This window comes from Nicotiana sylvestris, chromosome 9 (assembly GCF_000393655.2).
Source record: "Nicotiana sylvestris chromosome 9, ASM39365v2, whole genome shotgun sequence".
Taxonomy (NCBI): domain Eukaryota; kingdom Viridiplantae; phylum Streptophyta; class Magnoliopsida; order Solanales; family Solanaceae; genus Nicotiana; species Nicotiana sylvestris.
In genome coordinates, this window is record NC_091065.1 from 61,579,545 (window position 1) to 61,651,633 (window position 72,089).

Here is a 72,089-nt window from a genome sequence, read left to right on the forward strand (position 1 = left end):
AGGAGGAAAGATAAACCTATATGTAGAGCAAGTGGTGACTGTCCGCCTGTTTCAAAGGCCAATTAAAAATATTGACTAAGCCATTATCACTTTGGGAAGATGTATCGGCAGGATTGCCTCAGTCGTTTCGTAACCATGTTATACGATTAACATTGTCGTACCATGTTTTGGGGATCAAAGACCCCCACATCAACCTAGCCTCGAGATGGTACCCGATCTCGAGGATTTCTGCTTCCATGACTGAAGGCTCTAAGGAGCTATTAATATCATTGCAAGTCTCGAGATAGTGCCCGATCTTGAGGATCTCTATCAAAAAGAAGATAGGCTCTAAGGAGCTACTCATATAAGCTTGACCTCAAGGTGGTACCCTACCTCGAGAAAGATTTCTACTATTACGAAAGCGGGTCATTCACCCGATTCTCTAGCCCTCGAGCTACCTGATCCTTAGCCAATTTTTATTCGAAAACTACTAATAAGGACTTAGGGCTATTTTTCGGCTTCAGATCATGTTAAACGTCCTCTTGGTTACTTTAATCTAGGGGCTATCCGAGTCCAGGCGTACCCTCATTCGGTGTCTATCTATAACGCCTTAAGGCTATCTTCACTCTAAGTTTAAAACAAGTTTTCTGGTCGTCCGAGCTTGAGCGAACTCTCACTCGTGGACTGCCTTCGAAAGCCTAAGGGCTATTTTTATTCTCATAGACTCAAGGAAATTATCCCTCGAGGATTATCGACGGGGTCTAAAAGGCCTAAGTTTTGTTCTAGGAATCGAGGCCTCTCTCTCACTCAATTCGAAGTCGCCGGTTCCGATGACCTAAGTTTGTATCAAGTCAACCTGGACTTGGTCCGAGGAATGGCAAAGGATCCCAGGGAAAATCATATTTACCAATCAAAAACCAAGGAAATTCCTATGCCCAGGTCCAGTATATGGACCGATCGGCAAAATCACATGCTCCGATTCTTCGCAAACACAAATAAAAGGAAATCCGGCATAAACCAGGGACAAATTGAAGAACACTTTCTCTAGTAAACGATGATTACAAAACCCCACGAAGGGTCCTTACACATGGTTACAAAAGCCCAGAAAGGGTCCTTACAAAGAAACAAAAAATAATGACTAAAAGTCTAATCTACTCTCGAGGATGCATCTTCGAGTCTAATCTACTCTCGACTAAAAGTTCCATCTTCAGCAACAGTTAGTAGATGGAACCACCTCACTCCACGAAAAGCACAAGGAGTGAAGCGCCGCACCAGGTAGTTACTAGAGATAAGCAGAAGTTCATAGTTCGCATGTCCTTTAATGCGAAGATAATTTAAGATTTCTCTCTCATTATTTCGGGCCACCAAAAACAACAACAACAACAACAACAACAACAACAACAACAACAACAACAACAACAAACAAGTGCAATCCCACTCAGTAGGGGAAAGCTCTAGGAAAGGGCCATGGTATAACTATTGAGAACACTACCTTGTGATTTTATAGACACGGGCTTCATACATAGGAAACAACGTTAAATGAGGACGAAGAGAAGAAATGAGTAAAAGGTTGTTGAAGAATGACTGAATGAAGTTTTGGTTAAATAAAGCCTCCATTTATAGAAAAGGTGCCAGCGTAACCGATGGCGCAATCAATGTCTTTGGAAAACATATCGACAGGCGCAATCAATGCCTGTTGGGAGACGGATCGGCGGTGATATTATCGCCTTGAGAAAGTAAACCGACGCTACATTAAATGTTCCTAGGAAAGACGTATCGATGGGACGTCTCAATTATTGTAAAAGCTGACGTCATAAGCATGGAATCATCACAAGAAGCTCGAGGATATCGGTGTCAAAATCGTTTCTTATCATTTTAATCTAAGAAACGCGGGGACCATCTGTATACGGTAAAAATCAGTGGTCCGATTTTTATGATCATTAAGGCACTTGGTAAAGACCGCCCCCAGAAGGCTCAAAGCTCTGCTCGGGGTTTTGACCCCAAGGGTTCTCAATGATCGACTTCGGGGCAGTGCAAACCAGTGGATACGGTGGATCGATGTGTAGTTCCCAAGGCACGTAACTAGAGCTGACAAAGTCTATTAGGCTAGTTCAAACACAGATCATGGCATTTAATCGTTGTACCAACCCTATATCTTTGTAATAAATGTATTTGTACTATGATGGGATTCCCCCTCATATATAAAGGGGATCCTTGTCATTTTGTAAGATACAATACACAATATACAATACACTACATTCAATACAAGAACATTCTCTGCTCTCTAACTCAAACATACTCTCTATTTGATCATATTGCCTACATTTGTTGTCTTACTTATATTTATTACATTTCATTAATTGTTCTTCATTTATTGCTCATTATTGGCCATAAAGATCCGCCATCAAATTTATCATAACTGTTAATCCTCCATCGATCTCGAGGCCCCGTATACGCAAGCTCGAGGCCCCGATTACAGCCATTCGGTTTTATTATTACACTATCTACAAGCTCTTATCATATCTTCTAATCTTTCACTTAGCATCTATTGCCTAACAACTAGCATAAAAATAGATCACGTATTTTTAGAACTACAAAATCAAATCTAATTGTTATTATCATTTTCAAGGTAAACATTTCTCACAACATGGATGTCAGTCCATAACTCAGTCATCAATCTCTCTAGTCTTTTGGTCTCACAAATCTCATGCCAATCAGCCCAAACAATGAAAACATGATGTGATAACAAATGATAATAAAGACTATGATATGATATGCAAATAAATGAATATGACTGAGTATGTAATTGAAATTTAAGAAAATAACTCAATAATAGAGATGAACTCAGTGGGTCCCAACAGAATAAGCATATATCCTAAACATGATTTCTAACATGATTCACAACTCATATAATCAAACAAGTAGTGAGAATATGGAGGTAACAAGATATAACAACAAAACAAGTTCGGTCACAGTCTAATAGCCAAGTAAAATCATGATTTCCTCAGTGCACGCACATCACCTAGCATGTGTGTCACCTCAATACATCTCTTATAACACAGTTCTCGAGTTAAATACCCTCAAATCCAAGTTTAGATAAGTTGCATACCTCGAACAAGTTGAATCCAATACCGAGCAAGTGAAACAATACTCTAGAAATACCATCATGCACATACCGACCTCCGTACAACTCAAAACTAACAAAGAAAAACTCAAGAACATCAAATAATGCCAAAGGAAATAAACTCATTCGATAAAGGTTGAATCTTTAATCAAAAGTCCAAAGTCAACCAAAATCTCAAACTGAGGTCCGTACCTTGGAACCGGACAAAACATAAAAAATTCGAAAACTCATTCAATTAATAGTTCAACCATACTAATTTCATCCAATTCCGACTCTGAATCAATGTCCAAAACTCAATTATTCAATTTAAAAAATTTTTGATAAAAAAACCCCAATTCACCAATCAAAATATGGATAATTTCAAAAATAAACTTCTTTAATATTACTAAAATACAAAAATTGTAGTTTGATACTGACCCCCAGACAAAGACGAGAAGAATATCACAAAAATCACCTCAATCGGAGTTCTAGAACTCAAGATATGCTCAAAATACCAAAAGTACGCAATCTGATTTTTTTATACGTAGTGATTTTCGCTTTTGCGACAAAATATTCGCACCTGCCCATTTCAACCTGTCAATACCGCTTTTGCGGACCATTTTTTGCACCTGCGGGGTTGCAGATGCGGACCCAACTTTGTATCTACGAAGCAACAACGCCAGCTCTCTTTCCAACACTAAAATGAGCATAACTCCCTCATACGATGTTCAAATTTGACGATTCTTTTTTATAAGGCTCTATAATTATGATACAGATCTAATGCCTAAATAAAAACAGAAATTGGAGCTTATTTTCTTAATGTGGTACCATTTATGCTTTAAGAAACAATGTCGAAATATTAAAAACGAGCGCAACACAACCCAAACCTATTTGAAACTCACTCGAGCCCCTCGGTACCCCCTCCGAACATGCCAACATGTCCCATATTATAACATGGACTTACTCAAGGTCTAAAATCACACATAAAACATTAAAAACACGATCACGCCTCAAATCAAACTTAATGAACTTTCAACTTCCAAAACTTGTGCCGAATTATATCAATGTTGCACACAAGTTATAAATGACATAACGATGTTATTTCACTTCCTAGAACCACAATCTAAACCTGATATCATAAAAGTCATCTCTAGATCAAACTTATTAACATTCAAAACCTTCAAATTGCCAACTTTCGCCAAATAGTGCCGAAACTTTCTAGAAATATCCCAAATTAAAATTCGGGCAAATGACTGTATACGGTGAAATCGAAGGAATCTATTTCTCGCCACTAAGGTGTATTCGGGGAGTCATATCAGTACCTCGAGGCTGCAGGACTACGATCGAACTCCCTTCCCCGAGGTTCGCCCATGACCCAGCAAAGGTTCCGAGGGTGGTCAATCCCCGAGGCGAGCAACCAACATCAGCAGAGCCTAGCCGTCCCATCTCTGTACCTTTACATTTAATGCACTCTGTACTATATTGTATTCCCTCTCCTATATAACGAGAATCCATATCACTTTGCAAGGGGCTAATATTGCTCCAACTATTCTCCACAAGATCAATAATATCTCTCTCTCTTTCTTCTCTCTAACTTGCTTGTTCCTACTAGCTCGAGGCCACTCTTAGCATTTATTGCTTTCATACTTGTTCTTCATTCATTGCTTGGTATTGGCCATAAAGAGCCTTGTTTGATCATATCTCAACTGTTATCCCATCCTCGACTACCCCCGATAGCTCGAAATCGAGCCGGATATCGGCCTCAAGGCTACTTCATCGACCAGTCCGAGGCTCGGGCGGCAAGCTCTTAGGTTTGATTAATGCCCCGTTTTAGCTTGTATCTCTTCATTAAACTTCATACTTTTAACATCAACTTCTCTAACAACTAGCATAAAAATAGATCACGTATTTTTAGAATCTCATTTACAAATTTAATTATTGTTACAATTTTCACGGTAAACAGTTTGGCGCCCACCTTGGGGATAAAAATAATAGTGATTATTTTCTTGTTAGTTTCATTACACAAACACAAGTTATCTTTCATATTTTTTCTTGCTCAAGATATTTGATTTCAGGTCAAAATGTCTGGCTAGGTAAACAGAGTCGAGAACGACAACCTCGAAAACCAAGGGGAAAATGGCGTGGTTGTTCTGGCTGCCGAAATGCAACCAAAGAATCCCAATAAAGCCCGGAACAATTCTGGTGGACGCGGATTCACAGGACACACAACAGGTCAACGTAACCTCACACACCGACGGAAGCATACAACATGGAGACCAACTGGAGGCCCAAAAAACCCCAGCTTGGGAAGCACAGGAAGTTAGTCTTCACAATATTTTTGAAATGTTGCAGGCATAGCAGTTGGCTATCGCTCAGTTATAAAGCCATTTGAAGACTCCCAGCACAGTAGCGTCGAAAATTACTCCCCCAGCCGAACGGGTACCGGATAGGTCAAGCAACGACGGATCGGTAGCCGATACTGCCATCGTGAAAATGCTGGAGGATCTCACCAAAATGATCGAGCCAGGCGAGAAAATGATAGCACCCAACAATAAGAAGGTCGAAACTTATAACTTCAGAGTTGACCAAATCCCGAGCGCATCCCCTGTCCTGAAAGGTGTAGTTTCGAGGAAGTTCATGCAACGGCTGTTCCCAGAGGAAGCGGCTATGAAACCAATTCCAAAGAAGTTTAGAATGCCAGAACTCCCAAAAGACAACGGGATCTCCGATCCTAACGAACACGTCACTGCCTATACGTGCGCAGTGAAGGGCAACGACATAAGAAACAATGAGATCGAGTCAGTCCTACTGAAGAAATTTGGAGAAATGCTCTCGAAAGAGGCCATGATGTGGTACCACAACCTAGCTCCCAACTCCATAGATTCATTCGCCATGCTAGCGGACTCCTTCGTAAGGGCGCACGCCAGTGCCATCAAGGTAGCAACAAGGCAGTCCGACGTATTCAAGATTAAGCAGAGGGAGAATGAAATGCTGCGAGAATTCGTGTCTCATTTTCACACAGAACGAATTGAGCTACCCCCGGTCTCCGATGACCGGGCAGTGCAGGCCTTCACTCAAGGCCTGAATGAATGAAGATCGGTGGCATCAAGGCAACTGAAATGAAATCTGATCGAGTATCCCGCCGTAACTTGGTCCAACGTCCACAACCGATACCAGTCAAAGATCAGGGTCGAGGACAACCAGCTAGGTGCCCCTTCGGGCTTAGTATAACCGAGCAGGATCTTGGCGATGGAGCCAAGATCAAATAAAGAGAGGTACCGGCCATACCCCGATGATATGAGAAACGCTCCAAAGTGCAATCCTCCCTGTGACGACCGATTGGTAAACCAAGGACAAAACCCTCGGGGACCCCTCAATATAGGTGGCTTCAACGGGTACGCAGGGCCAACAGGGGTGCCCCGCCTATTAGAGTACAACTTCAATGTCGATGTGTTAGACATCATATTTGCCATTAGCAAAATCAGGGACGCCAGATGGCCCAGACCAATACACTCAGATCCTTCCCAAAAGAACTACAATTTGATTTGCGAGTTTCACAACTCACACGGGAACTGAACCGAGGATTGCAGGTAGCTCCGATAGGAAGTGGCCCGACTACTCGATAACGGGCACCTTCGGGAATTTCTCAGCAGCCGGGCTAAAAACCAATCCCAAGAAAGAGAAATAGCCAAAAGGAACAAAGCAGACGAGCCCCAACACATCGTCCACACGATTTTTTGATGGTCGCCCTAGACGCATTCAAATAGAGGACCACCTAGCAACTGCCAAACAAGCGCCAGAACACGAAAGCGCCATCGCCACCAAGGTATAATCACCTCTCCCTCTTTCTATCTTCTACTTCACGATAACTCTTGCGCAGGCCAGCGACCAAGGCAATCGGGATGCCACTCCGGCTCGAAGACCCTGAGGTTTCAAAGCGTCTGTTTCACTCTCTTCCTTTGATCTGTTTTTTTATCCCGAAATGGGTTTTTACCGGCAGGGGTTTTTAACGAAGCAACACCCATGCACTTCTCAAGAAGGATTCAATAAGCCTACGGGACTTTCTTTGCAATCAACCCCGCTCCGGGAAATGACGAACGAGGCTCCAATAGGAAATGATGTATCATACTAAACGGTCCAAGGATCCGCGCCTGCGCGAGCCGAGCTCACAAAAACAAAACAACATGTATTTACTCCAAGAAATAAAGAATATCTTTCAGCATGCTCACGGTAAAGGTCCCTCCACCAAATGCGTCCCGAAATACTCGGAAACTTAGCGTCAACAATTTGGCACCAGCGCAACCCCAGGGTCGGAACTCCGGGCTCATAAGGACCTAACAAGGTAACTTCGAGCTCATGAATAACGGCATTAGAGCCTAAGCAAACTCGATGACTCGGAGACTGTCGCCAATCGCCGTACACTGGAAAACCAGAGGCCGTAAGACCCCGAGGGGGCAGACTTGGTATAACTAGATCTATTTTACGTAGAAACAAAATCTATAAGACCTCAACAAGCATTGTAAGCACGTGATTTTTTCCCTATATGAGAATTACTCCCAAAAAATCCAAAAAATAAAATGATTTTTCTTTGGTGTGCAATTTTGTGATATTTTGAATAATTATTTGTATTTGTCTGTGCGTGTTTATTTGTTAAATTAATAAAAAATATAAAAATATGTCGCATTTTGCATGTAGGATTTAATTCTACAATTGTTAGTAATTAAATTTGTTTTACAAAAATTAAAAATTACAAAAATAGGCATCGTTTGCATTTTTAGCATTTAATGTCTAAATATACAATTTTATGCTTAATTATTACTTAATTGTGCGTTAATTGTTATTGGGAGTTAATTTGCGCTTTTATAACTTAATTTAATTCTTAATAATAGTTTAAGTATTTTTTATAATTTAGTTTTAGAGAAATAAAAGAAGAAAAGAAAGCGAAAATATAAAGAAAGTCGGAATTGGGCCTCTTCTTCGATTTCAAGCCACAGGACCAAAAAATGGCCCAATCTTCCCTACGACCCAGTCCATTTCGAACTGGGTCGACCCAGTCCATTTCGAACTGGGTCGACCCAGTCCATAACCCAAAAGACCCAAACCCCTTTGTCTTACATTTTACAAAACTAAACAAAACAAAAAGAAGACAAAAACCTTAAAAAATTTCTAAACAATCCGCCACCCCCCCCCCTTCCCTATCTTCTTCTTCTCCAAGTTTCTCCAAAGCTCATCCATGGCTTCCCCCTCAAGCTCCCATGGCTCCCTCGTCCTCATCTTCTTCATCGCACCATGAACGAGCAGTCCCATGGCTGCTTCTTCTTCTTTTAAACACCAACAACTCCACCATCGCACCATGAACAACCCCAAGCTTTCTTCGTCGCACCATGAACGACCCCAAGCTCAAGCTCGTTCATGGCTGCTTCCTCGCAGTCCCTTTCATCCTCTTCGTCGAACAACCAGCCTCGTCTTCCACCCGAGGCAACCCCAGTCACGCCGGAAAAACCCTCGACCAACGAAGGAGGAACCCCATCGCTGCGGCTTCCTTTCCTCCTCCCAGCTGCCACGACGCTGCTTCTTCCTCCTTCCGAGCACGTCGAGCTGCTGCCATGGTCGACCAGCTGCTCCTGTTCTGCCGCGTCAACTGCTGCCCGTGTCCAGCTGCGACGAGCAGCCATGGCTGCTCCGAACGGATGTCGCCGATGTTTCTCCTTAACCTCCATTGCTACTGCTTCGACGTTGTCTCAGCCAAATCCTTAAGTTCGAGTTCGTCGTTGGTTAGTCGTTCGTCGTTTCAATCCGGTTAGTAGTTTTGAATTTTATTTTGTCCATTTTCGTTTTTATATTTCTCAAAGTTAAAATCGTTAAATATTTGATTCTTGTTTTGTTCGTTGTTCATCGTTGAAATCGTTTTTCTAGTTTGTTCATGTTCATGTGCTTTGTTAAAATTAATTTTCAGATTTCAAAATAGAAGTTTAATTAGTTGTTTTCATGTTTATTTCATGTTTGTATTATTGTTTAAGTGAATATTTGTTAGTTTAATATTAGTTAGATACAAATTGAAGTTTAATTAATTGTTTCTTCAATTTGTTTAATGTATTTTATGTATTTTCCGGAAATTGTTAATATTGTTAAGTTCAAGTTTAAATTCATAATTGTTTCTTCTTAGGTTTTGTTTTGTCATTTGCCTAAAAGAATTTAGTTGTAATAAGGGAAGTATGTTGGTTTTAATCATTTGAATCCGTCGTTTTTATTTTTAGATTTAATTCATGTTCATATTATGTTTGTTGATCTTGAATCCGAAATTTGTATAGTTTGATTTCTTGTTTATCATTTATGATTATCTCTTGAATTTGTCTCATAATCTTGTTTAAGTTTGATATAGGAATTGTTGGTTGTAATGTTGTTATGGTTGATTTTAAGTTCAATATTATTGAATTTAGAAATCTAAATATACTTGTTTGATTGTTGTTGTTGTTTAAATCCGAAAATAGGTTTGTTGTTGCTAAAAATATTGTTCAATCAAATTTTAGTTGTTCTTGGTTGTTCAATTTGTGTTCATATGATTTGTGGTTGAAATCATGTTCATGTGATTTGTTATTGAAATGTTGAAGAAATCATGTTCATGAAATTTGTTGTTTGAACATTGTTAGAAATTAATCATATTGCCTATATTTTGGTTAAGTTTGATTAATTGATGTGTTATAGCTGATGGGTAGTTTGGTAATTTGTAGTACGTTCAGGGGTAGTTTGGTAATTTTCAGTAAGGTCGGAGGGGTAGTTTAGGAATTGTACATTTTGTAATTGTTTATATGAAGCATGGGGGACAAAATGAAATGGGGTGGGTTGTGATATAGTTATTTAATATAAAGGGGGGACAAGACAAAATTTAGTGGGGGGAATCTTGTATTATTTTAAGTGAAGCATGGGGGACAAAATATAATGGGGTGGTGTGATATGTTTATTTAATGTAATGGGGATGAGTGGGAAGATAATGGGTTGGGTAGAGAAAAATTATTGGTTTTAATTAATTGAAAGATTTATGGGATGGGTTATATATATGAAGTCTTGAAATCAGATTTAGAAGAACATAGACAAGAAAAAATACACATACAGATAGAGAGAAAAAACACAGATAAGAGAAACGAATCTGAGAAGAAAAATAGAAGAGAGAAAAAAGGGCTGAACATTTAAGAGAAAGAAAATTCTAAAAAATATTTAAGCTTTCAAAATAAAAATAAAAACTAAAAAATCTACTGCTTTCTTTCTTTGTTTGAAATTAGTATTAATGGTTGTTGTTTCATTTAAAGCTTAAAGCTTTTGTTTTTGGGATTACTACTCCACCGGTCTGTTACTGGGTTGTTACTGTTGCTGGGCAGTTGTTGCTATTGTACTGTTATTATTGCTGCTGATTCTCATCATCATTTTCTTTTGCTTCCAATATCAGGTACATATCTGTAAATTCATGTCATGAAAAGCTTCAACATGGCAAGTAAATGAAGTTTGGAATTATAAGGATGTCTTCTACTCATTTAAATTTTATTAGTTTAAGTTTCAGTTTTGTTTTAGTTGGTTAATATAGTATTATACTTGACATGATAAACTGTTAACTAATTAACCTTCTGGAGTAATAAATTCCACGATAATCATATATGTTTTGAGGACTAGTGATGACATTTACTGTTTGAATTGTTGAGATAGGGAACATGGCAGAAAGTTGACCATTAATTAAATCTTGTGATATTGTTAGTTAAGTAAAGAATAGTACGGAAATACCCAGAAATTACATTACTAGCTTATTCTGTCAAATATCCAATTTTGTTTAAGACTAGATGATGTTAGTCGTACTTTGTTCGTATATGGCATAATAACGGTTATGTGTATAACCCATAGTTGAAAGTTGAATTAATATAATCCATTACTATTACAATGCTGGAATATTGCGAACATGTCATGATGTATGTTTACGTTATATGTGATGTCGTCTTATTAAATCAATTGGTAGATTAGTTCTCTTTCTTAATAACAAATGGCTTAATTATTTTAGGAACGCGATCAACTCATTTCTTTTAATGTATGAAATAATGACAATGAATTTTTTACAAAATATAGAGTTAGTATTTGCAAATATTCGCATAGGCAGAGAATAAGAATTGGTTTATTTATCTCAAACTCAATCTTCGTAAGCAAAAGTAACCAAACAATTATAACCTCAGACTAAAAACAAGTGGTGTAAAAGAAGGATGGGATTTATAGATTGTAACATTTTAAGTCAAAAAATGTGTAAATAGCGTTTGCTCCAAATATAACAATGAAAATTCTTCAAAAAATATTACTTCGTTTATTAAATCAATTGTTTTCCTAAGTTTTATACGCAATTCGCTTTTTTGGGTAGATAAATATTGTATTTACAATAAAAATGGTAGTATTAATCACACGTTGTTTATTTTTATTTTATTTTTATTTTACTCTTTAAACTCATGGTTTTTGAGGAATATAATTCACACGTAAAAATATAATTTGCGGTCAACACTTAATGAATTGTGAATTCTTTTCAAGGAATTTAGAGGCATCTCAAATAGTGATTTCTCATGACTCTTACATTTAAAAATAGATGGATGCAATAAACATTTGTAGAGAATTTATATTACTGTCAAGAATATTTGCATAATTAAGGATGCGTTCGCGTGACTTGATTATACTTCTAAAGGCGATTCGGATTATGCGTTCGCGCAACTTCGAGCAAATTTTTAATAAAAAGGGGTTCTTCGGAGATCATCAATATTAATTTCATATAACCCGAGATGTGCAGTTCACTATTTAATCATACAAGAGCGACAGACGTTCTTAATTTTATTTAAGCACAATTTCGAACTTAAGTCTATTTTTATAATAAAAAAAATTTCGAAAAAATAATTATTATATTATCAATATCATTGTGTATGCGTACGCGTGACACGATTTTTCACGTTAAAAATATATATAATATATAAAACGGATACACGTATGCGTGATTCGATTCGAAGAAGGGTCTTTAATTATAAACAATCTAAACAGAAGCGATAACAAAATCATGCAATAAAAAATGTAAAATCGAGATAATTAAGCCAAGAATAAAAACAGTTAAGCGACCGTGCTAGAACCACGGAATTCGGAAATGCCTAACACCTTCTTCCGGATTAACAGAATTCCTTACTCAGGATTTCTGGTTCGCAGAATAATAAACAAAGTCATATTCTCCTCGATTCAGGGATTAAATTTGGTGACTTGGGACGCCTTAAAATTCCCAAGTGGCGACTCTGAAACAAACAAACAAATCCCGTTTCGACTGTCCTTCAATTGGAGAAAACTCCCCCACGCACCCTCGCCGGGGCGGAAAAAGGAGGTGCGACAGCTCTGGCGACTCTGCTGGGGACTTAGACCCAGAACCACTGGTTCAGGGTTCAAGAATTCGAGCTTAAAATAACTGTTATAGTTGGCTTTATTTATTATCTGATTTTTACATGATATATGCTTAATGTGCTAAATGATGCTTTTACCGCTTTAATATTATCTGAATTGTGTATATAAAACTGCTACGAAACCCTTCTTCTTTCTGAGTCTTCTAAATTTATGGTGTACAAGTGCGCGTGGCCCACCTTTCTGTTAGAAGTCATACCAAATAAGACGAAGTTGGGACAAGTAACTAGGTCGGGCAGACTTTCGTGCTCCCGGTACGTTGCCCCCATTTCGGCTCAAGCTGTCCACTTGGGTAAGCCAGGGCTAGAACAATATGCCTCAGGTTTTTCACTTAGAATAACTCAGCTACATGCCGGATCCCTAGTAGGAACGTTTGTTTGCATCACGTGCATTTGACTTTGGAGGCTCAACACAGGGGTAGGGTCTATCTAGGACAGGTGTACCAAAAAATGAAAATGACCATCTTGATGCATCTTACTTGCTACTATTTGCGCATTTATTTGATTCGCACTTGTGTGTTGACTGACTTTTGAATATCAGGAATAAAATCTTGAAATTAAAAAAAAAAAAGAAATAGCGGTTAGGGAATTGATTGTTTATTTTTGAAAAAAACAACTCAATGCCTAAATATTGTCAAAACTCTACCGAAATTTCGAGAAAATGAAAAAAAAATGTTTTATTAGTTTGTTTTACTAAAAAGCAAAGAAAAAAAAATCGTTGTTCTGTCTTATTTTTAAAAAAGAAATATATATATAAAAAATATATAAAAAGGAAAATAGTTTGTCTTCCCTTGAAAATGACAATGAAAAAGAGTCTTACTTTTAAAATAGTTTTATTTATTTGTTTCTGAAAAATTCAAAATGAAAATGAAAAGAGTCGTGCTTTGAAAGTGGTTTTGTTATTTGTTGCTGAAAAAGAAAAAAAAATCCTGTTTTAAAATAGTTCGGTTAATTGGCTCAAACTACGCGGGTTTGATTCTCACCGGATGTGAGATACGTAGGCAACCCTCATCGGATCCAACCCCACCTTGTGCTAAAAAGCCAAAAACAAATAAATAATAAAAAAAATATGTCAAATTTTAATTTAATCATAGAGAAGTTGGGTGATGCTGTTTTTGTCAAAAATAGTCGAACGTTCACGAAAGGGACGCCGTAAGGCTGACTTTGCATAAACAGCCACCTTTGGGTCATTTTTTTTAAGATTTGGTCCAGTTGACCCACACAGCCTAAAAAATCTTCGTTCCCGAGACGTTGAAAGGTCGTGTTTGCAATATTGAGTTTTCTAATTTGGAAAACGGTAAAAAGAGTCATTAATAAGTCAGGTGATGTTGTTTTGTCATAAATAGCCGAATGTTCCCGAAAGGGACGCCGGAAGGCTGACTTTGTATAAACAGCCACCTTTGGGTCATTATTTTAGATTTGGTCCAATTGACCCACACAGCCTTAAAAAAAACCTTCGTCCCCGAGGCGCTGAAGGGCCATGTTTGCAACACCGGGTTTTTATTATAATTTTAAAAGAAAAAAAAAACAAAAAGTCAGCGGTCAGGTGAATACCTTTGGGTTTTGTCAAAAATAAGCCAAGCCAGCTTCGGCCGCGTCTTAAACCGTTCTTGCCGAAATAGCCTTAGAGCATCTCTCAGTTGTCGAAAGGCTATTTTCGTAAAAGAACGGACAAGTTTGCAAAGTGTCATAAAATAATCCTCTCCGACCTCAAAATTTGGAAGGGGCCACGTTTGCAAAAATAACCGTTCGGTTGAATTTGTCAAACGGAGAAAGGAAGCTGGCCGTTTGTTTTGGAGTTTGTAAATCTTTTGATTATAATATGTGGGTCGTTTGATTTTCAAGTTTGTAGGTCATCTTCAAAACCATTGAAACTCAATTTGTTTTAATATGAAAATTGATAAAAAAATGTTTAGTATTGTTTATATTTTATTGGTCCGAACTACGCAAGGTCTGATTCATGCGGGGTCATGATACGTAGGCAATCTCCATAAGATTTGACCACAACAAAAAATGAGAAAAAATCGAAAAAAAAGAAAAGAAAAGAAAAAATGAAAAAGAAATTTGAAAAAAAAAATCGAAAGAAAAAAAAAATGAAAAAAAAATGTTGTTAATAATGGGGACTGATTGAGTCCATTTTAACCTGTTGTTTCGAATCACAAAGAAAGTTAAGGTGGTTGGTTTGTGGTAAGCCGGACAATGACACCCAGAATATCGCGCGGAATCCTTTACATGCACATCATGATACACACTTTGCGGGGATCAGGCCTGATGACAGAAGCACTCGAATCCTATTGGGGAATTGTTGACTAAGGTTGATGATATCGAAATTGGCAATGGTCTGGACAATACTGATGCGAAGCTCAGTGGCTAAGATGCCAATTTTGATAAAGTGGGAGGACGCTCCGTTCCTTGGTTAGCAAGAGAGAAGCTTGTGGTGGCTTATTTTGTTGTCATTTCTGTTGTTCGGATTATTAGGGTTGTAATTCGGATATTGTCTCGTGTCAAACTGTCTTATCTTTCCGTTTTGTCATAGCGGTTTGTTTAAGTTTGTCCAGGTTGTTTTAGGATTTTATTCTGGTTTGTTTTTATTATTCAAACCATTTCACCGGTAGTCTAATACAAAATCCGGTCTTTTATTATTTCCAGTCATCTTTTGTTTAGTCCTTTTATCATTTTGGTCAGCACCAATTCTAGTGACATGACATGCGCACACAGTTTGGGCCTAGTTTTTAAAGTTAATCATAAAACCCCGGAAAGGCAACCAGAACATTTAAAGGAAATAAAAACGGTTTGAGATTATTTGAAGCCCGAGTCATGTGGAACTGGGGAAAGTAAAACATAAAGAAAATCGTTAAATGCAAGATTCGCCAAATTGGCATGAGGGTCGTTCATGAGAGTGAGAGTGTCGCCCAACGGTGCTTTAGAAATGACAAATGAAAAAGCAAGTGTTTAACATAATTGTCAAGTCCAGCACCATCGGAAGAGACTATAAATCTATGATCAATTGTGTTGTTTGCATTTGGCATGTTTTGAAGACTGGAATGACGAAGGCATTTTGTTCTGCTATCTAAACACTTTATCCTTCGTTACCCCCCTTTGAGCCTTATTTATTTTCTTTCATACCCCTCGTTCGGAATCAATAGCAACGACTAGGAAATACGAGCCTGGAAGGTAAAGGAAAAAAAAATCGAAAAAAAAAACGAAAAAAAGGAAAAGAAGAAGAGAAAAATGATAACAAAAAAAAAGAAAGTCAGAAGAAAACAGAGGAATTGGGAACTACGTTTGACCTGATTCCTCAAAGAGGATACGTAGGCGCCTCACGGCTCGGTCATAGGGTGCATAGTGTGCATAATGTGCATGGTGTGCATAGTATAACAAAAAATTTAAAAAAAAAATATAAATAATAAATAAATAATCCCCAAGCAAGAAACTGGGGCAAGGGTTGCGCTTGTTATAAACAAATATGATTTCGAAGGTTGTAATTTTGAACCCCAAATTGATTTGTTTTTGAGCCTTTAATACCCTTTCTTTCTAAGCCTATCCAAAAAACCCACATTACGGTCCAAAGAAAGACCTTCTGACCAGTCTGCAAAAGATGCCAAGTCAGACAAATGAGAGTCTTACCGGTGAACATAACACTCTGTTCCACAACAGAAAGGACTCTAATCTCCAGCAGAGAGAGTCATATCGGCAACACTCCAAATCCCCAGCTGGAAAGTGATGCAAATGAGAGAGTCTTATCGGTGAAAATCTTTACGGACACCATAAGGCGACACAAGCTGAGAGAAAAACCAAAATGAGAGAGGCTTGATAGTGAAAACCCTTCAGGCACCACAAGTCGAATAAGATTGGTAATCATATGGGGAATCGTCAAGGGAAGATCTTGAAAGACGATTGACGGCAGAGGATAGGCCACATGTGCATGTCATGACCATTAGAGTCGGTATTTGCGTTTGATAGGTTTTTATTTATAGTTTCTTTTATTAAAGAGTCATCTTTTTCCGTTGTCTTTTATTCTGTTTCCTTTTATCTTTTCCTTTCATAGAAATTTCCCCAGTAGAGTCTGTTTGGTCAGAACCAGTGGGAAATGACTTCAAAATAGGCCATCAGCTTTCCAAGATAAGATCTGACTAGTACATACAAATGGTATAGTCAGCAAGGAACAAGCGCAAGGCCAGTGTCAAGAAAGATATCTCCAGCAAAAGGAGATTGACAAAAGGATTGACGAGTGTCAAGAGGGATATCCTTGCAAAACCAAAGGTTATAAACCTCAAGGCCAAGGCCCATGAACACAGCAAGGAGAGCAATGAGCATGATTTGGGAAATTCATGCGAGACTAAAAAGTCGGGGAAAAGCCAATTTCCGAGCTGTGTCACAAAAGAAGAGGGATATCCCCAGCGGAAAGGGATTATCCCCAGCAAATAATATCATCCCCAACAAGTTTTTTGGAACGCAGAGCAGGGAAGGAGAAAGGGAAAAGTCATCCCAGCAGGCGTATCACAACCAACCACCGCATTTCAAACTAACAAGTTTTGTTTTGAAACAGGTAAAAGAAATGGCATTGATGTCAGAAATGCATGCCATAAGGGAGACTGTCAAACTGGGGCAGAAAATTTTCCTTCCATTTGGAAAATTTTCTGGAAGTCAGGTACCCATTTGAGGAAGAATAAAAAATAACACCAGTCTCAAGGGAAGTGGTCTTTGAACCAGTGTTGCCCCAATATAATAAGTTTCAATGGAGGAAGTTGTTCCCCAGCAGACAGAACAAAGGGATGACATTTGTGCTCAGAAAAGCAAAAATCCATTATCATCCCCAGCAGCATCCAGAAGAATGAAGCATCGATTTGGAAGGGATAAAATTCCCCAGCAGCGTTATCCTCAACAACGTTATCCCAAGAAGATAACACTTTTATTCTCAACAGTGTTGAGAGAAAAAAAAAGAAAAAATTTTTTTTGAAGGAGGGGAAGAAAGGAGACTCCCACAGTGGTATTATCCCCAGCAAGCAAGAACAAAGCAGAGCGAAGGAAGGAGAAAAGAAAAGAAGAAATTACGAAGGTAAGTTTCTCAAATCATTGATCTTTACATTTTCCTCTTAGGATAAAAAGTCCTAATCTGATGAACTTCCCTCCCGATACAATCTTGGTCCGATGAAATTTTTCTCCCAAGATAAGATATCAAATCTTAGTCCGATGAATTTTCTCCTAAGATAGAAATCTTGGTCTGATGAAATTTTTCTCCCAAGATAATATAATAAAATCTTAGTCGGATGAATCTTTCTCCTAAAGATCACAACAAAATGGACCTAGTCTGACGATTTATCTCCTAGAGTCAAAATCTTGGTCTGATGAAATTTTTCTCCCAAGATAATATAATAAAATCTTAGTCCGATGAATCTTTCTCCTAAGATCACAACAAAATGGACCTAGTCTGACGATTTATCTCCTAGAGTCACAATCTTGGTCCGATGAAATTTTTCTCCCAAGATAATAATAATATCCAAATCTTAGTCTGATGAATCTTTCTCCTAAGATACTAAAAAAAAGAAGTTTGAATTGAAAAAAAATGGTTGAAGTCAGGAGCCCCCCTAAAGAAAGGAATGGGGATGTATTGGTTGAAGTTAGGAGCCCGCCTGAAGAGAGGAATGACGATTATTTTCAAAGTTGTTATTGAAGTCAGGAGCCCGCCTGAAGAGAGGAAAGGCGTTTTTAAAAAGATGCTGAAATCTTGCCAACCTAAAGAAAGGAATGGCGATGTATTGGTTAAAGTCAGGAGCCCGCCTGAAGAGAGGAATGGCGATTATTTTCAAAGTTGTTGTTGAAGTCAGGAGCCCGCCTGAAGAGAGGAAAGGCGTTTTTAAAAAGTAAAAGTTGTTGAAATCTTGCCAACCTAAAGAAAGGAATGGCGATGTATTGGTTAAAGTCAGGAGCCCGCCTGAAGAGAGGAATGGCGATTATTTTCAAAGTTGTTGTTGAAGTCAGGAGCCCGCCTGAAGAGAGGAAAGGCGTTTTTAAAAAGTTGTTGAAATCTTGCCAACCTAAAGAAAGCAATGGCGATGTATTGGTTGAAGTAAGGAGCCCGCCTGAAGAGAGGAATGGCGATTATTTTCAAAGTTGTTGTTGAAGTCAGGAGCCCGCCTGAAGAGAGGAAAGGCGTTTTTAAAAAAGTTGTTGAAATCTTGCCAACCTAAAGAAAGGAATGGCGATGTATTGGTTGAAGTCAGGAGCCCGCCTGAAGAGAGGAATGGCGATTATTTTCAAAGTTGTTGTTGAAGTCAGGAGCCCGCCTGATGAGAGGAAAGGCGTTTTTAAAAGTTGTTGAAATCTTGCCAACCTAAAGAAAGGAATGGCGATGTATTGGTTGAAGTCAGGAGCCCGCCTGAAGAGAGGAATGGCGATTATTTTCAAAGTTGTTGTTGAAGTCAGGAGCCCGCCTGAAGAGAGGAAAGGCGTTTTTAAAAGTTGTTGAAATCTTGCCAACCTAAAGAAAGGAATGGCGATGTATTGGTTGAAGTCAGGAGCCCGCCTGAAGAGAGGAATGACGATTATTTTCAAAGTTGTTGTTGAAGTCAGGAGCCCGCCTGAAGAGAGGAAAGGCGTTTTTAAAAGTTGTTGAAATCTTGCCAACCTAAAGAAAGGAATGGCGATGTATTGGTTGAAGTCAGGAGCCCGCCTGAAGAGAGGAATGGCGATTATTTTCAAAGTTGTTGTTGAAGTCAGGAGCCCGCCTGAAGAGAGGAAAGGCGTTTTTTAAAAGTTGTTGAAATCTTGCCAACCTAAAGAAAGGAATGGCGATGTATTGGTTGAAGTCAGGAGCCCGCCTGAAGAGAGGAATGACGATTATTTTCAAAGTTGTTGTTGAAGTCAGGAGCCCGCCTGAAGAGAGGAATGGCGCTTATTTTTAAAAGTTGTTGATGTTGGGAGCCCGCCCAAATAACAGAGGCATACATTTCAGTCTTTACATTTCAGTTGTTGAAGTTGGGAACCCGCCCATAGAACAGAGGCATACATTCAGTCTTTACATTTCAAGCGTTGAAGTTGGGAGCCCGCCCAGACATTTCAGTCTTTATATTTCAAGCGTCGAAGTTGGGAGCCCGCCCAGACAACAGAGGCATACATTGCAGTCTTTACATTTCAAGCATTGAACTTGGGAGCCCGCCTAGATAACAGAGGCATACATTTCAAGTCTTTAATTTTCAAGTATTGAAGTTGGGAGCCCGCCCAGATAACATAGGCATACATTTCTAGATCAAGTCAGAGGACAATAAAACAGAGGGTTACAATAGGAATCCCCAGCAGGAAACAATAAAATTCTCCGGCACCGGGAAATAGAAGGTTGCAACAAGAGGTCACAGTACAAACTCAAGTACATGTGTCAAAAGAAGAAAAGCACCGGAAGAAATGCAAGCAGACAAGGAAGCAAGGCAACAAAAACAAATTGTACTCTAGCCTAGCTTCTTGTTTTCTTTTAAGCAAGGTGTAACAAGGAGATCGGTAAGCAGTAGTAATAGCATGCAACAATAGTAACATTGCAGTCTCACGATAGTCCTAGCTACCAAAATTTTCCGAACTACATTGACCTGATTCCTGTTTAGCCCAGGATATATAGGAAACCTTTGAAGCAAAGGTTCGGTCAAATCTTTTTCAAAAAATGCTTCAACGGAGTACTCGAATGGGCAAAAATCGCTCGCTTTATCTTTGCACGAAAATCCTTCGTGTCTCCGGGCAAAGAGGGGCAGCTGTAAGCACGTGATTTTTGCCCTGTATGAGAATTACTCCCAAAAAATCCAAAAAATAAAATGATTTTTCTTTGGTGTGCAATTTTGTGATATTTTGAATAATTATTTGTATTTGTCTGTGCGTGTTTATTTGTTAAATTAATAAAAAAATATAAAAATATGTCGCATTTTGCATGTAGGATTTAATTCTACAATTGTTAGTAATTAAATTTGTTTTACAAAAATTAAAAATTACAAAAATAGGCATCATTTGCATTTTTAGCATTTAATGTCCAAATATACAATTTTATGCTTAATTATTACTTAATTGTGCGTTAATTGTTATTGGGAGTTAATTTGTGCTTTTATAACTTAATTTAATTCTTAATAATAGTTTAAGTATTTTTATAATTTAGTTTTAGAGAAATAAAAGAAGAAAAGAGAGCAAAAATATAAAGAAAGTCGGAATTGGGCCTCTTCTTCGATTTCAAGCCACAGGCCCAAAAAATGGCCCAATCTTCCCTACGACCCAGTCCATTTCGAACTGGGTCGACCCAGTCCATAACCCAAAAGACCCAAACCCCTTTGTCTTACATTTTACAAAACAAAACAAAACAAAAAGAAGACAAAAACCCTAAAAAATTTCTAAACAATCCGCCACCCTCCCCCTTCCCTATCTTCTTCTTCTCCAAGTTTCTCCAAAGCTCATCCATGGCTTCCCCCTCAAGCTCCCATGGCTGCCTCGTCCTCATCTTCTTCATCGCACCATGAACGAGCAGTCCCATGGCTGCTTCTTCTTCTTTTAAACACCAACAACTCCACCATCGCACCATGAACGACCCCAAGCTTTCTTCGTCGCACCATGAACGACCCCAAGCTCAAGCTCGTTCATGGCTTCTTCCTCGCAGTCCCTTTCATCCTCTTCGTCGAACAACCAGCCTCGTCTTCCACCCGAGGCAACCCCAGTCACGCCGGAAAAACCCTCGACCAACGAAGGAGGAACCCCATCGCTGCGGCTTCCCTTCCTCCTCCCAGCTGCCGCGACGCTGCTTCTTCCTCCTTCCGAGCACGTCGAGCTGTTTCCATGGTCGACCAGCTGCTCCTGTTCTGCCGCGTCAACTGCTGCCCGTGTCCAGCTGCGACGAGCAGCCATGGCTGCTCCGAACGGATGTCGCCGCTGTTTCTCCTTAACCTCCATTGCTACTGCTTCGACGTTGTCTCAGCCAAATCCTTAAGTTCGAGTTCGTCGTTGGTTAGTCGTTCGCCGTTTCAATCCGGTTAGTAGTTTTGAATTTTATTTTGTCCATTTTCGTTTTTATATTTCTCAAAGTTAAAATCATTAAATATTTGATTCTTGTTTTGTTCGTTGTTCATCGTTGAAATCGTTTTTCTAGTTTGTTCATGTTCATGTGCTTTGTTAAAATTAATTTTCAGATTTCAAAATAGAAGTTTAATTAGTTGTTTTCATGTTTATTTCATGTTTGTATTATTGTTTAAGTGAATATTTGTTAGTTTAATATTAGTTAGATACAAATTGAAGTTTAATTAATTGTTTCTTCAATTTGTTTAATGTATTTTATGTATTTTCCGGAAATTGTTAATATTGTTAAGTTCAAGTTTAAATTCATAATTGTTTCTTCTTAGGTTTTGTTTTGTCATTTGCCTAAAAGAATTTAGTTGTAATAAGGGAAGTATGTTGGTTTTAATCATTTGAATCCGTCGTTTTTATTTTTAGATTTAATTCATGTTCATATTATGTTTGTTGATCTTGAATCCGAAATTTGTATAGTTTGATTTCTTGTTTATCATTTATGATTATCTCTTGAATTTGTCTCATAATCTTGTTTAAGTTTGATATAGGAATTGTTGGTTGTAATGTTGTTATGGTTGATTTTAAGTTCAATATTATTGAATTTAGAAATCTAAATATACTTGTTTGATTGTTGTTGTTGTTTAAATCCGAAAATAGGTTTGTTGTTGCTAAAAATATTGTTCAATCAAATTTTAGTTGTTCTTGGTTGTTCAATTTGTGTTCATATGATTTGTGGTTGAAATCATGTTCATGTGATTTGTTATTGAAATGTTGAAGAAATCATGTTCATGAAATTTGTTGTTTGAACATTGTTAGAAATTAATCATATTGCCTATATTTTGGTTAAGTTTGATTAATTGATGTGTTATAGCTGATGGGTAGTTTGGTAATTTGTAGTACGTTCAGGGGTAGTTTGGTAATTTTCAGTAAGGTCGGAGGGGTAGTTTAGGAATTGTACATTTTGTAATTGTTTATATGAAGCATGGGGGACAAAATGAAATGGGGTGGGTTGTGATATAGTTATTTAATATAAAGGGGGGACAAGACAAAATTTAGTGGGGGGAATCTTGTATTATTTTAAGTGAAGCATGGGGGACAAAATATAATGGGGTGGTGTGATATGTTTATTTAATGTAATGGGGATGAGTGGGAAGATAATGGGTTGGGTAGAGAAAAAGTATTGGTTTTAATTAATTGAAAGATTTATGGGATGGGTTATATATATGAAGTCTTGAAATCAGATTTAGAAGAACATAGACAAGAAAAAATACACATACAGATAGAGAGAAAAAACACAGATAAGAGAAACGAATCTGAGAAGAAAAATAGAAGAGAGAAAAAAGGGCTGAACATTTAAGAGAAAGAAAATTCCGAAAAATATTTAAGCTTTCAAAATAAAAATAAAAACTAAAAAATCTTCTGCTTTCTTTCTTTGTTTGAAATTAGTATTAATGGTTGTTGTTTCATTCCAAGCTTGAAGCTTTTGTTTTTGGAATTACTGTTCTACTGGTTTGCAAACTCTGTTCCTGGGTTGTTACTGCTGCTGGATTGTTGTTGCTGTATTGTTATTACTACCGCTGATTCTCATCATCATTTTCTTTTGCTTCCAATATCAGGTACATATCTGTAAATTCATGTCATGAAAAGCTTCAACATGACAAGTAAATGAAGTTTGGAATTATAAGGATGTCTTCTACTCATTTAAATTTTATTAGTTTAAGTTTCAGTTTTGTTTTAGTTGGTTAATATAGTATTATACTTGACATGATAAACTGTTAACTAATTAACCTTCTGGAGTAATAAATTCCACGATAATCATATATGTTTTGAGGACTAGTGATGACATTTACTGTTTGAATTGTTGAGATAGGGAACATGGCAGAAAGTTGGCCATTAATTAAATCTTGTGATATTGTTAGTTAAGTAAAGAATAGTGCGGAAATACCCAGAAATTACATTACTAGCTTATTCTGTCAAATATCCAATTTTGTTTAAGACTAGATGATGTCAGTCGTACTTTGTTCGTATATGGCGTAATAACGGTTATGTGTATAACCCATAGTTGAAAGGTGAATTAATATAATCCATTACTATTACAATGCTGGAATATTGCGAACATGTCATGATGTATGTTTACGTTATATGTGATGTCGTCTTATTAAATCAATTGGTAGATTAGTTCTCTTTCTTAATAACAAATGGCTTAATTATTTTAGGAACGCGATCAACTCATTTCTTTTAATGTATGAAATAATGTCAATGAATTTTTTACAAAATATAGAGTTAGTATTTGCAAATATTCGCATAGGCAGAGAATAAGAATTGGTTTATTTATCTCAAACTCAATCTTCGTAAGCAAAATTAACCAAACAATTATAACCTGGGACTAAAAACAAGTGGTGTAAAAGAAGGATGGGATTTATAGATTGTAACATTTTAAGTCAAAAAATTTGTAAATAGCGTTTGCTCCAAATATAACAATGAAAATTCTTCAAAAAATATTACTTCGTTTATTAAATCAATTGTTTTCCTAAGTTTTATACGCAATTCGCTTTTTTGGGTAGATAAATATTGTATTTACAATAAAAATGGTAGTATTAATCACACGTTTTTATTTTATTTTTATTTTACTCTTTAAACTCATGGTTTTTGAGGAATATAATTCACACGTAAAAATATAATTTGCGGTCAACACTTAATGAATTGTGAATTCTTTTCAAGGAATTTAGAGGCATCTCAAATAGTGATTTCTCATGACTCTTACATTTAAAAATAGATGGATGCAATAAACATTTGTAGAGAATTTATATTACTGTCAAGAATATTTGCATAATTAAGGATGCGTTCGCGTGACTTGATTATACTTCTAAAGGCGATTCGGATTATGCGTTCGCGCAACTTCGAGCAAATTTTTAATAAAAAGGGGTTCTTCGGAGATCATCAATATTAATTTCATATAACCCGAGATGTGCAGTTCGCTATTTAATCATACAAGAGCGACGGACATTCTTAATTTTATTTTAAGCACAATTTCGAACTTAAGTCTATTTTTATAATAAAAAAAAATTTCGAAAAAATAATTATTATATTATCAATATCATTGTGTATGCGTACGCGTGACACGATTTTTCACGTTAAAAATATATATAATATATAAAACGGATACACGTATGCGTGATTCGATTCGAAGAAGGGTCTTTAATTATAAACAATCTAAACAGAAGCGATAACAAAATCATGCAATAAAAAATGTAAAATCGAGATAATTAAGCCAAGAATAAAAACAGTTAAGCGACCGTGCTAGAACCACGGAATTCGGAAATGCCTAACACCTTCTTCCGGATTAACAGAATTCCTTACTCAGGATTTCTGGTTCGCAAAATAATAAACAGAGTCATATTCTCCTCGATTCAGGGATTAAATTTGGTGACTTGGGACGCCTTAAAATTCCCAAGTGGCGACTCTGAAACAAACAAACAAATCTCGTTTCGACTGTCCTTCAATTGGAGAAAACTCCCCCACGCACCCTCGCCGGGGCGGAAAAAGGAGGTGCGACATGCATGACAAACTGTAAGACCTCAACATGCATGAAAAACTGTAAGACCTCAACAAGCATGACAAGTAAGACCTCAACAGGCATGAAAATTTTGTAAGACCTTACTACAGGCGTAAAACTCAATCCCGAAGTTTAGGCTATACGTCGTATTTGTAATAATCCCGAAAGGGAATACCCTCGGTATAGACGCCTAAACTATCACTCGGGATCAAAAATGGCTCCGGCTAAACAATTATGACTATGGTCGAAACGGCTGCTCCAGCCAAATTAATACGACTCGGGGACACCCGACCGTTGCTAACAAAAACACAAGCCATTACTTCGAATCTACTTTGAAAAGAATCGGTTAAAACATGCTTCCCTCAACAAGCAAACGAGCTTCGACCATGTCAGCTCCAAATGACAGGGCTTCGAGCTACTCAGCCTACGAGCTAAAAACCTTTCGAGGTGCTCGAACATCGCCGCTAACGACTTGAAATCGAGGTTCTTCCCGAACCGATGACGGGTCAGACAAAATTATTTCAAAAAGACCTTAACAAGAGGGAAAAAAACCTACAATATGCCCACGGGCATAAGCGTAAGAGCTATTGTCGCTAGCCAAATGAGCCTCTAGGTCGCACACTAAAAGGTCGCAACGACCAACAATGTAAGAGCCATTGTCGCCAGCTTGAAAATTGAAAACTTGAGGATTAAAATGAGCTCGAGTCATAACCCGATTCAGATTCCATATCCAAAATAGTTAACTATACATGCCTAAGGGCCACATACATAAAAGGTCGCTCCGACCCAAGGCGTAATAGCCATTGTCTCCAACCCATGTAAACATAAAACTCGAGGGTAAATTGAGCTCGAGTCGGATCCCGACTCGAAGACTGAACCCGAAGACGGTTAAAGTATGCATTCCTAAGGGCAAAAAATAAAAGCCGTTGTCGCCGGCCTAATAAACATCGGGGCCATATTGCAGGTTTAGAGGTTTCTGTCAATCCAAAGGTCGAATCGACCTGATTGAAATCCCGACAAATAAGAGTACAGAAGATACAAATTGCGGGGTTCCCCCTATTATTTTTACATATTGGCAGTGAAGCACAATTTCAACCTACGACATATTATGAAACCTATATACACAAAGAAGAAGGCAGGAAGTAGACGTTCCCCCTTTCGACAACTATGGCCCGGTAGCCTCCTCCTTACCATCCTCAGCATCGGACAGAAGGAACTTGGCATCATACTCCTCTCCTTTGGCTTGCTCGATCTCCCCCGAGAGATCGAATCCCCTGGCATAAATCTCCTCGAGAATTTCCCTCCAGGATCTGCACCTCACATATTCCTTGTTATTACTTGCACGATCAAGGGCCCTCTTCAACTCAGCTTTAGCAACAGCAACGCTTCTTGAATAGGCCATCACTTTCTGTCCCGCCCTGGTATTGCTCATCATAACCTCGGCCCGGACATTCACCACCTCAATTTTTTCCCTCGAAAGCTCGGATGAAAGCCTTGCGATCATCTTCGCCTGAGCAGAATCGTTCGCACGGACGATCTGGATTTGCGCCTCAAGAGCATAAGCCCCGGCCTGAGCCCTCTCTTTGGTCACAAAATGGGCACTCATATGCGCTTGCAGCTCGGTGAATTCGCGTTTGACTTGGCCAACCTCGCCCCAGAGTTGTCCCAGCTCATCCGCCTTGTCATTCAACTGAAATAGCAAAACATCAAGATGCCGAGATAGAAAGGGATTGCAAGCCAACATGAAATGCAGGGTACCTAGTTCTCCAGGAGGACCTCCCGGACCCGGCTCCGGTCCACCTCACGTCGTAAAGAGGCGAGCTCGCTTTCCTTTGCCACCCAAAGAAACTTGAGGAATTTCTCCCTATCCAGAGTCTCCTGCAACGGGGCCTCGCAACGAAGCATCTCGGCTTTAAGTTTGTTGAAGGCTTATGAAAGAAAGCCAGATAAAGAAAAAGAAGAAGAGCACGGGGCCAGAACATTCTTCCGGCAGTCGAAACTCACCATAAGGCCAAAATGATGAGCCTCGCTGAAGGCCGCTGCAACGTCCGATGGTGTACCACTCCCAGAAGGTTGCCGATCGACCGAATCACTTCTCTTCAACCGTTGCGAAGAATTAGCCTCACTACAAGCCTTTTCGCACCTCGGAACATCTTTCCTTTTATCGGCACTCTTTGATCCCGAGGCCAGCAATCTCTCCTCCTCCCCCGGGGAACACAGCCTTGCATCGAAAGGACTCTTGGAACCTGCGACAAATAAATCAAATAAGCCGGCAAGAAAGATGCCATTTGTTAGGAGGCAGAGCACTGGGCACCTACCATGATGCTTCGCCTCCCATCTTCCGTTTGACAGATCTCGCCACCGGTGCCTATCATAAATTGAGCAAGCTTCCAGCTTACGAGACCCCTCGGCTAAATCAAGGACCTCACCGAGCAACCATTGAGTTACTACAAATAAAGAATAGAAAGATATCATTACGGATCCAGTCTCAGGTTGAAACAAAGACAGTTCATATAAAGCACTTACGTGTGAAGTTTCATTTCTCAGGAAATGGCAAAAATTCTCCAGGAATAACATCGGTTGTTCGGATCCGAATAAACCGATTCATCCATCCACGGTCCTCATCCTCCTCTCTGTCAATTACAGAAGCTAGGGTAGATCGACGCTGAAGAGCAATCAGTCCCTGGTAGCGCAATGGCCGATACAACCTCACGAGGTGGCTGAGGGTAAATTCTATCTCGTCCGTATCAGAAAAATATCTCATCGCCTGCACTATTTTCCAAAGAGAGGGATGAACCTGTGATAGAGTTACTTGATATCTTCGACAGAAATCAAGCATGACCCGGTTGGGGGAACCCGGTGCGAAAATATGAGTGTATACTCTCAAAAATCCCTCAACATATGTCATAACACTCTCCCCGGGAGAAGGTATTTGCAAAATCGCGCCTTCTCCCCATCCGCAATCTTTTCTGATCATCTAGAGGTCTTTGTCCCTCACTAATGAAATGATCCTGGACACATGCTCTCAATGGCCCGGAACATTGGGAGGTTTCCATAGCATGACAGCCTTCCTCGAGGCAGGGCATCCCGAGCCTTGCTCTCCCGACATAGGAGGCAAGCTGCTAGAACCGACCGAATGTGGAACACTGGGGAGACTCCATTCCACCTGATGATCAGATGTCAAAGCAGCGGCCGTAGCTACGACAAACTAGGGGGAAAAAGTAAGGATTTGAGCAAAAATCTTCTAAAATAGGGAAGCGGAAGGACTAGCACAAAGCGTCAGGCTCTGCTAAAGAGATAGCCTTGTCAAGAACAGCAATTCGTCACTTAAGAGACAAATGAACAAATATATAGGGTCAAAGCATCAACTGCCCGCCTACCCAAGAGCACTAGTTCTTCCTCCGCTGCACGGACCTCCTTAAGATCAGCTGACAGGTGAATGCCTCTAGCCCCAAGTTCCCCTAGGGTCTCTCTCCTCACCTCCGCCTTAGCATGCTCAATAGCTTGGATTAGTTTCTGCTCAGCTGCTATGGATATGTCACAAGCTACTCTATGCACCGTGGCAGCATCCTCCTGATAACTAATAGCATTTTGCTCGACCTCGAATAAGCCGTGGCCAAAGCAACAATCTCCCTGCGAGCATCCTTGAGAAGATCCTGGGATGTCGCCAACTCCCCAGTCGCTATTTCATTTTGGTCTCTCAACCCCAGAGATCTACGCATTCAATTGATTAATCTATGAGCCAATCTACTCTACCTACGTGAGTAGGGTGAGCCAATGAATATACGAATACGGAGCGTATGTGAATACACGAATAAGGGTCGGGCACGAGCAAGGCAAAGTACCTGAGCAGCAAGATTGTCCTTCTCCCGGAGCGCCATTTCCAAAGTGGCCCAAACTTCACCCAGCTCTTTATCTCCCCGGGCATAGTGAGCCTCCGAATCCTACAGCTTCGAAGTAACTTTCTTACACTCCTTTTCATGATAAGAAAGCTCCCTGCAGAGCTAGATGATGGCATAATCGTACATCTCATTACACTACGGCATAGCAGAGAAGTTATAAAGATGAAGAATGATGCTCGAGGACGAAAAAATGCACGAGTAATGGCTATCACCTGCTGCATGTACTTCTCCGCCGCTTTGATGGAACCAGGAATATCGAGATCAGCTCTATCAATATCACCATCAAAGATATTGGCAAGAAAGTCTCCCCTCTGGGAGGAATCCCCGTAGTGGCTCCGATCATCCCGTGAGCATCCCGCAGTTCCCCTGACGAGACCGAAAAGCTCGAAATAAAGTCGTTCAGGTCGCCAATTTCTCTAAGTGGCAACCCACATTCCTGGAAGGCTCTAAGCCCCGACCCCTCAGGATCAGCACCAGCAGTCCCTATGGCTGAAGTTACATCGAATCCGGTTGCGCAATTTGAAGCTACATCAGCATCCTCTTCGAGGATACTCAGCCCACGAGCCCAACCGGAGACAGCCATTCCGGACTCAACAGCCTCTGACCAAGGCTGCTGCAAATCTCTCGCACAAGACCTTGTTCTCCTCTCTAATGGGCTTCCATCATCATCCTCTCCCTCGGTATCAGGATTCGCCTCTAAGGTTGAAGAAACAGTCCCAGCAACGGCTCGATGCTCGAGTGACCTATTTTTCTTTGCCGCAGGACGGACAACAGCTACCCTGCTTTTCCTCTTCTTACTCGTATCAGGCTCCAAGGCCCTTGCTTCGCCACCAGGGGGCAGCCTCATCTACATATTCTCTCCAAGACCTGCATCAGCGCAGTAACCGCAAAACAGTTATGCTAAAGGCCTAGAAAGAAACACAAAATACAACGCATAGGCGGTAAAGGAACCTCACCATGATTCTTGGCCACCCAACACTTCTTGGCCAGGCTGGTCCAAGACCGAATGTGATATAGGAACCTCTCGTTCAACCATCTGATCCATCCCGACAAATCTAGAACCGCCTTCGAGTGCCAAGCGATGGCTGCAGGAAGCACAAACAGATTATTATTTCCAAAGGAAAAATAGTTGAAAAGTGGCTAAGGGAAAAATTGCTTACGTCAGGCATTCCACCTCTCCGGAAAGGGCATCCTCTGGGCCGGGATGATATCCGAGGTCCTTACTCAGATAAACCTGCTCATCCATCCTCGATCTTTTCCCTCGATGACGCTCGATGGCAGAGCCTGATTAAACCTCAATACAATCGAGGGTTGTACATCTTGATCAAATAATTGAGGGTAAGATAACCCTCAACCCCTTCGGTGAAAAGACAAAGCATCAACACTATCTTCCAAAAAGTAGGGTAAATCTGACCAAGCATCACTTGGTATCGGTCACAGAAATCAAGGATAACCAGGTCTATCTCTAGGGGATGGGACTCGATAGATTTATCAGGACCCGGGGTGAATGGGTGGGTGTACACGTGAAGGAAGCCAGCCTTAAAGTCAATTATATTATCGTTGGAACTGGGAATCTCCACCTCCACTGCTTTGCTCCATCGGTAGTCCTCTCTCACCTTGCTAATATCAGTCACGACGCTAACATATTGGGACACATGCTTGCACCGGTCCGGTGTCGATAAAGTGGCATCGACATTAAAATCCTCTGACATGTCGAGAGCAGGTGGGGTATATTGTTCCAAAGAGGGAATCGCTCTAGTTTCTTCCTTAGGCGATCAGGATGACGATGCAGTGTCGTTACATCGGGGAACCGTCCTAGAGGTCCTATCCATGTCGATTGTAAAAATCCTTCTATGAAAAGATGAAAGAGTGTCAAATATAAAAATTTTGATTTGTGAGCTTGTATGTGGGGTGAAAGTAGAAAGTGTCAATCAACCGATGTATTTATAGGAACCGCTGGGGAAGCTGAAAGGATAAGCCAATGGCAGTTCGTGGGTTTCTCAATTACCGCATCTGACGGCGGCCTTGCACAGTTCTCTGGGACATGGAATTTAATGCTCTTAAATGGTTGTAATCACGAGAATGATGACCTCGAGACGGCGGTTCAAAATCGTTTCCTATTACTTCATTGTAGGAAACACAGAAACTATCTGTATACGGTGAAATCGGAAGAGTCTATTTCTCGCCACTAAGGTGCATTCGGGGAGTCATATCAGTACCTCGAGGCTGCAGGACTACGATCGAACTCCCTCCCCCATGGTTCGCTCGCGACGCAGCAAAGGTTCCGAGGGTTGGCAATCCCCGAGGCGAGCAACCAGTATCAGTAGAGCCTAACCGTCTCATCTCCGTACCTTTAAATTTTATGCACTCTGTACCATATTGTATTCTCTCTCCTATATAAAGGGAATCCATATCACTTTTTAAGTGGTTTATGTTGCTTCAACTATTCTCCACAAGTTCAATAATATATTTCTCTCTTTCTTCTCTCTAACTTGCTCGTTCCTACTAGCTCGAGGCCACTCTTAGCGTTTATTGTTTCATATTTATTCTTCATTCATTGCTTGGTATTGGCCATAAGAGCCTTATTTGATCATATATCAACTGTTATCCCATCCCTGACTACCCCCGATAGCTTGAGATCGAGCCAGATAAGCTCCTTCACCGACCAGTCCGAGGCTCCGGCAGCAAGCCCCTAGGTTTGATTACTGCCCCATTTTAGCTTGTATCTCTTCATTAACTTTATACTCTTAGCATCAACTGCTCTAACAACTAGCATAAAAATAGATCACGTATATTTAGAATCTCATTTACAAATTTAATTGTTGTTACCATTTTCACGGTAAACAATGACCAAGTGCAAAATCACCATCTGGACCTAACAGAACCATCAAAACTCTTATCCAGGGTCAAATACACAAATGTCAAACTTTGTTTCGACTTTAAGCTTCCTAGTTGAGAATCATTCTTCCAAATCAATTATGAATCACCTGAAAACTAAAACCGATGATTCAAACAAGTCATAATATATCATATGAAGCTACTCAAGACTACAAATAGCTGAATGGAATGCAAATGTTCAAAATGACCGATTGGGTTATTACAACGATTCTCCATCGGATGATGTTGGCAGAGCTACCTGGATCAATTAACAGGCGCTTAACTCAAGATTTATTAATAAGTACAGATTTTATCAATGCATCATTTTGAGGTTGGATGATTCCCTCATCATCCTTGTCACTAAACGAGATGGATCCTTCCGGAATATAATCTCGAGTTCGTTTTTCCCTTGTGATGCAGAGCTTGGTACGTTTTATCATTGGTCCTTGGGGAATGTATACTCCTCAGATAATCATATTAATCATATGTTGGGGTTCTTCCTACATGACCTTCTTGTTGGTGTCCTATTCTTGAAATGGTATTTGGCCCGCTCGCTTAGGAATTCTCAAAGATGCCCATTATTGAACAAATGAGCCACTTCTTCCCTTAATTCCTAACAATCCTCGGTTCTATGCCTATGAGTACTGTGATATTTGCATGTCAAACTGTGGTCCCTCTGTGCCAGATCATACTGGAGTGGCCTCGACCATTTGGTCTCCTTGATGCGACAGATGGCTGACACTATACTCATTGCATCTACGTTGAAGTTATATTCCGATAGCCTCAGGGTATCTCTAACTCCAGGTGATATGTCGAAACCATTTCTATTCACCAACTCTCAATTACTTACACATTGATTATATCTTCTGTTGTTCCTGGTCGAATAGTGACAGGGTCCGTTTCCCCTTCTATCTAAGTTGTAAGGCTAGTATCAATCTCGGGGTGGCCTCGACTCTTGATCCACTACTCTTTTAGTCTTTTCTTTCGCTTTACTAATATAAAATGACCCTGAGGGGGTCCGTAATTGGTCGTCCTCAACTCTAATCTTTGACTGATACCTCTTGTGGACATTGGCCCAGGTAACCGCTGGATACTCTACAAAAAATCTCTTCGGTTATTGAGATGCATCCAAACTTTGAGGGTTGATCCCTTGAGTAAATTCCTAAATGGCCCAATAGTCAGGAACCAGTGGAAGGTCCATTCATTCTCTTTGGAATCTCGACGCAAATTACCTAAGCATCTCGTTATCCCTCTACTTGACTTTGAACAGGTCCGATTTCTTTGTCTCAACTTTAATGGATCCATGTGAGATTTAACAAAGGCATATTCACGTATAGCAAATTAGTCAATAGAATTTTGAGGTAAATTATGATACCATATCATTGCTCCCTTGGACATGGTTTCCTAAATTTCTTCAGCAATACCGACTTGATCTCGTCATTTTTTAGGTCGTTGCCTTTTATTGCGCATGTGTAAGAGGTCACATGCTTGTTTGGATCTATATTCCCATAATATTTAGGAACATCGAACATTTGGAACCTTTTCGTAATTGGCTTTGGTGCCGTGCTGGGGGAAAAGGTTTTCTAAATGAGCATCTTGTAATCTAGTCACTTCACTAGAGGAGGTGCCCCCCAGGTATGATTGACCCTCCAGTTGTAGGTTTTCACTTTCTTATCATTTGCCTCAATCTTCTTTTCACCAAATGATACCCATTTTGTTAGTGCCATGAGAATTTCTATCACCTTAGAAGGTTTCCTGGATTCAGACCCATCTCTATGACAATTCGTTCTTGCCTCTAGCTGCCTCCCCAGCCCGTTCGGGTTCAACCGTGTTGTGTGCATGATTTTGATTCTGATGCTATGCTATGGCAATTTGTTGGGCTTGCAACATTTCAAAAATAAAATTTAAGCTAATTTCATCACCTCTCCCTTCGAGCGCTTCACGAATTGATGGCCGAGTTGCCCCGTGGACATTGTTATTATGATCTATCGCTAGGTTAGCATTAACAACAGCCTGTGAGTTGGTATTGACCATATCAGTGATTGGAACGCCATTAAGGTCGACAAGGAGTGCATTGTTGTTAGGCACTCTTTTGTTATTTCCCCATTGTGGCATGATTCAGCTTTAACACTTAAGTGAGTAGACTGAGAATCTGACATATTGAATAGTCCTGAAATCAAACTTCAAAGAACAATTGTAAAATAGAGTGTGTTATTAAGATTTGTATTAAATCACCACTATTATCCTTAGCTCCACGATTGGCGCTAAATTGTTTACCCCTTAGATTGGATAACAATTAAATTTGTATGCGGTTTAAAGGATATGTATTTTAATTTAACACAATGATAAAAAACAACAAATAGTTGAATTGAAATGAGATAAAATGATCAAACAAAAGTGACGTAACAAATAAGACTTGTGTTTAGCCTAAATGTCGACGATTGGTCTCGATTAAGTCCTCAAGATAAAGCTCGGATACAAATAAACGATCAAACAATTGAAGAACACTTAGAACAATTGCTGAGAGCCAAAGTAAATTTTATTTCCTTTATATGCGTGTAACAATTTCAAAAAATAAAGGGGTCCACTCTTTATATAGTAGAAGAGTTTTAACTCTAATATAAATCTAAATAAGGTAAAAATCTTTTCCTTCCTTCTTTTCGATGAAAATATGATATGCGGCCAATGCCAAGCCTGATCTGTGCCGTAATATCTGGCTAATGGCAGACATCTCAGCTCCTCATTTTTCTCCTTTAACCATCTTTTCTTTACCCTTGATTCTTCACCTCACTCGAGCTTGATACTTTTTGGGTTTGGCCATGATTGAAACTCATTGTATCGTTCATTCGCTCCTGGTTCTGACCTATGGGAATCTTCAGTATCACTCGAGTCAGTAACAAGAAACATCGTTCCTCACTTCACAACAAAAAATCAGGGGTAACTCTATCTTCAATTTTACCCATATACAATGAAGAAACTCAATTGATGGTATAAGATCTGAAAGTGTGAAGAGGCTACTGCTCAACTTCAACTACCACTAATTGCAAGAAGTGTGACAAAATAAGCACCTTCTGACTAGGTATATAGGTTGCTTTATATATAACTATTGGTTGATCCCTTTTAGTCACTACAAACTAAACGTACGGAATGAGCTAGCCAAATTTGCAATCTATACGGTGTTATTGAAAAATTTGAACCGAGCTTAGAAGTAGTTATAATTTGAACTGAGCTTAGAAGGTTGTGATAAGGTTTAGAAAGAAGGGAAAGTTAAGCCCTAGGTATATTGGCCCTTTTGAGATCCTTGAGAAAGTTGGTGAGGTAGCCTACAAGCTTGAATTGCCACCCAACCTATCGGTAGTTCATCCGGTGCTCCATGTCTCTATGCTCTGAAAGTATTATGGTGATCCGTACCATGTATTATATTTAGCTCAGTCCAATTGGCCAAGGATTTGACTTATGTTGAGGAGCTGGTGGCTATCTTAAACATCCAGGTCTGAAAGTGTAGGTCAAACAACATTGCTTCAGTGAAGGTTCAATACAGGGGTTATCTGATTGAAGATGCAACCTGGGAGACCGAGCACGATATACGAAGTCGTTATTCTTGTCTTTTCGTCACTTCAGGTATGTCTCTATGCTTGTTCGAGGATGAACGTTTATTTTGAGAGGGAGAGAATGAAATAACTCAACCGGTCATTTTGTATATTTGAGCCGCGTTTCCCATTTTGATGCTTCATACATGTGTATTTGTGATTTTATGATTTGCGGGGTTGGTTAGGTTCGTTCCAGAAAGGTTTTGGGTTAATTTGGACCCTTTGGTTCTTGGCTTAGAAGTCCATGTTAGAAATATTGACCAAAGTTTGACTTTTGAGAAAACGACCCCAGAATGGTGTTTGATGGATTCGATAGGTTTGTATCGTAATTTTGGACTTGGGCGTATGCTTGGAATCAAATTCATAGGTTCCTAGGTTTATATGACTTGTTATGCCGAGAGTTGGCAATTTGAGGTTTAGAAGATTTCCCAAGTTTGAAGGTAGGTTGACTTTTGGCTATCGGATTTGGAATTTAGTTTTCGAACTTGGAGTAGGTCCGTTTGTCTATTTGGAACTTTTCTGCAAAATGTGGTGTCATTTGGAGTTGGGTTGATAGGGTTCCGACTCTTGATTGCAATTCTAGAGGTTTTTGAACCTTTCTTTGAAATTCATGCATTTTGATGTCCGATTTGTAGTTATATATGTTATTTCTATGTTTTGATAGTGCGAGCAAGTTCGCATGATGTTTTTAGACTTGTGTGGGTGTTTGATTTGGATCTCTGAGGGTTTGGATGAGTTTCAGACATGTTTCAGAATGATTTTGAACTGAAATAGGTTGTTGGTGTAATGGTATCTCTGATGTCACAATTGCGAGCACCAGCCTCACAATTGTGAAGTGAACAGGTGAGGGTCAGATATCGCAATTGCGATGCCTCACTTGCAATTGCAAAGAGTATGATATTCTGGGTAGGTTCGCATTTGCGCATAGTAGTCGCATTTGCGACATCACTCCTAGGCTATAAACAACCACATCTGCAAGACTTTCTTCACAATTGTGATATCTGTAGCTGAACAAAAGGGCTGGAAGTCGGGATTTCATACCATTTTCTTTCATTTTAGAACCCCTAGACTTGGTAAGAGGGGATTTGGAGAGGGGGTTTTCATCTACAAACATTAAGTGATTCTAATAATTTTTCAACTATATTTTATGATTATATCTTAGATTTAACATCAAATTTATGTAAATCAAGGAGGAAATTTGGGGATTTTTTTCAAAGTTTTGAAAAATGAAGATTTTAGTTTTGAGAATCGATTTTGGACTCGAACTTGAAAACAAAACACATATATGGACTCGTGGGGTTATGGGTAGTCGAAATCTACCCTTGGACCCGGGTTTTGATCGGGCGAGCCCGGGAGTTGACTTTTGGGTAATTGAGTAAAGATCAAAGCGTTATCTATTGCAAATTGTTTCTCTTGCATTGTTTGATGTTACTAAGTCATTTCTGATTAGATTTAAGATGTGTGGAGGAAATATTTAGGGGAAAAGCTATTTTCGAGGGCTAATTTGACATAGTTGAGGTAAGTATCTTGCCTAACTCTGTGGGGGGAGGGGGAACTACCCCTTAGGATTTGGATTGTTTGTGTTAATTGTACTATGTGAAAGACGCGTACACAAGGCGACAAGTGTGTACACGGGCTATTGGTATTTTAACCGATTTAGACTTTTAGACTTCATCCATGCATTTAATTAAATTTGTTATAACATGTTACATCTTCCATTGTTAAATTTACTCTCACATTCTTTAATTGATGTTGTTAGCATTTGTTATATCCTTTATTGTTGTAATTACTCTTATATGCTTTAGTTGAAGTTGCTACCTCCCTTAGTGTCTTGTTACCCCTTTTATTGTTGAATTACTCTTACTTGAAGTTGTTATTTCGTGGATTATCTTCTTGTTGGGTTATTGATATTAAAGTTGTAAAAGTCATTATCACGTTGAGGTTAAAGTTGTTGTTGAGATATCTTTCCTTGTTGAGCATTTCTTATTCCTATTGTTGTTGAGATTCTTGTACATATAGTGATTGAGCCATGGGCTATATGTTGTAGCAATATTGGTAATGTTGATTTGGGCAAGTTTTGTCGCATATGAGCACATGTGTTGCAAGTTAGTTATTATATTGTGATATTTATATGCACGTGGTGATATAAAGATATGGGTTGATACATGTGCAGTGAGATAAGGTGTAATATATACGTGTGTTGCTAGTAAAGGAATTAATTGAAACCATGCGGTGAGACAAGGGGGAAAAAGCGTGTGTAGCTATTTGTGGAAAATGTTTCTAAAGATAAATGCAAGGCTTGTACGGTGATATAAGGAAAGATTGTAATTGAAATTGTGAAAGGTGAATATGAGGTGTGGTACCTCGGTTGTGATTTTTGTTGTACATTCCATGTTAAAAAGGCTTGTTTGTTGAACAGTTCTTGTTGTTTTCTTTATTATCTTACTTGCATTTGTCCATAATTGATTACGTGTTGTTCTCATTGTGTGTTCACTTCTCGTTGCCTTTATTGCCTTAAATTCTGTTATTAGCCTACATTATTGTACTACTTTGTTATCATTCATTTCATCATTTTTTTGTTATTGGTCTTTATTATACTCTATTCGGTTTATTTTGTCCTAGTAGGTGTCTTGACTTGGCCTCGTCACTACTCTACCGAGGTTAGGCTTGATAATTACTGGGTACCATTGTGGTATACTCATATTATGCTTCTGCACATTTTTGTACAGATCTAGGTACATCTGCCCCTGCCGAATGCTAGTGATCATTCAGCTATTTTCGATGACTTAAGGTATACCTGCCCGACGCTCGCAGGACTTGGAGTCACCTTTTTACCTTTCTCTTACTACTGTTTATTCTATATTCAGATAGTTTTGTATTAGAGATTTTAGTACATTTTTGTAGATCTTATGACATAGTCTCATCGGGTTTTGCGAATATTGTATTGTGGTTATGTATTGAAGTTATCATGACACTTATCAGCTTTATTTTATGTTTTTAGTCGTTGTTTTTGTCATATCCTCGCGTATGTTAGGCTTACCTAGTCTTAAAAACTAGGTGCCATCATGATATCCTAAGGTAAGAATTTAGGGTCATGACAGGTTGGTATCAAAGCTCTAGGTTCATAGGTGATACGAGTCATAAGCAAGTTGGGTGGAGTCTTGCGGATCGGTACGGAGACTTCTGTACTTATTTTTGAGAGGTTACAGAACTGTTAGGAAATTCCATTTCTTTGACTCCTTATTGTATGAATTTGTTGACTACAAATATTGAGTCTTGTTTTTCTATTCTCTTATAGATAGCGAGAATACGCATTGGATCTGATTATCAGAAACCATGGCCCACCCTGCTAGAGTCATGTGAGGCCAAGGCCAGAGCAAAGGCCGAGGAGGGGCAAATGTTGCAGCCAGAGCACCTGCCCGAGCAATGAATAAGGAGCCGCCAGTAGCTTTGGTTAGGGGACAAGCAACTGAGGTGTTTGTGATTGCCTCTAGACTTCAAGAGACCTTAGCATAGTTCTTGAGCATGTTCAGACTCTAGATTAGACGGTATTGATTCCCCTTGCACCAGCTACATCTCTGGCTGGGGGAGGAGCTTAGACTCCCGCGACCTGTACCCCAAAGCAACAGGTCCACATTGATCGGGTTTCGGGTTCATGCCAGTCCAACCAGTTATTCTTGTTCATCCTTAGATCAGGACAGAGGCATCTATAGAGGGGTAGAAGAGACTTGAGAGGTTCAAGAAGTATGATCCTCCTACTTTCGGAGGCACAACTATCGAGGATGCATGTGGTTTTCTAGAGAAGTGCCACTATATTCTTTATACCATAGATATTACGGTGGTGATTGAAGTTGCTTTTACTACATTTCAATTGTTAGGAGTAGTGTATCTATGGTGGCAGGCTTTCGAGGAGGATAGGCGAGCTGATGCAGCCCCACTCACCTAGGCTCAATTTTTAGAGTTGTTCTTGAGAGAGTTTGTTCCCCAGACCCTTCAGGATGCATGGCGCATAAAGTTTAAGCAGCTGCATCAGGGGACTATGTTAGTGTCACAGTATGCTATCAGAGTCAGTGAGTTGTCCCGACATGCACCTGCCTTAGTTTCTATAGTCAGGCAATGAGTCCATAGATTTATCGAGGGGCTCGGTTATGGTCTTAGGTTCAGTATGGCTCGAGAGTTAGAGATGGATACTCTGTTTTGGTAGGTGGTAGAGATTCCATAGAGGCTAGAGGGTATGTGGGGCCGAGAGAGAGAGAGGATAGGGAGGCCAAGATGCCTCAAGATTTGGGAGGATAGTGGTGCCCGCGCTACAGTTGCAGCCCGTCATGGCAGAGGCTATGTGAGCCGCCTAGTTCATTCATCACTTCCAGCTACTAGCAGTGCTCCGGCTATTCCGAGGTCTCAGATTGCCCAAAATTCTCATTGCACCTCCTACATGGGGTGCCTTCAACGGTCAGTCTAGCCAACCAAGCCAGAGTCAGTTTTAGTAGCCATGCCCATTGAGAGCTTTTTTTGAGTGTGGTCATACCCGACATATGGTGAGGGACTATCCAGACTCAAGAGGGGTGAACCTCCACGGACCGTACAGGCTCCATAGAGTTCATAGGGTCCATAGATATCACAGACTATGGTCACTGCTCTAGTTGCCGCTCCACCTGCCCCACCAACTAGGAGTGGAGGTTGGGCGGGTAGAGGTCACCCTAGAGGCGGAGGCCAAGCTCGTTTCTATGTCTTCCCTGTTAGGATAGAGGTTGTTACATTGGATGCTCTTATCACAGGTATTGTTCCGGTGCGTCATAGGGATGCTTCCGTCTTATTTGATCAGGGTTCCACTTATTCATATGTGACATCTTACTTTGCTCCGTATTTGGATATATCTTGTGATTGTTTGAGTTATATTGTATATTTGTGCATGCTTGTGGGAGATTATATTGGGTGGACCATGTGTGTCGGTCGTTATTAGTCGTTATTGGTGGTTATGAAACTAGAGTTGACTTGTTGCTGCTTAGTATGGTAGACTTTGACATGATCTTGGCCATGGATTTGTTGTCACCCTATCACGCTATTCTGCATTGTCACACCAACACTGTGACACTGGCTATGCCAGGTTTGCCACGGTTAGAGTGGAGGGGTACATTGGATTATATTCTTAGCAGGGTTGTGTCCTTCCTTGAGGCACCGCGGATGGTGGAAAAGGAGTGTAAATCATATCTAGCCTTTGTGAGTAATTTTAGTGCTGATACTCCTACCTTTGAGTCAGTTCCAGTAGTGAGGGATTTACCAGATGTGTTTCCAACAGACCTATCAGGCATGCTGTCTAATAGAGATATCGACTTTGGTATTGACCTGGTGCCGAGCACTCAGCCTATTTTTGTTCCACCATATCATATGGAACCGGTGGAATTGAAGGAGATAAAGGAACAATTGTAGAAGTAGCTTGATAAGGGTTTCATCCGGACTAGTGTTACACCTTGGGGTGCTCTACTTCTATTTGTGAAGAAGAATGATGGTACTATGCAGATGTGTATCGCTTATAGGCAGTTGAATAAGGTTACGGTGAATAACATGTACACATTACCGCGCATTGATGACTTCTTTGACCAGTTGCAGGGTACCAGAGTGTTATCAAAGATTTATTTGTGGTCAAGGTATCATCAGATGAAGATTCGGGACCCGGATATCCCGAAAACTACTTTCAAGACTTGGTATGGTCACTATGAATTTCTATTGATATCATTTGGGCTGACAAATGCCCAGTAGCATTTATGCACCTGATGAACAGTGTATTCTAGCCATATCTTTATTATGTCGTCATCATATTCATTGACAACATTTTGGTGTACTCCCGTAGTCGGGATGATCATGAGCAGCATTTGAGGGTCGTGCGCCAAACCTTGAGGGAGAAGAAGTTGTATGCAAAATTCTCAAAGTGTGAATTCTGGCTTGATTCGATGGCGTTTCGGGGTCATGTGGTATCTAATGAGAGGATCAAGGTAGATCTAAAGAAGATTGAGGCAGTCAAGAGTTGGCCTAAACCGTCTTCAGTGTTACACCCCATGTTTTCGTACGTAAAAGTATGCCATAAGTGAATTGATGAAAGCTCAGGAATGATATGTTACATCCCGCATTTTAGTATGTTAAAGTTTCATCGTAAGTTTTCGACGCAAGCTCGGGAATGAGATTATTTTTGAGATTATAAGTATTATGGTATTTCAATCATGTTCGTGAAGGTGAGAGGATAAGCGAATAAAAAAATGTGTTTCGTCAAAGTTTGATAATTTGGGATAAAATATGGTCCGAGTTATAATACCCGGTATTTATATAGACTAATACCATACAAGGTACCACATGACCATGATAATAGTGTACATAAAGTGTGTTAAAAGTGAGTAGTATTTTGAGTAATTTGAGATAATTCTTAATTGAGTAATGTGAATAATTGGGAGATTAATTAAGTAATTAAGTTAATCGATTAATTAAGCATAAAATGGATAAGGCTAAATGCTCCTAATGCAGCAGCCAACAAGTTACAAATAAATGACACTTGATGTTATAGGATAAGGTGGCAAAATTAGAGAATTAGCTTGCTAAGTCATCTAGTATGTGCGGCCCACACCCACCAAGCTTTAAAACCTCTCTAATTGACTTTAAGAAATGTTGATATCTCTATCATATGAGAGGAAATCTTTAGCCAACTAAAACAACAATTTGCATCTTAGAATATTAAGTAATGTGATCTTTTTTTGAAACAAAATTCAAGTAAGATCTCTTAGCATCTTAGCAACGTGAGATGTTGCAATATTAAGGGAATACGATGCAATATTTCTCAAGAATATCATACGGATTTTTTCCTACTATGATCTGCCGTTACATGTTTTGGCGCAATTGAAGTATGTTAGAGGGATTGTCAAGAAAATTGGCTCAGGTATGTTAAGGCTATACCTTCTTTCTTTTGGCATGATCTATACGACATGAACGAAACGAGCAAATGCACAACATTCATAAATGACTCTATTCATAGAAGTATTAGAGGTGCCTATGTTCTTGAATTCTCATATGTCTTATTATTACATCTTCTATTCATGGGTCTCATAAAAATAGGTAAGTTGAAAAAAGTTTACTTCATGATATTATGCAAAGGCATAATGGTCTTATGACATTCCGAGAGATTTTATTGACGTACTTCTCATGCATTGCATTCATTTATACATGTACAATGACTCATGACTAGACGGCATTATATACGCATATATATGTATAATATATGTATATGGGATATGGGAAAAGTTTACGGTATTATATATGCACCGCCACCTGATTAGCTGGTATACGTTGATGATTTTGCCCACAATGGCTGAGATGATATGATGGGATGCCCTCAGAGGCTTGATGATGTTATGAACAAATTTACATATGCACGACATGACATTCATCCTCGTATGCATGACACTATAAGTATTTCATGATTTACAGAGTTATCCAGACTTACAGGTTGAGTCATTTACTCCATGTTTCTTCCATGACATTTATACACTTATTTATGTGTCTTACATACTTGGTACATTATTCGTACTGATGTCCTTTTGTTGGGGATGCTACATTTATGCCTATAGGTATAGACAATCAGTTTGACGAGTTCTCATAGTAGACGAGGTTAGCAATTAGCGAGGGATCGGTAAGACTCCACCTCATTCGAAGTGCACCCGAGTCTATGAGTCATCGTATCAGAATTTTGCTACAGACTTATGGGTAGGCCGATACCCTATCCCATTTGATGTCAAATACTCTTAGAGGCTTTATAGATAGAGGTCCATTTTGTATAGTATGTCAGAGGCCTTAACGACCCATATGTATTCATATTTTATGAAAAACGGTTTATTGACACAATGTTTTCCCACTTATAGTTATACATTACAAGTTGTGGCCATGTTGGCCTAGTTTCCAATGATAGTATGATAAGAAAGATATATTACGTCGGTACTCGGTTGAGTAAGGCACCGGGTGCTCGTCGAGACCCTTCAGTTTGGGTCATGACAAAAGTGGTAATATAGTAATTCTGTCCTAGGGAGTCTACAAGCCGTGTCTAGTAGAGTCTTGTTTATGGGTGTGTTGTGCACCACACTTATAAGCAGGAGGCTACAAGGTATTTAAGACTGTCATTCTTTCTTTTTACTCTAGATCGTGTGGTAGAGCTTACTTATAAGAATTCAGATTCCTAAATTCTATTATATTCGTAATACAATAATACCGACATTTAGAAAGACGGTTGGTGAGGGATTGAATATGGCTGTGGAAGAATTGAGTCAGAGGAACTCGATTTTGCATCATGCTTATGATGAGTAAATGTAAGGTCTCCAGCAGAACATGTGGATACTAAGACGTGTAAGCTTCTTGATCAGGATCCCTAAGGCAAGAATATCTATCCACTCTTACGGTAAAAAGGAATAAGAGATTTAGAAGCTAGATACAAGTTTCAACAAGTAAAAGAAGCAAGGTGAAGAAGGGTACGAGGCATCGAGTTACTGAGGTATTTGCAACTTAGGTAGAGAAATATAAGCATTTTGAGTTACCTTCAACGGTAATAGAGATATGTGCAATCGGCCACACCCATCTCAATTTGCACTATGAGAGTTAACAGATATGGTTTAAGAGAAGGACAGGATATCAGGATCCCATTAGGGTTAGAGTTACCCAAAATGATGGATGGATTGTTTGCGTTAGTTGACATTTCCGAGGGATATTGCAAATGTGCTAATGGATCTCCTTGTGAGACACATAGATGGTACACTCTAGAATAGTACACCTAGCTATGAATACTTGAATATTCAAAGATAGGCACTGGAATCCTAGAAAATAAATATTTCCTTGGTATGGCTCCCGTCCCTAGTAGAGCGAGAATACTAGGCAACCCGAAGAGCCAATGAATGAAGCAAGGGGAGCTAAAAGCAAAATAATGTCATGTTGAAGTTTTCAAAAGAAAGTGATAGGCACAAATATTAATAGGGAAATAAGAAGAGAGATAAGGAATCATTATGAGTAAGATGTGATGCATGGATGACAACGGTAGAAAAAAATGAAATGACAATATTACATAGTCTATAGTCAATGGAAGGAAAAGATGAGAGGTGTCAAACAACAAAAGAGTATAGGCTATGAAGTCATATCCTCATTTCAAGGAATAAGTTCATGACTCTAACGTGATTATCAACAAGAAAAGTTAGACCCACGAAATAATATAAATTAGTACGGGCTGGTAAACAACATAAACTAAACATGAATTAGGAACTGAGTAATTTGATAATGGTCGACATCATGAGAATTTCATATTTCGTTTTGGAAATAATAGAATAGACAACAGAAGAAGATTCATGAGAAATTCAGAGAATGGTCATTCAGGAAGACGCTTTCTTAAAGCAAGCAATGTGAGCAAAGTTAAGCTTAAGGGACTATGTGTGCCAGTTATACTAGGTATCACCCTCAGTAAGGAATTTTGTTATCCTTGGAATAGAAGGATTACCGTAAGGCGAGTAAGGGTCATCGATGATGTGAAAAGACACCAAAGATGAAGAGGTAAAACATCTATACGTACATTACCGTAGCACTAAATCTTATGGGGTGATATGGCATTAAGTCAAAATTAAGTAGTTCTAGTAACTAGGGAATGGTAAATAAGGAATGCGATAAAAATTAGAAAGGATTGCACTTATTCAAAGCCTACAGATATGCTATGATTCCAGAACATTATGCAAGCATGACGTCAAGGAAAGAAAGTAAGGGTTCCTACCAGGGATGATTTTTGATAAATAAGGAGCCAGTGCGAAAGATAAGTTAAGACAAAGGAAATAACCCAAGAAAGATTACGTGGAATATTGATTTGAGAATAGGCCAACGAGTAGTCAATAGTTGATTCAGGAAAAGCGTAGTTATGGCTAGACAAGAGGATACAGACAAATCATTAGATCGTGTAAGATAAACATAGTGAACCCCAACATGAGGCATTCGTTCTCGCAAATATGACATTGTAACCTTGAGAAATATTAAGATAGAAGTTGGGGTACTAAAGGTACTGTATGAGGGTTACAGAGATAAAAGAGAGTTCCACTGGGAAGACAATCAAAATATTAGCTCAGAAGCAACCCTATGAGCACAAGGGCATGAAGATAAGTAAGTAAGGATAATTACAAGTAAGAAAGTACATCAAAAACTCTGTCGGATAAATAATGTAATAAGCTCGCAACTTGCAAGAATTAGAGGGTCCTCCCTAAGTATTACAATGAAAGACTAGCTGAGGAAATAAGGAAGAAGACTTCAACCTAAGCACAATGACCTAAAAAGGAAATGATCATGTAACAACAGTCTCACAATAACATTGTATGCACTCCATAAGAAGGTAGCACCTACCGTGGTTAATGAACGGGAAGTAAAATCAGAAGTGATATTCAAGATCATATGAGTTGTATGGAATTCCAATATGTGTGGGAACTAAGGTAAGCTAAGTATGCACACAACAAGGGGGCAGAAAGACCAGGAAAAGTAATAGCTTACGTTTAAAGAAAGCTAAGAAGGAACGAAAGGAATTATTCGATCATTGATCCAGAGTTGGTTACGTTATGAACACACTTAAGAGTTCGGAGTATTATCCATGCAGCATATATGTTGACAATCATACAGTCATAGAAGATTTCGGTATAAGTTAAAAGAAGGAATTGAGCCCAGGTCATAGAAAAAGGATTGAATTATTAAAAGATTGTATCATGGTTTTCCATAGCGCCTATGAAAGGCTAAAAGTAATAACTAATACCATGAGCCGCAGATAAAGGCTTAAGCCTATATAAAGGTTGATTAGAAGGAGGAGGAAACTAAATAGTTACATCAATGAAGTAAAACAGGAATCTAATTATTGGACCCAAAAAATTATAGACCTTATGATTCAGAACATTGCAAGATTATCCTTAGATATCATAGGTACAAGAGAGATAGTACAGTAGCCATGTTTTGTAATGGCTCTACGATAAAGTCACTTAGAAGTGTACCAGCCTCATAAGAAGTCAGTATGAAGCTTTCACCAAATCATGTAAAAGGTGCAAGTATTATAATAGAAGTTCAAGTTGTGGATGTGAATTGTACCTATGTAGAAAAGAGGTCATGAAAGAGATAGAAGATGTGATGTGAGATTTTAAGGTAAGTATGGTAAAGGTGAACAATGTACAAGATACTCAAACACAGAAGATTGTGAATAGTCCATACTTCGGACAAAAGACTAGAGGCACTGGGATTCAGTATCCAGGAATGATATCGGCTTCGTCAGTGGCATATGTTCCAACCTATGATTTCTAAATATCGAGAGGTGTAGTTAGGAAAGTAAAATAGAGTTAGAGACGATGCAATATCTCGCTTGATGTTCCAAAATAACACAAGGAAATCTTGATTCAAGCAAGTCGAAGGAAGGTCGCGAGTAATATAAATAGATATGTGTAGGTCGCAAGCTAAAGTATGATAAAGCGACAAGGTTTTAGGAAGACATGAGTAAGGATAAGAAACGGAAAGTGAGAAGGTGACGAGAAGGGATAAGTCCTCAGGATTAAGCCCATTAGAAGAATTATATAAAGATCAATATATCCTGAATATACGCAAGGGAAGCTAAGACTGGTAGAATTTAAAATAGATGGAATACTGCCCCGGTAATAAAATAAGGGTGTAATTGTGATAGATAAAGAATGACATTTGGGCCTTTGATTGAGTAATGATTTGATGAATTGTACACTCATAAGGATAATCACATTGGGATGCTACGAAATATATGGTTATTGAAGTATAGTATCGCCCCTAGGTGGATTAGGCAAGCCACTTCAAATATTCCCTGGTGAGACGTAAGCCCTAGTGACAATGCATTACGTAAGAAGTTTCAAGTTATTAGTGGTGGATTGTAGATCAACATTGAGGTGAATTAACAATAGATAGATAAAAGTTACAAAACATGAGATGAGATTGATCTATCACTCTTAAGATGAACAGAAATGAAGAAGTGTTAAAAGACTTAGATTGATACATATAGGATAAGCAACAAGAATAAACTGGAGTTTGGTAGCAGGCTTCAACAACAATGAATTGAAATAAAAGTTATGGTATATGACCTACCTAGATATAGTAAAGTCACACGGATGGATAATCGGGGCTATAAAACAAGATATAGCAATAGTCGTAAGTTTAACAAAGTACCGAGCAAAGAACTTCAATACACCTACATATGCCGAAAGGGACATCTTGTCAAGTTCTATATATGTTCCCAAAGTGAGGCCAAGAGATTGGCTAAAAGCTGAAGGGAAGAGTCACATAGGCACACATATAAGGAAAAAAGTCGTACAGGATGCATAACAGAAGGTAGCAGCAGTTACGAGATTAGAAGGATTCCGACCCCAAGTCGTGGTATGAGAAAGAGGCCTAAAGGGGGGAATGCCTTCGCTTTTGGATTAATTCACAGAATAGTTGCTGGGATGGCAAGTAGAGTACTAAAGTATTTGAAAGACATTGGTTATGAATATTATAAGTGCATTAGTCAACATTCGAGGATGAATGTTCCAAAGGGGAGAATTGTCACGCTCCGAGCCCGAGGGCAAGACCGGCACCTAGTGCACCATCTATCCTTGCGTACCACTTGCGACTAAGAGACTCTGAACATGTAATGTAATACTTTGGCTATGGGCCACATTACAAGATAATGTGCGATGTAAAATATAAAACTGAATAGAGACTAACGCTGACTAAATGTCAACATAAAGCTGGGCAGGTAAGGCTGTCATAATTACTGCAACTGACAAGCCAACAAAATATACGTACAGGACCTACAAGCCCAACATACTGCACTAACTGACAGGACATGTCTACAAGCCTCTACTAATAGATGTATTGTGATCGGAACAGGGGCCCGACCTCCCATAACCTATCTACATATATACACAATATGTACACAAAACTTCTAGACCCGGCATCTCCAAAGGATTGGGAGCTTACAGACAAAACTGAACACGGACAAACACCTACGAGGAGGTCTACCCGTCTGCCTGTCTGGACCTGCACGCATCAAATACAGTTCCCCAGAAAGGGATGTCAATACGAAATAATGTACCGAGTATGTAAGGCAATATACTGAAGCTAAAACTGAACTGATAATATAATAACTGAAAGCAACTGGTGATCAAAGATAGTCTGAGGATATGCTCATTAGCTGATACTGACTCAACTCTCTCAATATAGTGAGTAAAATAGTTGTTCGGCCCTATAAGGCTCAGTATATATATATATATATATATATATATATATATATATATATATATATATATATATATATATATGTGTGTGTGTGTGTGTGTGTGTGTGTGTGTGTGTGTGTGTGTGTTGCCGTAGTAGCCTCGCTCATAGGCACTCGGCCGTACTAGGCTTTGTATCTCGACCAACTGGGCTTGCTCATAGGCGCTCGGCCACAGCAGGCTCGGTATATAACTTACCACCTGATCAGAGGTTTCCCAATAGGGGCTTGCTCATCGATTATAGCTCGATGGTAATGAAAATACTCTAATACTGTATATATAAACTCTCTGCTCCCTTGACTAGAAGAAGAAAATACGCAATTAAATATGAAGTCCAGATAAGGAGAATATTGTAACTTACAAAATTAGGAAAATATACGTAATTTGTGAGACTAGCAAAATATACGTAAATTTCGGGATATGAATTTTTCTTTACGCCTCGTTATCAAACTTGTGTAATGACGAGATCATGCAAAATGAAGGAAGATCTTATCCTTAACATACCTGGAGTACGGAAAATCCGTATGATATTCTTTCTTTATATAATTTTAACGTCTGTCAAATACTTTCAAGACTTACCTTATGGGGACCTCAATTGAAAAAAGAATACTTCCAATACTCAACATACTAAAGACAGTCGAAGCTAACAAAGGGAAGTTAAAAGAAAAGGTCTTACTATGAGTTTTAAAGAAAGAAATCTTGATATTTATGATAGAAATTCCAATAGTATGCAATGATTCTCTATTAGTTCAGTTCCTATTTCAATTTATCAAAATCTACTTCATGCCCTCAAAACTACGTGTCTGTATAGAGTTTTGTATTTAACACCTTAGAAATGAAGTCATAAAGCCCATTTCTGTGTCTTTACACGTAGAATATGTAGTGATTGTATTTAACACCTTAGTTTGCCACATACCCCATAATGACTAAGATTCATATGTATAGGTAGTGGATTGCTGCCACATGGTGGTTTATTTTTATCCAACAAATAATTAATTAATTAACTAGGTGATATCTCGCTACCCGGTAATCAATCAATCAACCGCATAATTAAGAATTGTCTCGAATTACTTAAAATTCTACAATTTTTAATACACTTTATACATTATTCTATCAGGGTCATATGGTACCTTATATGGTACTAGTCCATTAATATCCGGTATTATCGCTAGGCTCGTAGTTTATCCTAAATTGTCAACCTTCATCGAAACTCATTTTCTTTAATTCGTCTATCCTTTATCCTTCATGGCCCTTACTTATCGATTGTTATAAATAGCATAAATATACTAATCTCAAGATAATCTCATACCCAAGTCTACGTAAATTAATTGAAGACGAAACTTTAACGTACAAAAAACGCGAGATGTAACATCCTTCCCACCTTAAAAACATTCGTCCTCGAATATTTACTCCTGATACTTTGGGAAAATTTTTGCAGGAGTCTCTTCCATATACTAGACACAAACCACCCCGCACACAGCCAGAAAACATACTATATATGCCACATTTGGCCTCACACAGTTGTCTTCCATAAATTCTAACAGTCAAAATGAGAGCTTACCTGATGACTTCCTGGCCTGAGTAGAGTTCTGCTGGGGTATCCCATAAATCTCGATCCATATCTCCAGTTTGAAATAGGTGAGGGTATTTAGACTGCATTTCTTCCTCCACTTCCCACGTCATCACTTCCACATTCTTGCTTCTCCATAAGACATTCACGGAGGCTACCTCCTTATTCCGTAACTTACAGATTTGTCGGTCTAGGATGGAAATCGAAATTTCCTCATATGACAAGTCCTCTGTAATCTGTACATCATCTGTTGGCTCTATTCGAGTAGGATCGCCAATGCACCTTCGTAACATAGATACTTGAAAAACATGATGAATTGACTCCAATTCCGAGGGCAATTCTAACTTATGAGCTACTTGTCCCACTCTTCGAATGATCCTATAAGGTCCAATATACCGTGGGCTGAGTTTACCTTTCTTGCCAAACCTCATCACACCTTTCATAGGTGACACCTTTAAGAATACCTAGTCATACACCCCGAACTCTAAATCTCGTCTCCGTTCGTCAGAATATGACTTCTGATGACCCGAGCTGTCAACAGTCGCTCCTGAATAAGCTTTACTTTTTCTATGGCCTGCTAAACCAGGTCTGGCCCATGTAACCCAAATTCTCCAACATCAAGCCACCCTATATGAGATCTGCACCTGCACCCATACAAAGTCTCGTACGGAGCCATCTGGATACTGGAGTTATAACTGTTATTATATGCAAACTCGATAAGAGGTAGATACTCATCCCAACTCCTTTTAAAATCCACCACACATGCTCGTAACATATCCTCGAGCGTCTGAATTGTGCGTTCGACTTGTCCATCAGTTTGTGGATGAAATGTTGTGCTGAGATTCACCTGAGTCCCTAGACCTTTTTGAAATGACCTCCAAAATGTGCTATAAATTGGGCCCCACGTTTAGATATAATAGATACTGGTACTCCGTGTAGTCATACTATCTCTTTAATATATAATTTTGTATAATCTTCTACTGTATATGTAGATCTGATCGGAAGCAAATGAGCTGATTTCGTAAGCCTGTCGACTATCACCCATATGAAATCAAACTTACGATGTGAACGAGGTAAACTTGCGATAAAGTCCATGTTTTTTGCCTCCCATTTCCATGTCGGGATCTCTATAGTCTGCATTAACCCTCCAGGCTTCTGGTGCTCTACTTTCACCTACTGGCAACCTAGGCATTGAGCGACATACTTAGCAATGTTCTTCTTCATATCATGACATCCTTAATGTCATGATACATCTTCGTCGACCTAGGGTGAATGGAATACCATGAATAATGTGCCTCTGACATAATCCTACCTTGTTGCCTTGCTACATCTGGTACAAACAAACGACCCCTATATCTGAGACCCCTATCTCCTTTGACTTCTAACAATGGCTTCTTTTGTTGTGGAACCCGCTCTCTCAACTTGACTAACTCTAAATCCTCGTACTGCCTCTCCTTTACTTCAGCTATGAGAGATGATTTTGCAGTATTTTGGAGTACAACTCCTCTATTGCCAGAGTCTACTAACCGAACCCCCAAACAATCCAATTGATGAATTTCTCTAGCTAATTGTCTTTTTCGGCCTCTATATGTGCTAAGATACCCATAGATCGGCGACTTAAGGCATCTGCTACAACATTAGCTTTCCTTGGATGGTAGGGAATGTTAACATCGTAATCTTTCAATAACTCAAGTCATCGCCTTTGTCGCAAATTTAACTCTTTTTGGTTGAAGATATATTTCAGGCTTTTATGATCTGTGAACACATCAACATGAACACCATATAAATAATGTTGCCATATCTTAAGTGCATGGAAAATTGCAGCTAATTCGAGGTCGTGGGTCGGATAATTCTGCTCATGCTTCTTTAACTGCCTTGAAGCATACGCAATTACTTTCCTATGTTGCATCAGACACCTGAGGCATCACAATACATGGCATAACCATCTAGACCTTCTGGAAGTGCTAGAACTGACGCTGAGGTCATCCTATTCTTAAGCTATTGGAAACTTTGCTCACAGGCCTCTGTCCACAGAAACTTAGTCACTTTCTGCGTCACCTTTGTTAATGGTGCTGAAAGAGAAGAAAAACCCTCTACGAACCTCCGGTAATATCATGTTAAGCCTAGAAAGCTATGAATCTCTGTCGGAGTGGTAGGTCTAGGCCAGGATTTCACAGCCTCAATCTTCTGGGTGTCTACCTTTATACCTCCATCGGATACAATGTGCCCCAAGATTGCTACAGACTTCAACCAGAACTCACACTTAGAAAACTTAGCATATAATTTATTATCACGGAGGGTTTGGAGTACCGCTCGTAGGTGGTCCACATGTTCATCCTCGGAATGTGAATAAACCAGAATATCGTCAATAAAGACTATCACAAACAGATCTAAATGTGGTTGAAATAGGCTATTAATCAAGTCCATAAATATGGCAGGTGCATTCGTCAACCCGAAGGACATGACAAGGAACTCAAAGTGGCCATATCAGGTACTGAAGGCTATCTTGGGAACATCTTTCTCTCGAACTCTGACCTGGTGGTATTCTGACTTTAAATCTATCTTTGAAAAACATCTAGCTCCTTGTAACTGATCAAACACGTCATCTATCCTTTGAAGTGGATACTTACTCTTAATAGTTACCTTGTTCACTTGCCTATAATCGATACACATCCTCAGCGAGCCGTCTTTTTTCCATACAAATAGCACCGGTGCACCCCAAGGTGAAGTACCGAGCTTGATGAAACCTTTATCCAGCAAATCTTTTAACTGCTCCTTCAACTCCTTCAATTCGTCAGGTGCCATTCTCTATGGAGGGATGGATATTGGTTGTGTTCCTAAAAGCAAATCGATGCCAAAATCAATCTCTCGCTCTTGAGGAATACCTGAAAGTTCATCTGGAAATACATCTGTGTACTCTTTGAGTACTGGAATAGACTAAAGTGTAGGTATCTCAGCATTTGCATCTTTAACTCGCACAATATGAAATGTACCCTTTTGTGATCATTTTCCTCGCCTTTAGATAGGAAATAAACCTACCTCTAGGTGTCGTTGTATTACCTACCCATTCAATGACTGGCTCACCATGAAAATGAAATCTGGTTGTCTTTGCTCGACAATCAACTGTGGCATAACAAGCTACCAACCAGTCCATGCCCACGATAGCATCAAAATCCAACATCTCTAGCTCAACTAGGTCGGCTGAGGTTTGATGACCACAAACAGATATCGTACAACCTCGGTAAACACGTATAGCGATAATCAATTCTCCGATCGGTGTAGATACCACAAAAAGTATCACTTAGTATTTCAAGCACTAAACCAAATTTCCTCATGACAAATGGGGTAATACATGATAAAGTAGATCATGGGTCTATCAAGGCATAAACATCGTGAGAACAAATGGTCAACATATCTGTCACAACGTCTGGTGAGAACTCTTGGTCCTGTCGACCTGCTAGTGCATAGATACGATTTTGGTTACCACCTAAAGTAGACCCTCTACCTCTGCCTCGACCTCTACCAGCCGAAGACTGAGACTCGCGCCCTGAAGGATGCACGGACATAGCTAATCTTGTTGCTGAATTCGCTCATTGTGCCATACCCCCATAATCTCTATTTGGGCAATCTCGCATCATATACCCTGAATGCCCACATGTATAACAAGCATCAGAATAGGCTCGACATTGGCCCAAGTGTCCTCTACCGCAGATGGCACACCACGGCGGGATTGACCATGTTTGCCCCGAACCTCGTTGTTGCTACAAACCTGACATCTGGGAGCTTCCACCTGGTCCTGACTGAGTATAGTGGTCATGCCTATAACACTGTAGCTGAGGTGGCGGAGGTCTAGGTGGTCATTCGAAGTACTGGGGCCTGTAACTACCCTAAGACTCCTCCTGAGACCTAGCAAATCTCATCCTCTTATGCTGCTCTGACTCAATCCTCTCCGCACCATGCTACCGAAACCTACCCCTTTCTATATTTTGGGCAAATGCCTGAATTCGGGGGATATCCATACTATCCTATAATGAAGTGATGGCACATGCCTCGGTTAAATCTGGGGCCAACCCTGCTATAAACCTGTGGATTCTATCCCGTATAGTAGCAACTATGGATGGTGCATATCTGTCCAATGAGTGAAAACAGAGACTATACTCTCGAACACTCATATTGCCCTGCTTGAGGGCTAGAAACTGATCAAAGTCGGCCCTACCGGATCTTTAGCGGTAAGTACTAGTCAAGGGAGGCATCTGAAAAATTCTCCCAAATAGAAGGAGGTGCATCACGTCCCCTGGACCTTTCCTATCCCTCATACCAAAGGATGGCTATATCTCGGAGTCGAAAAGCTGCTAACTCAACTGCCTCTTTCTCCGTGGCATGCATAACCCAAAAGATCCTATGAAGTTGATCTATGAAATCATGTGGGTCCTCCCTCTGATCTATCCTCGTGAACTCTGGGGGATTCAAAGCAATAAACTCTCGGACCTTTGAATTCCCAGATCCCTCAGAAAGTCCTATACTAGCTTATGCCCTAGCCTGTTGCTGGGTAGCTACAAACTTTGCCAACAAATGCACCGCACTTCTCAAGTCCTGATCTGATGGAAGCGGAGGGGAACTGAATGTTCGGTCTCCCTACGAATCTCCTCAAGTGGTGGAGGAGTCGGTAATCGATGGGTAGGGGTCTCTCCCTACGACTCCAATTGGGCCTCATCTGCTTGGGGTATCCAGCTAGTCCCCTCACCTACTGTTGTTTCTCTCCTCTGGCTAGCCGTAGTTTTCCTAGTTACCGTCATCTGTGCATGCACACGTCAACATGTAAGTTTAACTCAAATTTCCTATAACTCAGTGCTACAAAACGATTTAGATTTGAAAGAACGATAACGAACTCCTGAATGCCTTATAGTCCCCTACTTATATAATGTGGTGCACCACACATCTATAAACAAGACCCTACGAGACACGGCTTGTAAACTTTCTAGGACAGACCTGCTCTGAAATAACTTTTGCCATGCTCTGAGCCCGGGGGAGAAACCGGCACCTAGTGCACCATCTATCCTTGCATACCACTTGAGACTAAGAGACTCTGAACATGTAATTTCATACTTTGGCTATGGGCCACACTACAAGATAATGTGCGATGCAAAATATAAAACTGAATAGAGACTAACGCTAACTAAATGTCAACATAAAGTTGGGCTGGCAAGGCCGTCATAATTATTGCAACTGACAAGCCAACAAAATATACTACACTAGCTAACAGGGCCTACGAGCCTAATATACTGCATTAACAAAATATATGTATCTACAAGCCTCTACTGATAGATGTAATGAGATCGGAATAGGGCTCGGACCTACCCATAACCTATCTATATACACAAGATGTACACAAAACTTCTAGATCCGGCAACTCCGAAGGACGGGGAGCTTACCGATAAAGCTGAACTCGGACAAACACCTACTGAGGAGGTCTATCCATCTTCATGTCTGGACCTGCACACATGAAATGCAGTGGCCTCGAAAAGGGACGTCTATATGAAATAATGTAACAAGTATGTAAGGAAATATACTGAAGTTGAAACTGAACTGATAATATAATAACTGAAAGCAACTGGGGAGCAAAGATAATCTGAGGATATGCTCATCAGCTGATACTGACTCAACTCTCTCAATATAGTGAGTAAAATAGTTGTCCGGCCCTATAAGGCTAGGTATGTGTATATATATATCTTCTCTACCGTAGTAGGCTCGCTCATAGGTGCACGGCTGTACTAGGCTCAGTATCTCAACCAACTGGGCTCGCTCATAGGCGATCGGCCACAGCAGGCTCGGTATATAACTTACCATCTGATCAGAGGTTTCCTAATAGGGGCTTGCCTATCGATTATAGCTCGATGGTAATGAAAATACTCTAATACTATATATATATATAAACTCTCTGCTCTCTTGACTGGAAGAAGAAAATACGCAATTAAATATGAAGTCCCGATAAGGAGAATATTGTAACTTACAAAACTAGGAAAATATATGTAATTTGTGAGACTAGCAAAATATACGTAAATTTCGGGATATGAATTTTTCTTTATGCCTCATTATCAAGATCATGCAAAATGAAGAAAGATCTTAGCCTTAACATACCTGGAGTAGGGAAAATCCGTATGATATTCTTCTTTATAGAATTTTAACGCCTGTCAAATACTTTCAAGACTGTACCTTATGGGGACCTCCAATTGAAAAAAGAATACTTCCAATACTCAACATACTAAAGACAGTCGAAGCTAACAAAGAGAAGTTAAAAGAAAAGGTCTTACTATGAGTTTTAAAGAAAGAAAATCTTGATGTTTATGACATAAATTCCAATAGTATGTAATGATTCTCCATTAGTTCAGTTCCTATTTCAAGTCATCAAAATCTACTTCATGCCCTCAAAACTACGTGTCTGTATAGAGTTTTGTATTTAACACCTTAGAAATGAAGTCATAAAGCCCATTTCTATGTCTTTACACGTAGAACATGTAGTGATTGTATTTAACACCTTAGTTTGCCATATACCCCATAATAACTAAGAGTCGTATGTATAGGTAGGGGTGTTCAAACCGAACCAAAAAATTGCACCAAACCAAAAAGTCAAACCAAACCGATTAAAAAACCCGATTAGGTTTGGCTAAATGCTCCTAACGTGGCAGCTAACAAGTTACAAATAAATGACTCTGGATGTTATAAGGTAAGGTGGAAAATTAGAGAATTAGGTTGCTAAGTCAACTACTATGTGGGGCCCACACCCACCAAGCTTTAAAACCTCTTTAATTCACTTTAAGAAATGTTGATATCTCTATCATACGAGAGGAAAGCTTCAGCCAACTAAAACACCAATTTGCATCTAAGAATATTAAGTAACGTGATCTTTTTTTGAAACAAAATTCAAGTAAGATCTCTTATCATCTTAGCAACATGAGATGTTGCAATATTAAAGGGAGTACGGTGCAATCTTTCTCAAAAATATTATATGGATTTTTCCCTACTCCGATCTGACGTTACGTGTTTTTGCACAATTGAAGTATGTTAGAGGGATTGTCAAGAAAATTGGCTTAGGTATGTTAAGGCTATCCCTTCTTTCTTTTGGCATGATCCATACGACATGAACGAAACTAGCAAATGCACAACTTTTATAAATGACTCTATTCATAGAAATATTAGAGGTGCCTATGTTCTTGAATTCCCATATGTCATAATATTACATCTTTTGTTCATGGGTCTCAGAAAAATACGTAAGTTGAAAAAAGTTTACTTCATGATATTACTCAAAGGCATAATGGTCTTATGACATTCCGAGAGATTTTATTGATGTACTTCTCATGCATTGCATTCATTTACACATGTACATTGACCCATAACCAGACGGTGTTATATACGCATATATATATATATATATATATATGGGAAAAGGTTATGGCGTTATATACACACCGCCACCTGATCAGCTAGTATAGATTGATTATTTTACCACAATGGCTGAGATGATATGATGGGATGCCCTCAGAGGCTTAATTCAAGTAAGATCTCTTATCATCTTAGCAACATGAGATGTTGCAATATTAAAGGGAGTACGGTGCAATCTTTCTCAAAAATATTATATGGATTTTTCCCTACTCCGATCCGACGTTACGTGTTTTTGCACAACTGAAGTATGTTAGAGGGATTGTCAAGAAAATTGGCTTAGGTATGTTAATGCTATCCCTTCTTTCTTTTGGCATGATCCATACGACATGAACGAAACTATCAAATGCACAACTTTTATAAATGACTCTATTCATAGAAATATTAGAGGTGCCTATGTTCTTGAATTCCCATATGTCTTAATATTACATCTTTTGTTCATGGGTCTCAGAAAAATACGTAAGTTGAAAAAAGTTTACTTCATGATATTACTCAAAGTCATAATGGTCTTATGATATTCCGAGAGATTTTATTGATGTACTTCTCATGCATTGCATTTATTTACACATGTACATTGACCCATAACCAGACGGTGTTATATACGCATATATATATATATATATATATATATATATATATATATATATATATATATATATATATATATATATATATATATATATATATATAATATATGTATATGGGATATGGGAAAAGGTTATGGCGTTATATACACACCGCCACCTGCAGCTAGTATAGATTGATTATTTTACCACAGTGGCTGAGATGATATGATGGGATGCCCTCAGAGGCTTAATGATGTTATGAACACATGTACCTATGCATGACATGACATTCATACGCATATGCATGACACTATAAGTATTTTATGATTTACAGATTTATCCAGACTTACAGGTTGAGTCATTTACTCCATGTTTCTTCCATAACTTTTATACACTTATTTATGTGTCTTACATACTCGGTACATTATTCGTACTGATGTCTTTTCGTGGGGGACGCTGCATTCATGCCTGCAGGTATAGACAATCAGTTTGACGAGCCCTCATAGTAGACGAGGTTACCATTCAGCGAAGGATCGGTAAGACTCCACATCATTCGGAGTGCAGCCGAATCTATGAGTTATCGTATCATAATTTTGCTACAGACTTATGGGTAGGCCGGTACCCAGTCACATTTGATGTCAAATACTCTTGGAGGCTTTGTAGACAGGGGTTCATTTTGTACTGTATGTCAGAGGCCTTGATGGCCCATATGTATTAATGTTTTATGAAAAATGGTTCATTGACACAATGCTTTCCCACTTATAGTTATACATTACAAGTTGTGGTCATGTTGGTCCAGTTTCCAATGGTAGGATGATAAGAAAGATATATTATGTCGGTACTCGGTTGAGTAAGGCACCGGGTGCCCGTCGAGACCCTTTGATTTGGGTCGTGACATTCAGCTATGAAGATTCGGAGTATCCTTGGGTTGGCTGGATATTATCACTATTTTGTAGAGGTTTTGTTATCCATTGCTTCACCTTTGACTAGATTGACCCAGAAGGGTACTCCTTTCAAATGGTCCGATGAGTATGAGGCAAGCTTTCAAAAGCTCAATCCTATACTGACTACGACCCTAGTGTTCCTGTTGCCTATGGGTTCGGGTCTTACGTTATGTATTGTGATGCATCGCGTGTTGGGCTTGGCACAGTGTTGATGCAAGATGGTAGGGTAGTTTCCTACACATCTCGGTAGCTAAAGGTTTATGAGAAGAATTATCCGGTTCACGACTTAGATTTGGTAACTATTGTTCATGTATTGGGTTTGAAGGCACTATCTATAGGGTGTCCCATGTGAGGTCTATACTAACCACCGGAGTCTCCAACATTTGTTCAAGAAGAAGGATCTCAATTTTGCGGCAACGGAGATGGTTAGAGTTACTAAAAGACTGTGATATCAATATTCTATATCATCTCGGAAAGGCCAATATGGTTGCTGATGCCTTGAGTATAAAGGTCATATGGTTAATTTGGCATATCTACCAATAATAGAGAGGCCATTAGCCGTAGATGTTTAGGCCTTGGCCAACCAGTTTGTGAGATTGGATGTTTTGGAGCCCGGTCGGGTTCTTGCTTGCGTGGTTTCTCGCCGGATTTGTGCGCCCAATGTGGATGGATTGCATGAGTTGGTCTTTGAGAAGGCCCACAGTTTGCGATATTACATTCATCCGAGTGTCGCTAAGATGTATCAAGATTTGAGGTAGCAGTATTGGTGGAGAAGAATGAAGAAATATATAGAAGAGTACGTGGCTTGGTGCTTGAACTGTCAGTAGGTGAAGTACAAGCATCAGAGGTCGTGCAGTTTGCTTCAGAGACTTGAGATTTTCGAGTGGAAATGGGAGTGTATTACCATAAATTTCATTGTTGGGCTCCTTCGGACATAGAAGAAATTTGATGCATTATGGGTTATTGTGGATAGGTTGACCAGGTCGGCATATTTCATTCTGGTGGTGACTACCTATTCTTCAGAGCAGCTGGCTTAGATTTATTTCCATGAGACTGTTCGTCTATAAGGTATATAGATTTCCATTATCTCCGATCGAGGCACACAGTTTTATATTGCATTTATGAAGAGCGGTAGAGCGTGAGTTAGGAATACGGGTTGAGTACATCATATCACCCCCAAACAGAAGGGCAGTCTGAGCACACTATTCAAATCTTGGAAGATATGCTACACTCATGTGCTATGGATTTTAGGGGTTCATGAGATCAATTCCTACCGCTAGCAGAGTTCGCCTACAATAATAGCTGCCAATCGAGAATTTAGATGGCTCTTTATGAGGTCCTATATGGGAGGCAGTGTCCTTATCCAATTGGTTAGTTTGAGCCGGGTGAGGCTAAGTTGTTAGGCACTGATTTGGTTAAGAATTCATTAGAGAAAGTCAAGTTGAATCAGGATCGTCTTCGTACATCACAGTCTACATAGAAGAGTTACACTAATTGGAGGACAAGTGATGTAGCATTTATGGTGGAAGAGAGGGTTTTGGTTTGGGTTTCACCCATGAAGGGTGTGATGAGGTTTGGGAATAAGGGAAAGTTGAGTGTATTGGACCTTTTGAGACCCTTAAGAGAGTTGGTGAGGTAGCCTACAAGCTTGCATTGCCACCCTGCCTATCGGTAGTTCACCTGGTGTTCCATGTTTCAATGCTCCGGAAGTATTCTGCTGATCTATCCCATATATTAGATTTTAGTTCAGGAAAATTGGACAAGGATTTGACTTATATTGAGGAGCCAGTGGCTATCTTAGACAGGTAGGTCCGAAAGTTGAGGTCGAAGAATATTGAAGGTTCAATAGAGGGGTCATCAGGTCGAGAAGGTGACCAAGGAGACCGAGCACGCCATGTGGAGTCGTTATTCTCACCTTTTAATCATTTCAAGTATGTCTCTATGCACGTTAGAGGACGAATGTTTGTTTTGATAGGGATAGAATGTAATGACCCGACATGTCGTTTTGTGTATTTGAGTCATGTTTCCCCTTTTGATGCTTCACACATGTGTATTTGTGGTTTATGACTAGCAGAGTTAGTTAGTTTCGTTCCGGGAAGGTTTTGGGTTTATTTGGACCCTTTGGTTCTTGGTTTAGAAGCCTAAGTTAAAAATGTTGACCAAAGATTGACTTTTGAGAAAATGACCCCGGAACGGTGTTTTGATGGATTTGATAGGTTCGTATCGTGATTTTAAACTTGGAAATATGCGCAAAAACGAATCTGAGATCCCTAGGATGATTTGACTTGTTATGCCGAGAGTTAGCAATTTGAGGTTTAGAAGATTTTCCGAGTTTGACCGTAGGATGACTTTTGGCTATCAGATTCAGAATTTGGTTCTGGCACATGGAATAGGTCCATTTTGCTATTTAAAAACCTGTCTATAAAATTTGGTGTCATTTGGAGTTGGTTTGATAGGATTCAGACTGTTAGTTTGAAATTTTCTTTGAAATTCATGCGTTTGATATCTGATTTGTAGTTCTATATGTTATTTCTGTGTTTTGATTGCACAAACAAGTTCGTATGATATTTTTATACTTGTGTGGATGTTTAATTTGGATCCTCGAGGGCTCGGATGAGTTTCAGACGTGTTTCGAAATGGTTTTGAACTGAAATAGGTTGCTAGTGTCCTGGTATCTCCGATGTCGCAATTGCGAGCACCAACCTCGCAATTGCAAAGTGAACAGGGGCGGGTTATTGTGATGCCTCACTCACAATTTCGAAGAGTATGCCATTCTAGGTAGGTTCGCATTTGCGACATATTAGTCGTATTTGTGAAGGGAGCAGGCTTCGTAATCTGTTAGCAGCCGCAATTACGTGATTTTCTTCGCAATTGTGCTCAGTGTCGCAATTACGGCATCTATATCTGATCAAAAGGGCTGGGATTTAGGATTTCATTTTCTATCATTTTAGAACCCTAGACATGTTAATTCCGCTAGCCGCAAAATATTATGAAAAATCCTTTAGCTTATAATACTTATAATAAACTAAGGTTCCTCCCTATTGAAAAATGGTATCAGAGCCAACAAAAGTAAGATAAATATTAAACATCTACTCCAATAAGTAAAACCATGGACGATAACACTAAAATTAATAGTATAAAACCGCAACAAATACCCATAAATAATGAGTCAATTATAGAAATTAGGCACATTAAAGTAAATAAAAAATTAAGGAAAGTAAGAGAAAAACTAAAGAAACTATACCCAGAATATGAATATTTAAGTATTACTAAAATAACCAATGCTAGGCTATCTAAATTAATAGATACTATATCCAAAATAGAATACAAATATATTTACTATCTTAAAAATAAAAGATGAATAAAGAAGAATTCGCACTAGAAGAAAAAACATATGAAAATCCGGAAGGATTAAAAATAATAATAATATTTTCTAACTTAGGAAGAAGATACAAGAAAATAGGAAATAACCTAAACTTAATGTTAGAAAAAGAAACGGTAAAACTAGAAGATAGTCTAACTGCAATGATTAGAATAACAAAGGAAAACGAAGAAATAGATAGAAAATGAGAAATTAAGGAAATACAACAACAAGCTAAAGAAAAAATACAACAGATAGAGGAAGTAAAGAACACTAAAATAACAGAATTAGAAAAAGAATTAGAAATACTAAAACAGCTATATGCAAGTAGACAAAAAGAAAAAGAAAAACGCAAAGAAGAAGAAGAACAAGAGTTAAGACTAACAAATGAAATAGAAAAATTTAAATTACAGATAGAAGAGGTACAAGATAATCCACCAAAAATAAGCATAAACGAAATAAATGATCAAAGTGATGATGATAAGGATCTAGGAGAAGACTATTCAGAAACAAGTGAGACATATACAGAAATTATAGAAAGAACAGAAACAAATCCAGAAATAAATACAGAAGATATGACCGAGGATAAACCAAGCACATCAGGAATAAAAAATCCAAAACATCTAAACCCGAGCTATTACAGAATAAGTTATGATTTACATGATAGGAACAAAACATTATGGGATAAGAGACTAAATAGGAAATGGACACCAAGACAGATAACTGAACAATGTAATTTTTTAGATCTAGATTGTGTAGCAAATATAAATAAAACAATCCAATTATGGATAGGATATATCTCAAAACAATTAATAGATAATAAAATAGCAGTAGCTGAAACACCAGGTTATATAGAAAGAACACTCATAGAAACAGTAAAACTATGGTTACAAAATTTAACAAATGAAAGCTTAGATACATTGAGAAGTAATAAGAAACATGATGGTACAGTTGCAACAACGGCTACAGAAATATTGTATAAATATGAAATAGCGATAAGAAATGAATTTAGTAGTATGACAACAGAAATAGAAGAACAAAATAAAGAAAAAACTACAAATAGAAATTTAATGACAAAATTAGCAATATGTAATATGTGTTATATAGATGAATATACTTGTGCATTTAGAGACTATTATTATATAGGAACATATAGTCCGGATGAAAGTAAAGAAATAAGAAAATTATATTTTACCAAATTACCAGAACCTTTCAGCTCAAAAATAATAAAAAATTAGAATGAAGCAGAATTAGCAGATACCCTAGGAGCTCGAATAAAATTTTAACAAAACTGGTTTATAGAATTATGTGAAAAATATAAAGAAAATATCAAAATGGATAAAATATTAGTAAAAAATTTGGCATGCTGCAAAAATAGAATAGCACCTCAATTCGGATGCACAGATAAATATTACAAAAAAGAAGGTAAGAAAACAAGAAGATATAAATCCAAATATAAGTATAAGAAACCAAGAAGAAGATATTATGTAAAAAATTACAAACATAAAAAACTATATAGAATTGTGGAAAACTAGGACACTTAGCTAAAGATTGCAAATTACCAAAAAATCCAAAGAAAAAACAAATTTCCGAAATAATAATAGACAATGATAAATATACACAAATGGAATATATAGATTATGAATTAGAAAGTGAAGACAGTATATATGAATTTTCTGAAAATGACTTATCAGAAAATGAAAAGGATATAAATAATAACATAATAGAAGGATCAGACGAAGAAAATTATGACTGAAAAAGATATACAAATCATACAACAAGAAGAACACTAAAATGAACAATCTTCAGAACAAAAATAATATTTGACACCACTATATTTGAACAAATAAAATGAAAAGAATTGGACCTAAGCATAGACAAAATACTAGAAGTACCAACAATAAAGAATTGGTTTAAAAGACAAAAAGAAGAATACTACGTAGTAAGCCAAAGGGAACATATAATAGACTGTAAATACATTAAAGGTAAAGCCAGAATACCAATATTAAATAAAAAATTATTAAATAAAGAAATACAAGATATGAAAGCAAAAAACCCAATAAAATACGTACATTTAGGAGGAACAGAGATACTAATAAAAGCATGTTTTAGAGAAGGAATAGATACTCCTATAGAAATATACTTAGCAGACGATACAATTATACAACCTATAGAAAAAAGTATAATAAGTGCAGTAAAGGGTAACTTAATATACCAAAAATTTAAATTCATAGTAAGTGCAAACTATTCGGTTGCAATAGATGATAAAAATATAGATAAATCATTAGTTCTATACTGAAAAATGTCGAGAATAGAACTAGCACCAGGAAGTAAGATATTCACAGCAAGATGTAAAAATCTATATGTCTTAACAACAAAACATAAGATAGCAGCTAAAAATAAAATAAATAGAATTAAAATAGAAAATCCATTCGAAAGAATAGTATCAGTTATAGACAACAATGATTATAGTTATAAAGAAATAGACATAAAAGAAGATTTAGAAATAGTAAAAGAAAGATTAAGCACGTTAAAACGAACAAGTGATGAAATACCAAAAACATCATCAAGAATGAGTACATCAAGAAGAATAGATTACACAACTCCACAAAAATTAATAGAACAAAAAATAGAAGAAATAAACTCACATCATTATTATATAACAGGAATAATGGACCAAAGAAAATATTTAATATTAATAAATACAGGACAAGAAGAAAATTATGTTATAAGAGAATTAATACCAGAAAAAGAAATAGTAACAAAAGAACAACAATGTTCAGAATTACCAAAAGCACTAAGAAAAAGTGAAGAAACGACTGGAAAAAAAATTAATTATTGGAGGAATACCAATATTAATAAATTTCAAAATATATCAAGGAGATAAAAACATTACACTAGGAATAAAATGGTTAGAAAAAGTCAAACCATATAACTTAGAAGATAGGCAATTAACAATAAGTTATGAAAACAAAAAGATAATAATCAAAAGAACCTTAATATAATGCCAAAAATATATATACTTGCCAAGATAATAGTAGAAGGATATTATAATAGATATTATACACCTATGATAGATACAGGAGCAGAAGCTAACATGTGTAAACATAATTGTCTACCAGAAAATAAATGGAAAAAGCTAAAAACTCCCCTAGTAGTAACATGTTTTAACAATGAGGGAAGTATGATAACACACAAAGCAAGGAATCTAAAATTACAAATATGAGATAAAATATTAACCATAGGAGAAATATATAGTTATGAATTCGCAAATAAAGATATATTACTAGGATACCATTTTTAGATAAGTTATTCCCACATACTATAACAAAAACACATTGGTGGTTTACTACCCCATGTAAACAAAGAATAGGAGCAAAAACAGTAAATAATAAATTGAGAAAAACAACACCCTGGTTTAAAGGAAGTGAGAAGATCACCCAGAAATTAGAAAATATAACACTAAGCAACCTAATATAGAGATAATCATTTTCTCAATAGACAAGATAAAACAACTCTAAGATAAATTAGAACTACTATATAATGATAATCCCCTACAAGGATGGGAAAAACATAAAACGAAAATAAAAATTGAACTAATAGATGAATAGTATAATAACACAAAAACCTTTAAAATACAATTTTAATGACATAACAGAATTTAAAATACATATACAGGAATTGTTAGACAATAAGTACATACAAGAAAGTAATAGCAAACACACTAGCCCAGCATTTATAGTAAATAAACATAGTGAACAAAAACGAGGAAAAAGTCGAATGGTTGTAGATTATAGAAATTTAAATGCAAAAACATAAACATATAATTATCCAATACCAAATAAAATACTAAAAATCAGACAAATACAAGGATATAACTATTTTAGTAAATTTGACTGTAAATCAGGATTTTACCATTTAAAACTAGAAGATGAATCTAAAAAGTTGACAGCATTTACGGTACCACAAGGATTTTACTAATGGAATGTATTACCCTTTGGATATAAAAATGCACCAGGTAGATACCAACATTTTATGGATAACTACTTCAACCAACTAGAAAACTGCAAAATATATATAGATGATATACTATTATATTCTAGAACAGAGAATGAACATATAAAACTACTAGAAAAATTCATACACATTGTAGAAATAACAGGAATTAGTTTAAGTAAAAAGAAAGCAGAAGTAATGAAAAATCAATTAGAATTCTTGGGTATACAAATAGATAAAAATGAAATAAAAATGCAAACTCATATAGTACAAAAAATAATTAACTTAAACGAAACACTTGATACAAAAAAGAAGTTACAATCATTTTTAGGATTAGTTAACCAAGTAAGAGAATATATTCCTAAATTAGCAGAAAATTTAAAACCATTACAGAAAAAATTAAAGAAAGATGTAGAATACCATTTTGACGAAAAAGATAAAATACATATAAAAAAGATCAAAATTATGTGTCAAAAATTACCAAAACTATATTTTCCAGATGAAAAAAGGCAGTTTACATACATAGTAGAAACTAATTCTAGTGATCACAGCTATGGAGGAGTTCTCAAATATAAATATGATAATGAAAAAACTAAACACCATTGTAGATATTATTCAGGATCATACACGGAACCACAATTAAAATAGGAGATAAATAGAAAAGAACTATTTGGATTATATAGATGTTTGTTAGCATTTGAGCCTTATATCGTTTATAACAAATTTATTGTAAGAACAGATAATACACAGGTAAAATGGTGGATAACACGGAATGTACAAGATTCAGTAACAACGAAGGAAATAAGAAGGCTTGTATTAAATATACAAAAATTTACATTTACAATTGAGGCAATAAAGACTGATAAAAATGTTATTGCAGACTACCTATCAAGAAAAAGGTACCCAAACTGATGACAGACAAGAAACAAAAGATTTATTTGCAATCTTTACTACTCTATCTTTACAGATGGATAGTATGGGTAAAAGATTACAACAGCTAGAGGAAAGCAAGCCAAGTCAGCAGCATGACTATAAAGATGTGGAGCTAAGTCGATCGGAAGACTCAAAATTTCCAGAGTTAGAGGGAGACGTTGGGAAACTCCGTAAAACCCATAATAATGTTTGTTTACATATAGCTGCAGGTACGAGTAAACAAGTTAATAAGAAACCATATACCAACGCCAATTTGAATAACATATTTGATAAACCAATTACTCCAAAAATACCAAAAGAAACGATGACTACAACACCACAAACCTCAACCTATGCAAACAGTCTACACCAAAATAAGAAAATATACAACCATATTACCCAGACCTATATTGAAAACATATACAAAATCCAAACATTTCTAAACCTTAACCCCAGAGCAACTACTACAACAAATCTAACACAAGACTATATAATCCAAAAACTCCAAGGATATAATAGACTTATTGCCCAACCAAAGACCATATCCAATCTAGTAAAAACATGTTACAATTACGGATTACTTAGCACAGTATATACCTATGATGGAGAAGAGATAAGTGGAATACCAGAGATATATAAAGCATTCATTACATATAAAAGAATTACAAAAGGAAACCTATTTTTTATAAAATTCTATACAGCACCAGCTGAGATACTATACGATGAAATAAAACCTCTTATACAAGTTGTAAAAATAGGATTGACACGAGATATGATAATACCAGAAGAGATAGAACAACAACCAGAGATACCAAAAATCGAGATACCGAGTTTTTACGCCAACAAAAGCATAATTAGAATAACAGCTATTATCCAAGAATTAGCCAACAATTATCTACAGAAAAATGCCATTTGGAGCTACTACTCAAGAGATCAACTAATGATATATGCAAATTCAAGGGAACTACGACAAGGAGATATGGATGAAGTCCAAAAATGGATTTTATCATTATTAAAACCAGAGATGCAACCAACTACAAGAGCACTAAAGAAAGGATTTATTTCCAACGAATTACTAACAAGATACTGCAAATTAGTAGGCCACAAGTACCCAGATCATATATGTTCAAAGTGCAATGGAGAAGATAATTATGTACCAGAAGTACAACTGGAATAAAGATACCAGCATAAAAACAAAGGAAGAAGACAGTTATGGCAAACAGATAATGTAAATAGTCGTAAAGTAAATAGTACGAGTCATATTCATGAACAGTAAAGGTCGTTCATGAAGAGTCGTTTGTAAATAGTAAGAGTCATTTGAGTATGTAAAAAGTCGTAAAGTAAATAGTACGAGTCATATTCATGAACAGTAAAGGTCGTTCATGAAGGATCGTTTGTAAAAAGTAAGAGTCATTTGAGCTTTCTATATATAGTCTGTATCCGAGAAGAAGGAGGAGAACCCTCACCTTCTCTCTTATAAAAATTTTAATTTAAGTCTTTCATAAGAACAACTATGGAACATTCAAACGAGCTACAAGATCTGGTATGTTTATTCATAGTCATGTCTAACTAAACTTTTGTATTCCTTATAGTCTCTTGAATATCATAATTGTTTATCATGTTATAGTACTGTTATAAAGAACATCTTGAGAAAGCTTGCCATGTCTAATAATGCTGAGAGTAGTTAAGCCCAGACTAGTCATCCTAAGGTCGAAACCGGTAGGCAAGGAAGCCGTTTAGGGGAGTAGACAGAGTTGAGGCGCTGTTAGGGAAAATGATTGAAGCAAGAAAAGCATGGTAGTGGCCAGAAAAGATTGTTCAGAATAACTTATTAAAGGATGATAAACCCTATGATAAACAAAGAGGTTAGAGGAAATATGTTTAGTAAACACATGATAAGAATAAATAAAAATAGATCTAATGAGCAACCATACATATCTATTAGATGACAATGATGATTACAAAATACTCATATTATATACTTTTAACCAACTTAATAACGATATTAGAAGAAAAATTTACGATATTTTGGTTACTTTTGAAATAATACACATAATGGAACAAGGATATACATAACTAATTCTATCAGAGAAAATAGACGAATTATATTTATATGAACTAGATTTATATTCAGATTAATGATCAGCTACGAATATCTGCAGTACTGGTTACGAACTTTAGAAAATATAAATTTATTAGAAAAATTATTAAGAGAAAATGTAGAAGAATATCAAAAAACCCAAGTTATCCAATACTTAGAATACACGGGAGAAAATATAAAAGAAATTTCAAGGTTAATTCCGCTAGCCGCAAAATATTATGAAAAAACCTTTAGCTTATAATACTTATAATAAACTAAGGGTCCTCCCTATTGAAAAATGGTAAATATAAAAGAAATTTCAAGATTAATTCCGCTAGCCGCAAAATATTATGAAAAAACATTTAGCTTATAATAGAAACTGATTCTAGTGATCACAGCTATGGAGGAGTTCTCAAATATAAATATGATAATGAAAAAACTGAACACCATTGTAGATATTATTCAGGATCATACACAGAACCACAATTAAAATGGGAGATAAATAGAAAATAACTATTTGGATTATATAAATGTTTGTTAGCATTTGAGCCATATATCATTTATAACAAATTTATTGTAAGAACAGATAATACACAGGTAAAATGGTGGATAACACGGAAAGTACAAGATTCAGTAACAACGAAGGAAATAAGAAGGCTTGTAATAAATATACAAAATTTTACATTTACAATTGAGGTAATAAAGACTGATAAAAATGTTATTGCAGACTACCTATCAAGAAAAAGGTACCCAAACTGATGACAGACAAGAAACAAAAGATTTATTTGCAATCCTTACTACTCTATCTTTACAAATGGATAGTATGGGTAAAAGATTACAACAGCTAGAGGAAAGCAAGCCAAGTCAGCAGCATGACTATAAAGATGCGGAGCTAAGTCGAACAGAAGACTCAAAATTTCCAGAGTTAGAGGGAGACGTTGGGAAACTCCGTAAAACTCATAACAATATTTGTGTACATACAGCTGCAGGTACGAGTAAACAAGTTAATAAGAAATTTTAGTAGATTATAGAAATTTAAATGCAAAAACAAAAATATATAATTATCCAATATCAAATAAAATACTAAAAATCAGACAAATACAAGGATATAACTATTTTAGTAAATTTGACTATAAATCAGGATTTTACCATTTAAAACTAGAAGATGAATCTAAAAAGTTGACAGCATTTACGGTACCACAAGGATTTTACGAATGGAATGTATTACTCTTTGGATATAAAAATGCACCAGATAGATACCAACATTTTATGGATAACTACTTCAACCAATTAGAAAACTGCATAATATATATAGATGATATACTATTATATTCTAGAACAGAGAATGAACATATAAAACTACTAGAAAAATTCATACACATTGTAGAAATATCAGGAATTAGTTTAAGTAAAAAGAAAGCAGAAGTAATGAAAAATCAAATAGAATTCTTGGGTATACAAATAGATAAAAATGGAATAAAAATGCAAACTCATATAGTACAAAAAATAATTAACTTAAACGAAACACTTGATACAAAAAAGAAGTTACAATCATTTTTAGGATTAGTTAACCAAGTAAGAGAATATATTCCTAAATTAGCAGAAAATTTAAAACCATTACAGAAAAAATTAAAGAAAGATGTAGAATACTATTTTGACGAAAAAGATAAAATACATATAAAAAAGATCAAAATTATGTGTCAAAAATTACCAAAACTATATTTTCCGGATGAAAAAAGGCAGTTTACATACATAGTAGAAACTATAACAGTACTATAACATGATAAACAGTTATGATATTCAAGAGATTATAAGGAATACAAAAGTTTAGTTAGACATGACTATGAATAAACATACCTGATCTTGTAGCTCGTTTGAATGTTCCATAGTTGTTCTCACGAAAGACTTAAACTAAAAATTTTATAAGAGAGAAGGTGAGGGTTCTCCTCCTTCTTCTCGGATACAGACTATATATAGAAAGCTCAAATGACTCTTACTTTTTACAAATGACCCTTCATGAACGACCTTTACTGTTCATGAATATGACTCGTACTATTTACTTTACGACTTTTTACATACTCAAATGACTCTTACTATTTACTAACGACTCTTCATGAATGACCTTTACTGTTCATGAATATGACTCGTACTATTTACTTTACGACTTTTTACATTATCTGTTTGCCATAGCTGTCTTCTTCCTTTGTTTTTATGCTGGTATCTTTATTCCAGTTGTACTTCTGGTACATAATTATTTTCCCCATTGCACTTTGAACATATATGATCTGGGTACTTTTGGCCTACTAATTTGCAGTATCTTGTTAGTAATTCGTTGGAAATAAATCCTTTCTTTAGTGCTCTTGTAGTTGGTTGCATCTCTGGTTTTAATAATGATAAAATCCATTTTTGGACTTCATCCATATC